This window comes from Coregonus lavaretus (assembly GCF_964263955.1).
Source record: "Coregonus lavaretus genome assembly, chromosome: 7".
Classification (NCBI taxonomy): domain Eukaryota; kingdom Metazoa; phylum Chordata; class Actinopteri; order Salmoniformes; family Salmonidae; genus Coregonus; species Coregonus lavaretus.
In genome coordinates, this window is record NC_139994.1 from 58,366,404 (window position 1) to 58,437,632 (window position 71,229).

General features: G+C 44.2%; 3 protein-coding genes across 4 annotated transcripts in view; all 3 read right to left on the minus strand.

The window, feature by feature from the left end:
* Positions 1–25,964: 25,964 nt before the first annotated feature.
* Positions 25,965–32,789, minus strand: LOC311132599 (uncharacterized protein; the record flags this gene model as incomplete). The annotated part of the gene is made up of 7 exons (XM_084165850.1): positions 25,965–26,497; positions 26,784–26,889; positions 28,914–29,042; positions 29,265–29,549; positions 31,213–31,311; positions 31,497–31,648; positions 32,765–32,789. The coding sequence occupies 7 exons, from the start codon at positions 32,787–32,789 to the stop codon at positions 25,965–25,967; spliced, it is 1,329 nt and encodes a 442-aa protein (XP_084021976.1).
* A 1,492-nt stretch (positions 32,790–34,281) lies between these two features.
* LOC311131712 (macrophage-capping protein-like) lies at positions 34,282–50,171 on the minus strand. 2 transcript variants are annotated; one of them, XR_014613454.1, is made up of 10 exons: positions 50,026–50,171; positions 41,799–41,992; positions 39,365–39,519; positions 38,239–38,400; positions 37,853–38,002; positions 37,347–37,433; positions 36,960–37,092; positions 36,491–36,582; positions 35,573–36,173; positions 34,282–35,480 (listed from the first exon to the last, which is right to left on the minus strand). XR_014613454.1 is itself a non-coding variant. In XM_084164818.1 (9 exons), exons 2-9 carry the CDS (start codon positions 41,989–41,991, stop codon positions 36,108–36,110), a joined length of 1,038 nt encoding a protein of 345 aa, XP_084020944.1. In that variant the 5' UTR covers position 41,992; positions 50,026–50,171; the 3' UTR covers positions 34,282–36,107. The 2 variants fall into 2 exon arrangements, 1 of the variants encoding a protein (XP_084020944.1); XM_084164818.1 differs by having other exon boundaries at positions 34,282–36,173.
* A 3,853-nt stretch (positions 50,172–54,024) lies between these two features.
* LOC311132945 (DNA-directed RNA polymerase II subunit RPB1-like) overlaps positions 54,025–71,229 on the minus strand; it is a 20,083-nt gene continuing 2,878 nt past the window's right edge. The window contains exons 7-28 of the mRNA XM_084166338.1: positions 70,667–70,887; positions 69,676–69,808; positions 69,431–69,555; positions 68,875–69,085; positions 68,459–68,668; positions 68,152–68,320; positions 67,861–67,955; positions 67,490–67,693; positions 66,937–67,159; positions 66,557–66,740; positions 65,942–66,113; positions 65,424–65,529; positions 63,849–64,054; positions 63,364–63,627; positions 62,906–63,113; positions 62,587–62,792; positions 61,879–62,061; positions 59,090–59,293; positions 58,579–58,765; positions 56,681–56,794; positions 56,418–56,567; positions 54,025–56,278 (exon numbers count right to left, since the gene is read on the minus strand). Of these exons, the coding sequence (XP_084022464.1) occupies positions 55,119–56,278; positions 56,418–56,567; positions 56,681–56,794; positions 58,579–58,765; positions 59,090–59,293; positions 61,879–62,061; positions 62,587–62,792; positions 62,906–63,113; positions 63,364–63,627; positions 63,849–64,054; positions 65,424–65,529; positions 65,942–66,113; positions 66,557–66,740; positions 66,937–67,159; positions 67,490–67,693; positions 67,861–67,955; positions 68,152–68,320; positions 68,459–68,668; positions 68,875–69,085; positions 69,431–69,555; positions 69,676–69,808; positions 70,667–70,887 (4,935 nt within the window). The 3' untranslated portion in view covers positions 54,025–55,118. The remainder of the gene's footprint in view (positions 56,279–56,417; positions 56,568–56,680; positions 56,795–58,578; positions 58,766–59,089; positions 59,294–61,878; positions 62,062–62,586; positions 62,793–62,905; positions 63,114–63,363; positions 63,628–63,848; positions 64,055–65,423; positions 65,530–65,941; positions 66,114–66,556; positions 66,741–66,936; positions 67,160–67,489; positions 67,694–67,860; positions 67,956–68,151; positions 68,321–68,458; positions 68,669–68,874; positions 69,086–69,430; positions 69,556–69,675; positions 69,809–70,666; positions 70,888–71,229) is intronic.

Consider the following 71,229-nt stretch of genomic DNA (forward strand, 5'->3'; position numbering starts at 1 on the left):
GACAGAGCCACGTGACTTGGTGTATAGCGAGAATAGGAGAGGGCCTAGAACTGAGCCCTGGGGGACACCAGTGGTGAGAGCACGTGGTGCGGAGACAGATTCTCGCCACGCCACTTGGTAGGACCGACCGGTCAGGTAGGACGCAATCCAAGAGTGAGCCGTGCCGGAGATGCCCAGCTCGGAGAGGATGGAGAGGAGGATCTGATGGTTCACAGTATCAAAGGCAGCAGACAGGTCTAGAAGGACAAGAGCAGAGGAGAGAGAGTTAGCTTTAGCAGTGCGGAGAGCCTCCGTGACACAGAGAAGAGCAGTCTTAGTTGAATGACCAGTCTTGATAGGGTCAAGCGGGCAGGTTGGGTCAAGCGGGCAGGTTGTTGGGTGGCCGGCCGTCACAGGTCGCAAGATTTTATCTGGAGAGAGAGGGGAGAAAGAAGTCAAAGCATAGGGTAGGGCAGTGTGAGCAGGACCAGCAGTGTCATTTGACTTAACAAACGAGGATCGGATGTCGTCAACCTTCTTTTCAAAATGGTTGACGAAGTCATCCACAGGGAGGGAGGGGGTGGCAAAGAGGGGGGGGGGGGGAGGATTCAGCAGGGAGGAGAAGGTGGCAAAGAGCTTCCTAGGGTTAGAGGCAGATGCTTGGAATTTAGAGTGGTAGAAAGTGGCTTTAGCAGCAGAAACAGATGAAGAAAATGTAGAGAGGAGGGAGTGAAAAGATGCCAGGTCCGCAGGGAGTCTAGTTTTCCTCCATTTCCGCTCGGCTGCCCGGAGCCCTGTTCTGTGAGCCATCAAGCCACGGAGCAGGAGGGGAGGACCGAGCCGGCCGGGAGGATAGGGGACATAGAGAGTCAAAGGATGCAGAAAGGGAGGAGAGGAGGGTTGAGGAGGCAGAATCAGGAGATTGGAGGGAGAAGGATTGAGCAGAGGGAAGAGATGATAGGATGGAAGAGGAGAGAGTAGCGGGAGAGCGAAGGTTGCGACGGCGCATTACCATCTGAGTAGGGGCAGAGTGAGTAGTGTTGGAGGAGAGCGAGAGAGAAAAGGATACAAAGTAGTGGTCGGAGACATGGAGGGGAGTTGCAGTGAGATTAGTAGAAGAACAGCATCTAGTAAAGATGAGGTCAAGCGTATTGCCTGCCTTGTGAGTAGGGGTGGACGGTGAGAGGGTGAGGTCAAAAGAGGAGAGGAGTGGAAAGAAGGAGGCAGAGAGAAATGAGTCAAAGGTAGACGTAGGGAGGTTGAAGTCACCCAGAACTGTGAGGGGTGAGCCATCCTCAGGAAAGGAACTTATCAAGGCGTCAAGCTCATTGATGAACTCTCCAAGGGAACCTGGAGGGCGATAAATGACAAGGATGTTAAGCTTGACTGGGCTAGTGACTGTGACAGCATGGAATTCAAATGAGGATATAGACAGATGGGTCAGGGGAAAAAGAGAGAATGTCCACTTGGGAGAGATGAGGATTCCTGTGCCACCACCCCGCTGACCAGATGCTCTCGGGGTATGCGAGAACACATGGTCAGACGAGGAGAGAGCAGTAGGAGTAGCAATGTTTTCAGTGGTAATCCATGTTTCCGTCAGCGCCAAGAAGTCGAGGGACTGGAGGGTAGCATAGGCTGAGATGAACTCTGCCTTGTTGGCAGCAGAGCGGCAGTTCCAGAGGCTGCCTGAGACCTGGAACTCCACGTGGGTGGTACGTGCAGGGACCACCAGGTTAGAGAGGCAGCAGCCACGCGGTGTGAGGCGTTTGTATGGCCTGTGCGGCGAGGAGAGAACAGGGATAGACAGAGGCATAGTGGACAGGCTACAGAAAATGGCTACAATAATGCAAAGGAGATCGGAATGAAATGAACTAAACATCTGGGAAAGGAGAGAGCGGGAGAGCAGCATTTTAATGAGGGAAATAAGTATTTGACCCCCTCTCAATCAGAAAGATTTCTGGCTCCCAGGTGTCTTTTATACAGGTAACGAGCTGAGATTAAGAGCACACTCTTAAAGGGAGTGCTCCTAATCTCAGCTTGTTACCTGTATAAAAGACACCTGTCCACAGAAGCAATCAATCAATCAGATTCCAAACTCTCCACCATGGCCAAGACCAAAGAACTCTCCAAGGATGTCAGGGACAAGATTGTAGAGCTACACAAGGCTGGAATGGGCTACAAGACCATCGCCAAGCAGCTTGGTGAGAAGGTGACAACAGTTGGTGCAATTATTCGCAAATGGAAGAAACACAAAAGAACTGTCAATCTCCCTGGAATGCTGCCTATGACCCCAAGAACACCATCCCCACCGTCAAACATGGAGGTGGAAACATTATGCTTTGGGGGTGTTTTTCTGCTAAGGGGACAGGACAACTTCACCGCATCAAAGGGACGATGGACGGGGCCATGTACCGTCAAATCTTGGGTGAGAACCTCCTTCCCTAAGCCAGGTCATTGAAAATGGGTCGTGGATGGGTATTCCAGCATGACAATGACCCAAAACACACGGCCAAGGCAACAAAGGAGTGGCTCAAGAAGAAGCACATTAAGGTCCTGGAGTGGCCTAGCCAGTCCCATAGAAAATCTATGGAGGGAGCTGAAGGTTCGAGTTGCCAAACGTCATTCTCGAAACCTTAATGACTTGGAGAAGATCTGCAAAGAGGAGTGGGACAAAATCCCTCCTGAGATGTGTGCAAACCTTGTGGCCAACTACAAGAAACATCTGACCTCTGTGATTGCCAACAAGGGTTTTGCCACCACGTACTAAGTCATGTTTTGCAGAGGGGTCAAATACTTATTTCCCTCATTTAAATGCAAATCAATTCATAACATTTTTTACATGCATTTTTTTTGGATTTTTGTTGTTGTTATTCTGTCTCTCACTGTTCAAATAAACCTACCATTAAAATTATAGACTGATCATGTCTTTGTCAGTGGGCAAACATACAAAATCAGCAGGGGATCAAATACTTTTTCCCTCACTGTACATTTTAGTAAGATATTTTCTCTGACCAATTGTCTAAATGAATGAATAAAAGTCTGACTGTGTCTTGGTGTGGAGAAAAAAATGTGTTTGGTTTTTTGTGTGTGTAAAATTAGTGTTTTCTCTAAAACTAGGTCTTTGCATCTCAATCAAGAAGGCACCTGATGTTGTGGACAAAAATGTGTTGGAAGTTGGTTATTCAATTTAACTAAACATCTTTGCTGGAGACCCCCAGGAACCATGTAACGTAATATATATATATATATATATATATATGTTTTAGTTGGTCAGCCATGTTAGGCGGGGCAGTGGATGACTTTTGTACCAAATAGCAATTGATAGCAGCATGAATTTGTGCTTTGTAGGGGGTTTATTGAATCTAAGATTATACGGTTGCTCAATGTTGAAGATTGAATAGTTTTGAATGAAATTAATCAGATCCGTTGATTTCCTGCCTATTTTATTTTGTATTTATTTCACCTTTATTTAACCAGGTAAGCCAGTTGAGAACAAGTTCTGTCACGATCGTCATCCATAGAGGAGGACCAAGGCGCAGCGTTGAAGGCGAACATATTTATTTATAGAATGATCACACGATCAAAACAACAAAACGATGACGTGACAGTCAATGGTAATACACAAACCAAATACGAACAAGAAACCACAATGAATGAGTGCCAAACGGCTACCTAAGTATGACTCCCAATCAGAGACAACGAGCTACAGCCGTCTCTGATTGGGAGCCACCCTGGCCAACATAGATCTACAAAACCAGAAAGTGAAACCTAGAACACACATAGACTATACACACCGTGGCTCAACATATTAGAGTCCCCAGAGCCAGGGCGTGACAGTACCCCCCCTAAAGGCGCGGACTCCGACCGCGCCCACCAAACACCACAGGGGAGGGACCGGGTGGGCACTCCGCTTAGGCGGCGGATCCGGCTCCGGGCCTGATCCCCGCTCCCTCTCCAACCCCCCAAAGTACCCCTGGTCCGGTCTGGCCCCGCTGGCCGGAGCTGGACTGCACACTGGTGGAGCGGATTGCTCTAGCTCCGGCGTGAAGCATCTGACCGGTGCCGGACCAGCCACCGGTGGAACAGGCACGGGCCGTGCCGGACTGACGACGCACACCACTGGCTTGGGGCGGGGAGCAGGAACGGGCCGAGCCGGGCTGACGAAGCGCACCACTGACTTGGTGCGGGGAGCAGGGACGGGCCGAGCCGGGCTGACGAAGCGCACCACTGACTTGGTGCGGGGAGCAGGAACGGGCCGAGCCGGGCTGACGAAGCGCACCACTGACTTGGTGCGGGGAGCAGGAACGGGCCGAGCCGGGCTGACGAAGCGCACCACTGACTTGGTGCGGGGAGCAGGAACGGGCCGAGCCGGGCTGACGAAGCGCACCACTGACTTGGTGCGGGGAGCAGGAACAGGCCGGACCGTACTGGGGACACACACCACTGGTCCTACGCAGGGATCTGGAATGGGCCGGACCGGACTGGTAACACACCCCAGTACCTCTCGCCGTGCTTCTACACCTTCCACCCCCTCTTCGACCAGTGGCCCCCGTAACCTGGCGGCCTCCTCTGCCAATCCGCTGGGCCGCTCTGCCGCGGTCTCCTGCTGGCCCGTCGTCCACGGCGTTAGCCCCCCCCTAAAAATTTTCTGGGCGTCTCTCCTACCCGTGGACCAGGTCTCCATGTCCCTCGCCAGCCTTTCGCCCTTCTGCCACAATGTCAAGCCCTTCTCTTCCTCACTCGGCTTGACCCAGTCGAGGAGGCGAAGGAGATCTGCTAGAGATCTCCCTGGCGATGGCTCCTGGACACGCTGCTTGGTCAAATCTTGGTGGTTTCTTCTGTCACGATCGTCATCCATAGAGGAGGACCAAGGCGCAGCGTTGAAGGCGAACATATTTATTTATAGAATGATCACACGATCAAAACAACAAAACGATGACGTGACAGTCAATGGTAATACACAAACCAAATACGAACAAGAAACCACAATGAATGAGTGCCAAACGGCTACCTAAGTATGACTCCCAATCAGAGACAACGAGCTACAGCCGTCTCTGATTGGGAGCCACCCTGGCCAACATAGATCTACAAAACCAGAAAGTGAAACCTAGAACACACATAGACTATACACACCCTGGCTCAACATATTAGAGTCCCCAGAGCCAGGGCGTGACAAGTTCTCATTTACAACTGCGACCTGGCCAAGATAAAGCAAAGCAGTGCGATTAAAAACAACAACACAGTTACATATGGGGTAAACAAAACATAAAGTCAAAAATACAAACAGAAATTATATATACAGTGTGTGCGAATGTAGTAAGTTACGGAGGTAAGGCAATAAATAGGCCATAGTGCAAAATAGTTACAATTTTGTATTAACACTGGAATGATAGATGTGCAAAAGATGATGTGCAAATAGAGATACTGGGGTGCAAATTAGCAAAATAAATAACAATATGGGGATGAGGTAGTTGGGTGGACTAATTTCAGAATGGCTGTGTACAGGTGCAGTGATCAGTAAGCTGCTCTGACAACTGACGCTTAAAGTTAGTGAGGGAGATAAGAGTCTCCAGCTTCAGAGATTTTTGCAGTTCGTTCCAGTCATTAGCAGCAGAGAACTGGAAGGAATGGCGGCCAAAGGAGGTGTTGGCTTTGGGGATGACCAGTGAGATATACCTGCTGGAGCGCAGACTACGTGTGGGTGTTGCTATGGTGACCAGTGAGCTAAGGTAAGACGGGGATTTGCCTAGCAGTGATTTATAGATGACCTGGAGCCAGTGGGTTTGGTGACGAATATGTAGTGAGGGCCAGCCAACAAAAGCGTACAGGTCACAATGGTGGGTAGTATATGGGGCTTTGGTGACAAAACGGATGGCACTGTGATAGACTACATCCAATTTGCTGAGTAGAGTGTTGGAGGCTATTTTGTAAATTACATCGCCGAAGTCAAGGATCGGTAGGATAGTCAGTTTTACGAGGGCATGTTTGGCAGCATGAGTGAAGGAGGCTTTATTGCGAAATAGGAAGCCGATTCTAGATCTAACTTTTGATTGGAGATGCTTAATGTGAGTCTGGAAGGAGAGTTTACAGTCTAACCAGACACCTAGGTCAGACCCGCCGAGAGTAGTGATTCTAGTCGGGTGGGCGGGTGCAAGCAGCGTTCGGTTGAAGAGCATGCATTTAGTTTTACTAGTGTTTAAGAGCATTTGGAGGCTACTAAAGGAGTGTTGTATGGCGTTGAAGCTCGTTTGGAGGTTTGTTAACACAGTGTCCAATGAAGGGCCAGATGTATACAAAATGGTGTCCGCATAGAGGTGGATCCGAGCTTCACCAGCAGCAAGAGCGACATCATTGACATACACAGAGAATAGAGTCGGCCCGAGAATTGAACCCTGTGGCACCCCCATAGAGACGGCCAGAGGTCCAGACAACAGGCCCTCCGATTTGACACATTGAACTCTATCTGAGAAGTAGTTGGTGAACCAGGCGAGGCAGTCATTAGCGAAACCAAGGCTATTTAGTCTGCCAATAAGAATGCTGTGGTTGACAGAGTCGAAAGCCTTGGCCAGGTCGATGAAGACGGCTGCGCAGTACTGTCTTTTATCGATTGTGGTTATAATATCGTTTAGGACCTTGAGCGTGGCTGAGGTGCACCCATGACCAGCTCGGAAACCAGATTGCATAGCGGAGAAGGTACGGTGGGATTCGAAATGGTCGGTGATCTGTTTGTTAACTTGAATTTCAAATACTTTCGAAAGGCAGGGCAAGATGGATATAGGTCTGTAACAGTCTGGATCTAGAGTGTCACCCCCTTTGAAGAGGGGGATGACCGCGGCAGCTTTCCAATCTCTGGGGATCTCAGACGTTACGAAAGAGAGGTTGAACAGGCTAGTAATAGGGGTTGCGACAATTTTGGCGGCTAATTTTAGAAAGAAAGGGTCCAGATTGTCTAGCCCGGCTGATTTGTAGGGGTCCAGATTTTTCAGCTCTTTCATAACATCAGCTGTCTGAATTTGTGTGAAGGAGAAGCGGGGGGGGGGGCATGGGCAAGTTGCAGCGGAGGGTGCAGAGCTGGTGGCCGGGGTAGTGGTAGCCAGGTGGAAAGCATGGCCAGCCGTAGCAAAATGCTTGTTGAAATTCTCGATTATTGTAGATTTATCGGTGGTGACAGTGTTTCCTAGCCTCAGTGCAGTGGGCAGTTGGGAGGAGGTGCTCTTATTTTCCATGGACTTTACAGTGCCCCAAAGCCTTTTGGAGTTAGTGCTACAGGATGAAAATTTCTGTTTGAAAAAGCTAGCCTTTGCTTTCCTAACTGATTGTGTATATTGGTTCCTGACTTCTCTGAAAAGTTGCATATCGCGGGGGCTGTTCGATGCTAATGCAGTACGCCACAGGATGCATTTGTGCTGGTCAAGGGCAGTCAAGTCTGAGGAGAACCAGAAGCTATATCTGTTCTTAGTTCTGACTTTTTTGAATGGGGCATGCTTATTTAAGATTGAGAGGAAAGCACTTTTAAAGAACAACCAGGCATCCTCTACTGACGGAATGTGGTCAATATCCATCCAGGATACCCGGGCCAGGTCAATTAGAAAGGCCTGCTCGCTAAAGTGTTTTAGGGAGCGTTTGACAGTGATGAGGGGTGGTCGTTTGACCGCGGACCCATTACGGACGCAGGCAATGAGGCAGTGATCGCTGAGATCCTGGTTGAAGACAGCGGAGGTGTATTTAGAGGGTAAATTTGTCAGGATGATATCTATGAGGGTGCCCATGTTTACAGATTTAGGGTTGTACCTGGTAGGTTCGTTCATAATTTGTGTGAGATTGAGGGCATCTAGTTTAGATTTTAGGTTGGCCGGGGTGTTAAGCATATCCCAGTTTAGGTCACCAAGCAGTACGAACTCTGAGGATAGATGGGGGGCAATCAGTTCACATATGGTGTCCAGGGCACAGCTCGGGGCTGAGGGGGGTCTGTAGCAAGCGGCAACAGTGAGATACTTATTTCTGGAAAGGTGGATTCTTAGAAGTAGAAGCTCAAACCGTTTTGGGCACAGACCTGGATAGTACGATAGAGCTCTGCAGGCTATCTCTACAGTAGATTGCAACCCCACCCCCTTTGGCAGTTCTATCGAGACAGAAAATGTTGTAGTTAGGGATGGACATTTCTGAATTTTTGGTGGCCTTCCTAAGCCAGGATTCAGACACTGCTAGAACATCAGAGTTGGCGGAGTGTGCTAACGCAGTGAATAACTCAAACTTAGGGAGGAGGCTTCGGATGTTAACGTGCAAGAAACCAATGCTTTTACGGTTACAGAAGTCAACAAATGATAATGTAGGAGTGATACTGGGGGCTACAGGGCCTGGATTAACCTCTACATCACCAGAGGAACAGAGGAGGAGTAGAATAAGGATACGGCTAAAGGCTTTAAGTACTGGTCTTCTAGTGCGTTGGGTACAGAGGAAAAAAGGGGCAGGTTTCCTGGCATTGTAGAATGGATATACAGTGGGGGAAAAAAGTATTTAGTCAGCCACCAATTGTGCAAGTTCTCCCACTTAAAAAGATGAGAGAGGCCTGTAATTTTCATCATAGGTACACGTCAACTATGACAAACAAATTGATTTAAAAAAAAAAAGAAAATCACATTGTAGGATTTTTAATGAATTTATTTGCAAATTATGGTGGAAAATAAGTATTTGGTCACCTACAAACAAGCAAGATTTCTGGCTCTCACAGACCTGTAACTTCTTCTTTAAGAGGCTCCTCTGTCCTCCACTCGTTACCTGTATTAATGGCACCTGTTTGAACTTGTTATCAGTATAAAAGACACCTGTCCACAACCTCAAACAGTCACACTCCAAACTCCACTATGGCCAAGACCAAAGAGCTGTCAAAGGACACCAGAAACAAAATTGTAGACCTGCACCAGGCTGGGAAGACTGAATCTGCAATAGGTAAGCAGCTTGGTTTGAAGAAATCAACTGTGGGAGCAATTATTAGGAAATGGAAGACATACAAGACCACTGATAATCTCCCTCGATCTGGGGCTCCACGCAAGATCTCACCCCCTGGGGTCAAAATGATCACAAGAACGGTGAGCAAAAATCCCAGAACCACACGGGGGGACCTAGTGAATGACCTGCAGAGAGCTGGGACCAAAGTAACAAAGCCTACCATCAGTAACACACTACGCCGCCAGGGACTCAAATCCTGCAGTGCCAGACGTGTCCCCCTGCTTAAGCCAGTACATGTCCAGGCCCGTCTGAAGTTTGCTAGAGTGCATTTGGATGATCCAGAAGAGGATTGGGAGAATGTCATATGGTCAGATGAAACCAAAATATAACTTTTTCGTAAAAACTCAACTCGTCGTGTTTGGAGGACAAAGAATGCTGAGTTGCATCCAAAGAACACCATACCTACTGTGAAGCATGTGGGTGGGAACTTCATGCTTTGGGGCTGTTTTTCTGCAAAGGGACCAGGACGACTGATCCGTGTAAAGGAAAGAATGAATGGGGCCATGTATCGTGAGATTTTGAGTGAAAACCTCCTTCCATCAGCAAGGGCATTGAAGATTAAACATGGCTGGGTCTTTCAGCATGACAATGATCCCAAACACACCGCCCGGGCAACGAAGGAGTGGCTTCGTAAGAAGCATTTCAAGGTCCTGGAGTGGCCTAGCCAGTCTCCAGATCTCAACCCCATAGAAAATCTTTGGAGGGAGTTGAAAGTCCGTGTTGCCCAGCGACAGCCCCAAAACATCACTGCTCTAGAGGAGATCTGCATGGAGGAATGGGCCAAAATACCAGCAACAGTGTGTGAATACCTTGTGAAGACTTACAGAAAACGTTTGACCTGTGTCATTGCCAACAAAGGGTATATAACAAAGTATTGAGAAACTTTTGTTATTGACCAAATACTTATTTTCCACCATAATTTGCAAATAAATTCATTAAAAATCATACAATGTGATTTTCTGGAAATTTTTTCTCATTTTGTCTGTCATAGTTGACGTGTACCTATGATGAAAATTACAGGCCTCTCTCATATTTTTAAGTGGGAGAACTTGCACAATTGGTGGCTGACTAAATACTTTTTTCCCCCACTGTAGGTAGCTGCTAGTAACTGTTTATTACTATAGCTTTATAGTAGTTGTTATGATGAGTTTCTGGTATTGAGAAGTTCAAGATGCAAGAATTTACTTAGACATTCTGTGGAGATTTTACCAAGTATTTATTTGATCACGAGCCCGTAGTTTCATCTAACAAACGGACATAGCCTTGCCCCATTGTCAGTTGAACTGCCCACATACACAAATCTCACATCTTTTATACTCTTGGTTACCATTCCTTCAACCACATCTGGCCATCGTCAATGAGCACTACCCCTTCTATGTCATGACCTCTTACCCCCAAGCAGGACGTTCCCTCTGTCCCTCATTCTAATATAAACCCCACTATCTTCCTTTTGGACAGATTGGAATTTACTACCCCAGACTTAGAGTCACCCAGAACCACTCATCCATACTAACTTTAACATAGTTACACACACTCATATGAAATGGCCTCATAGGGTAGTAATAGACAGCTATAGTAATAAACAGCTTTAGTAATAAACAGCTTTAGTAATAAACAGCTTTAGTAATAAACAGCTGTAGTGTGAGGTAGAACCTTCAGAATAAGCTGGCCTGTGGCTTGCTGACACTTATCTCCTGTTTGAGAGACAAGGCAACCTCCAGAGTATTCCAAACAGAGGACTTTATTGACATAATGCTGCGCGGATGGGAACGGTCTAAAACAGGAATAGAAACAGGAATGGATATGTGATAAGCATGATACACAAACATGATAGCAGAGAAGAGTACCACTGAATATAAACACTATGAATGGACTGTTGCTATAGTAACTAGACTATATTTAGGTGATAATGACAGAGAAGCCGGTGTTTGAAGGATATATTGGCACGGGTGTTGTTAGGGCAAACCGTGCCAATATATCCTCCAAACACCAGCTTCGAGGGCATTATCACTTTTATACAACGGGTTACCAACATATTCAAATAATTATATACATATTTTCATTAAAAACGTTATTTTGATGAATTTATTCATGCTATTTCATCCTTCCACAAGATATAGTTCCGACACAAATCTTGGGTTGCTACCCTAGCCGGCTGGTCATTCGTTCTATCAGTTCGGTTGCCAGAGATGTGACCCAGTCGTTCAGTCTTTTTGTTCTGTATTGTCGTAGTAAATATAATTTGTCGTAGTAAATATAAAATGTTATAGATTGGTCTGACTAAAATGTTGTGCAAAGACCCATTTGTGTTAGGCTTGTTTTCAATAAATGCTGTTCCAGGTCAGAGAACAAAGGACAGAGGAGAACACCATATCTTCTCACCAGATGGCCTAGTCTTGCAGGAATGCGATAATAGGACAACACCCCCACCTCCGGCCATAAACCAACAGATACTCCTCACGAGTTCCCTTGACACACCAATATTTCACTTTCACGCACACTCATTCTCTACTCCTCACGAGTTCCCTGGACACACACAGACATTTCACTGCACGCACACTCATTCTCAACTCCCCTGTCTACTGGTCGGGTGCCAAGGGCAGAGGACTCTGCCGTGCACCAATGGGGCATCTGCTCTGGACAGAGCAGACCCGCCTCCTACGCCTCGGGAACCAATCAAGGGACTAGAAGAAGGACCCCTTCCTTTATGTTACATTCTATAAAGTAATGCTGTAAACTCTTTTTAATCGCCCTTCTCAACTGTCTCCTTAAGAGGCAATTGGTTGGGTCCATGCATGTAGCTTGAGCAGTACCAGCTATCTCTGTTTTAATAAACTGCCTTTTGCTTAAGCAAATTCCTCTCTGTCTAGCGTCGATGGTTTGTACTTCCTCTCCTAATTATGTGTTCACCAACAGTATCTATGGACGTGACCCAGTAGTTCATTCTAAATGTTCCATTGCCATATTGGCTGGCAACGTTCTTATCCCTTGCCTGCTAGCGAACTACGGCTAACTTACAGTCACGTCAAACAGTGCACCCAGAATAACAGTAAAGTAGCCACATTTGCATTTGTTCAAGCTGTTTTCTTGTGACATTTATTTGGATACATCCATAACAATGAGCTAATGAGGTGCGATTTCACCTGGCATAGAAAATGTGCTCTCTTGTCAGGACACTGTTGTTCAGAGGAGCTAGCCAACAACACAGTTAACACAATCACTTCAAACTGAAGCTGGAAAGACTACAAACTAGCTGCACTTCGTTTCATTTTACCTTTTTTCAATTGACATTTCTTAGTATATATCCATAATAATGGTGCCAGGTGATTCATGATTTCGACTGGCTGAGGAACGCTGCCTGTCTGTCTGTCTCGTCCCGACTCCTGACACGTTCATTACTATGGGACAGCTGGAGTTCGAATTTAAATATTGAAACAATGTTGCAAATGTCGGATAGACAAACAGCAAGATTTATACAAATGTCTGCTGTTGAAAACTTGTTTGTCTAAAAGTAATGTGAGATAATGTCTAGATGCTTTTTATATTGGAGATCAAGTTTATAAATTGTTTGACTGGGCTGATGAGACAGTGGATTGCGCAGTCAGATGGAACAGAGTAAATATGCATTTTAATGTCATAGATTTAGCCCCTCCCCCCTAATGTATAACCTAATTTGTTGAATAGGGTTGTTCAAAAGGTAATAAAAACTGGTGCATATATTTGTGTCCGCCCCGTCTCATAGAGGAAGATAATAGGAAAGAAGGAGACATTCATATTGTTGGGAGAGGAAAGGGAGGATAGCAAAGAAGAGGAGGACCGGGGACAGGTCATCCTTCACGCTGTCTGTCAATGTTCATATTACAAATTATGACAAATTGTCAATTAGGACAATATAATAACACAGACAATCGGATGGGTTAACGAATTCCAACTCATTTACCGTATTCTCCCTACCCCTCTACCATCTCTCCCTCTCTCTCATTCACTCCCATCCCCCTTTCACCCTGCCCCACCTCTCTCCCCTTCATCCTTCACCCCACTTCCTCCTTCCCCCTGATATCTTCCTACCTTCTCCTCCTTCCTCTCCTCTGCCCCCCTCCACCCCCCACCCTCTACCCATATCCCTCCACCCCCTACCCATATCCCTCCACCCCCTACCCATATCCCTCTACCCTCTCTCCACCCCTTCCCTTCCCTTCCCTTCCCTTCCCTTCCCTTCCCTTCCCTTCCCTTCCCTTCCCTTCCCTTCCCTTCCCTTCCCTTCCCTTCCCTTCCCTTCCCTTCCCTTCCCTTCCCTTCCCTTCCCTTCCCTTCCCTTCCCTTCCCTTCCCTTCCCTTCCCTTCCCTTCAGACTCCCATACCTGACTTGATGACCCTGCCTTGGCATAAAGAGTGTGCAAAGCTGTCATCAAGGCAAAGGGTGGCTACTTTGAACAATCTCAAATATAAAATACATTTGGTTTGTTTAACACTTTTTTGGTTACTACATGATTCCATATTTGTTATTTCATAGTTTTGATGTCTTCAATATGATTCTACAATGTAGAAAATAGTAAAAAATAAAGAAAAACCCTGGAATGAGTAGATGGCTCTGGTTGGTACTAATACTGGTGATAGAGATGGTGACTAGTGATAGTGTTGGTTCCTTGACCGTAATGAGCTGTGTCCCACAGGAGTTTATCCAGAGAGTGATGAGGTTTCCACGGCTACACTTCCTGTGGGTGGGGCTAACAGACACTCAGGAGGAGGAACAGTGGGTCTGGTGCGATGGGAGAGATGTCCAGTGTGAGATAAACCCACTGAGTCTATTCTCCTGTTATTGAGCCAAATACATTCAAATATCATATGTGAAATGTACAGTGACTGTAAAAACTTTTCCCTGTAAATTTACAGTATTATACTGGCACCACAGTATACATCACTGCTGTAAAGCAAAATTACAATATTAAACTGGCAACTGTGGTGTTGATCATGTGGTGTTGATAAGTGTATGTCAGCTTCGTCAGGTCATCCACTTCCCTCTTGTCTGCACCACTGGGGCCCACACAGCTGAAAATTGTTGCCATCGCCTCGTTTTCCAGGGAGTCTGGGGGTTTCTTTCTCTGGAAGGTCCTGTGGTTGCCAGTTGATGCAGCTATAACTGTCAACCTTGATTCTTGCTGTTTTTTCCTGTCTGCTGATGTCCCTTTCCTCTTCATTGCTCCTCTTGGGTCTATGGATTCTATCAAAAGTGCGGTTATGATTTTTATGCTCCACTCCGGTCTTAATCTTAGTGAACAGGGAGTGGTACCCACTGCCAAGTGGCTCTACTTCCTCTGTCAGGTCTCCAAAAGTCTTACAATGGATTTTTCAATTTCACTGTATACAGCCCTGTTGGGATTGGGGCAGTGCTCACGCATGGCGTCGACAGTCTCCCTCACCATCTGCCGTCTCCACCCTCTTTCCTTGGGTAATGGCCTGCTTGAGGCTGGAGGGAATCTTCTGCCAAGGTACCTGGAAGTTGCTGACCCACAATGTGCTCATGTTAATCATTGTTGTTGTAGACAAAGAAGAGGCCAGACTTGGAGGGGACAGTAGTTTACTCACACCACTGACTGACTCACAAGGCAGAGGGGATGATGAGTGACCAGAACCTTTAAAGAAGAAAATATAAAACAATTTAGGCAAAAAGGACAATGTGTAAGAAATACAGTCCTTACCAATGTTCCCTCTAACTGTTTTCGGCACTGAGCAAATTTCAGGTCTGCAGAGAGCAAACTCTGTCACGCTCTGGCTCCGGGACTTTGTATGTTGAGCCAGGGTGTGTTCGTTTCGTGGTGTTCTGTTTGGTTGGGTTGTTCTATGTGTTGTATTTCTTTGTTTGGATGAATGACTCCCAATCAGAGGTAACGAGTGTCAGCTGTTGGCTCGTTGTCTCTGATTGGGAGCCATATTTATACTGTCTGTTTTTCACCTTGTGTTTGTGGGTTTTTGTTCCGTGTTCAGTCAGTGTTACTGTGGACTTCACGATCATGTTTTGTTTTGTACTTGTGCTTTAACTTATTAAAGTCATGTTCGTTTCACACGCTGCGCCTTGGTCTACTCCTTCTCGTCAACACGATCGTGACAAACTCGAACGTTGTGAACACTCTGTACCCGCTTTAAGTTACAGTTTTAACAGTGGCCAAGTAGGCTACTGTGGCTTTTTGATCATAATGTAGGCCTACCAGAGTGGCCTACCATCAAAAACAATGGAGAAAATGCATCAAATAACATTTTAACATGGAAATAGCTGTTCTATCATTCCGCCTACAGTAGCAGCCAATGTGTGGTGCTTTTTTTTTTAAACATGGAGGGCTTGACATTAACCTGTTTATCCACTTGTCCTTCAGACAAGGCACTGAAAATGTTGTTGTGTTGTTTGATGCAAGAAACCACTTAACAAAATAACATTATTCTCATATCATTATTACAGAGAATCAGACAAATTATGCTACCCTCTGCCCATTGGCTACTTTGCTTATTCAAGCCTTAGTCAAAATATAACACTGGCCCTTTAAGACAAAAAGAAAAGCTCTTTACCTGACTCACTTTTCAAAGATGTCTAGAAATGTACACATTTTGTGTTCTTGTAGGAAGCAATCACTCCCCCATTGTGGACTACAAATTATCTATAACTGGGCAAATAACTCACTAACTAGCTAAGGATATTAACAATGTGCACACCTGGCTACATGCAGCTCTTGCTTTGATCTCAAAACAAGCCCATCTACTCACGACCACAGCTGTAAACACAGTCCAGTTCAAAATAAATGGCACAGATCCATATATGGCAATGGTCTATTTGCATATAGGCCTACTGCAGCTCTGATTGGTTATGCCGCACTGGTGTAGAGTATGGGCTGAGTCCTGTGTGTCAATGCAATAGAATCCTACTCCGATGCGTTTCTTACCTAGTTCGTTTTGTTTCTAAATGTTGTATTGAAAGTGGCTAATATTGCGTTGATTCGATCACAATTGCCACAGTAAAGGAAAACATTGATAGTGTTAACTAACAGAAAGTTGTGTGAAGTTAAATCTTGTGCTTCTCTTTGTGGGCTGATATTTATTCTATGCGGGACTTAGAGGGAACATTGGTCCTCACCATAAGTATTTGAACAGTGAAGTGTAGAGCACTGGTTTAGAGATCAGATGATGAATATGATGTGAAAGTACATTGCCTTTTAATTTAGGGTAAATATTAGGGTGGTGTGTTCCTACTCATTCACACATTGTTCAAAGGTAAGAAACGATCGTAACAGCTGAAAATGCAGATGATCTACTTAGTCCTATTGAATTATCAATAAAATAGACAGCATAATAATACATGGCAGGGATCTACGGTGGGACCATTTTACTCCCATATGCGCCTATATATTTTGTTGTGCCACCTGGAATTTAAATTTAGGAGCACCAGTGTGCCTAGAAAAATTTAAAGGATTCTAGATTTAACACCTCATTTTCATTGTGCTCCTACATTTATTTGTCTGCGCCTACATTTTTCAACTTAGGCGCATACGTACTCCTGGTGAAAAAGGTCAGCTTAGAGCCCCGCATGGCTGTCTACTGCTTCCAGACACAGAAAGGTATTCGATTGCCCCATATATTGTTTCACTTCCGAGAGGAGTAAAACCTTTCTTCTCCTGACACTTATGTCAAAACATCGTACAATCAAAATGAACTAATAATCTTTCTTTATCTTTTTGCCGGCTACGCATGTTTGTCGAGGGACAGATCGTTAGAAAATGCACCGACAAACAAACTATTTACAGATCAAAACAATTCAGCCTATCCATTCTTCATTTTTATTTTTTAAAAATACAAAGAAAAAACTGTCTGTTAGGCTATGCACTGCACTCCATCCCAGCACAAGAGGACAAACAAACAATTTACAGAAACATTCTTTCTTTTTTGTATTTTTTGTCATTTCTGTTCCTTTTATTGCATATGCCTCGCTCATAGAATAAACCATTTATATTGAGGGCAAACAAATTAACTATTTACATAACCTTTTTAACCTTGTGTGTCTGTACACTCTTAGAAAAAATGGTTTCTCTTTTGGCTTTCCCCATAGGATAACCCTTTTTGGTTCCAGGTATATCCCTTTTGGGTTCCATGTAGAAGCCTCTGTGGAAAGGGTTCTAAATGGAACCCCAAAGAGTTCTACCTGGAATCAAAAAGGGTTCTTCAAAGGGTTCTCCTATGGGGACAGCCAAATAACCATTTTAGGTTCTAGATACAGTGAGGAAAAAAAGTATTTAGTCAGCCACCAATTGTGCAAGTTCTCCCACTTAAAAAGATGAGAGAGGCCTGTAATTTTCATCATAGGTACACGTCAACTATGACAGACAAATTGAGAAAAGAAAATCCAGAAAATCACATTATAGGATTTTTTATGAATTTATTTGCTAATTATGGTGGAAAATAAGTATTTGGTCAATAACAAAAGTTTCTCAATACTTTGTTATATACCCTTTGTTGGCAATGACACAGGTCAAACATTTTCTGTAAGTCTTCACAAGGTTTTCACACACTGTTGCTGGTATTTTGGCCCATTCCTCCATGCAGATCTCCTCTAGAGCAGTGATGTTTTGGGGCTGTCGTTGGGCAACACAGACTTTCAACTCCCTCCAAAGATTTTCTATGGGGTTGAGATCTGGAGACTGGCTAGGCCACTCCAGGACCTTAAAATGCTTCTTACGAAGCCACTCCTTCGTTGCCCGGGCGGTGTGTTTGGGATCATTGTCATGCTGAAAGACCCAGCCACATTTCATCTTCAATGACCTTGCTGATGGAAGGAGGTTTTCACTCAAAATCTCACGATACATGGCCCCATTCATTCTTTCCTTTACACGGATCAGTCGTCCTGGTCCCTTTGCAGAAAAACAGTCCCAAAGCATGATGTTTCCACCCCCATGCTTCACAGTAGGTATGGTGTTCTTTGGATGCAACTCAGCATTCTTTGTCCTCCAAACACGACGAGTTGAGTTTTTACCAAAAAAGTTCTATTTTGGTTTCATCTGACCATATGACATTCTCCCAATTCTCTTCTGGATCATCCAAATGCACTCTAGCAAACTTCAGACGGGCCTGGACATGTACTGGCTTAAGCAGGGGGACACGTCTGGCACTGCAGGATTTGAGTCCCTGGCGGCGTAGTGTGTTACTGATGGTAGGCTTTGTTACTTTGGTCCCAGCTCTCTGCAGGTCATTCACTAGGTCCCCCCGTGTGGTTCTGGGATTTTTGCTCACCGTTCTTGTGATCATTTTGACCCCACGGGGTGAGATCTTGCGTGGAGCCCCAGATCGAGGGAGATTATCAGTGGTCTTGTATGTCTTCCATTTCCTAATAATTGCTCCCACAGTTGATTTCTTCAAACCAAGCTGCTTACCTATTGCAGATTCAGTCTTCCCAGCCTGGTGCAGGTCTACAATTCTGTTTCTGGTGTCCTTTGACAGCTCTTTGGTCTTGGCCATAGTAGAGTTTGGAGTGTGACTGTTTGAGGTTGTGGACAGGTGTCTTTTATACTGATAACAAGTTCAAACAGGTGCCATTAATACAGGTAACGAGTGGAGGACAGAGGAGCCTCTTAAAGAAGAAGTTACAGGTCTGTGAGAGCCAGAAATCTTGCTTGTTTGTAGGTGACCAAATACTCATTTTCCACCATAATTTGCAAATAAATTCATAAGAAATCCTACAATGTGATTTTCTGGATTTTTTTCCCTCATTTTGTCTGTCATAGTTGACGTGTACCTATGATGAAAAGTACAGGCCTCTCTCATCTTTTTAAGTGGGAGAACTTGCACAATTGGTGGCTGACTAAATACTTTTTTCCCCCACTGTAAACATGTTAAATTTATCAATCAAGATCTCACCTCTTTGCTTGAAGGACTGAAGCAATTTCTGGTCTTTTATGTCCTCCGGCTGAACATATTCAAGGTCTTTAATATTCTCCACTCCAACATTTCCCCTCAGATGCTCAGAGAAAGATCTCACCGTCTCGGTCTCCAACTCGGGCAATTGGTGTTTAATTGCATCTTGAAGACCTTCCATGCCTACACTGGTTTAAGGAGAACACACTGAGTGATACAGGGAAACAACAGAGAAACCTGACACTTTATAAACTGGTAGTGGATAATAATCACTCAGATTATCTGCATTAACACACACATAATTAATCACAGAATCTGGTATAAAATGAACCCCGAGATCGACCAGTGACACAGACTGATACACCCCAACAATTAAAGGGACCTGTGATTCTGTGACCAGAATCAGTGAGATTTTTCCAAATGTGTATCCGTCATCATTCTCTCCAATTAAAACAACAAGGCCTTTAGTGTATGTTGTTCCGTTGTATACAACTTTAGACACCTCTGCAGTGCTTTGCTTTGTGAACCCTTTTGACTGTATAGCTCCCTGAATGGCGTTGTTATATAATTGCTCCTGAAATTCATTCATGACACCGACAACATCAATGCTATGTGGAAACAATTGGCCGCTGCATAAGTAAGATTGGAGTAACTGGTGTCTCTCTGACAACGTTTTGCACAGGTTTCTAAAGTTGTGAAGTTTTCTGGCACACTCCTTGAAGTAGGAGTGCTTGCTCTCAAACCTCAGTGTCCACAAACGAATGAGTGGCCCACATTGCAGGATGAGGTCGGGGTAGCGTAACAAGTAGTGATGCTTTGGTTTCAGTTTGGAGTCAGGGAACATAGTGCTTCTCAAATGCACATATTCTTCAATCAGAACCCTCAAGTATGCAATGTTTATTGTGACTAATTATTGTCGTGGATAATTATCACTATACTTGTTAACAATGAAAAGTTCTTCCAGAGTTTTTGTTGAATCAAGATAGACTTTTATTACACGAAGCAACGAAAGCCGAGCTGGTCCATGGAGTAGCTGCTTGCCATGACTCGAAGCTCTCCTTTTATACAGACACAAATGCATAGTCAAGCTTATACAACATACATAGTTACTCCTCTCTATGTGAATGAATAACATCTTTCAGTGTCACGTGTTGGCTACTCACGAGGCTACGTGCATTTCTCTAAGTGGGGCTTCTGTCTCTTATTAGTGGCGTGACTCAAAAAATTATATACATACGTACGTTAAAAAACAATCACACTCTGTATTGACTATATTCACTATCCAGACATGCATCTGGAGTACAAAGTATCAATCGTGTTCATTCTGTTTTACCCTTATCCTTTCATAACACATTATAAAACATATCAATTAATACTTAAACATGGTTTAAACATGTCATCCGTAACCCATTCTAAACCACATATATTTAAGCATTTACCAACAGCCATCCTCCCTGGCCCTTGAGATTATGTGCATGTGGCTATGTGTCAGGTCATAAGCACAAACAAGTGATAACATCAGTTCCATTGTTACTCCAATCTCCACACAGCTACCACGAGAAGTTTTATCTCCATCACATGTCATTGACATACCCAGATCAGCTACAGGGAGTTATCAGAAGCACAGTGTTTGCACTAAAGAAATGTCTCTGCTCTGTTTTAACCCTTTAATTGGTTCTTAATCCATAAGCATTAAAGGCAAATAGGTGTTTCATTCTACAACATATGTACTAGAAAATCATCCATATTATTTAGGCACAAATTAGCTCAACCATCTCCCTCAGTTTGAGACACAACTGCCAGACCTCACTGTCTAGTTGGTTTTTATCCTATCGCCAACATAGACTGGTAGTAGTCGCAGAAAACACCAATTCTGGGCTGCATGGCCTCCAAGTTTTTCTCCATTTGGTTTGATCACACATGGCTTGTTATGTGCATCGCTCCCTGTATGTCTGAGCTGTGACATGCATCTATTTAACTGGACATATGTGAAATGTTTTTTTCTACAGTTACTAGATACTTAATGAAAAGGGCCAAGTCATACGACACTATTCCTTCAAATAAATCATGGCCTAGACAAGGAGGAAGCCCTTTACACACATGGAAGTGGGTTAAAATGTTGAACACAGAATCGAACTTGATCCCTTGAATTATGTCTTGGTCAGTGGTGGACAGTTCCTCAACACTGTCTTGATAGTTACTGATCGTTCTCTTTGGGCCAAGCTTGTGAGGTGCTCTTTGAAAGGTCTCTCTGTCAACTAAGCAGTATCGGCAGAAATACCTACAACAGCTAAAGTTTTCTGTAAACCCACCAACACAGTGGGACCCAAGATTGTCCACAGCAATGGCGATCAATGACCCTTTAAGAGTTTCCCCATCCCCTGTCTCAAAGCCTGAATCCTCAATATCCCCAAAATCTGCAATCAGATTGGAAAACACTTTCTCATGCCCAAAATATTTAAAATCATTCTCCCAACAGAGCAATACCAATTGCATGGGATCGATTGATGATCGATTGTGGGGCAGAATCTCACCCAGTGTCATGTATACCGCCAGGATTTTGTGTTATTTCATACCTGAGGGCTCAACATAGCTAAAGTTATTTTTGAAAAATGACTTTCGTGTTTTGTCCGATCTGTACTGTTAGCAGACCTTGTGATACTTTATCAATTATTTGCTTTATCTCACTTTCATGCAAGTTAAGCATAGACAACTTATCGTGGAGTTTTGAAAGCACACCTTTCATTCCACAGTTATGGACCTCCTGGAACTCCCCTATTATGGGCTGTATTGTGCTGGCTGGCAACAGCATTTTGGCTTGCATCTTTAAGTAAAACAAGGCTAAGTTACTCAAGAATGCCCCTTGGTCAACTTCATCAACTGCATCATCTTTATCGACATGTGCATCTGCGAGTGTGACAGTCTCATCATCTACTGTGTTTTCTGCATTTTGTCTGACATGACTGTGATCTGCAACCGGCTTTCTGCTCAGATGGGAGTTGAAAGATGACCTGATCCGGAAATATCTGGAGCAGCCTCTATTGGGACAAGACACCTTTTCCCCCCATCTCTGATATGCCCTCTCAAATGAGCACACAAAACTGAAAAAATAGGGTTCTGAAATGAGCATCCCTGAACCTGACAGGTCCATGGGAATTCCCCTTGTTGAGTCGCCTCATTCGTTTTATGACTCCTATATACATGGGATTTAAAAGCAGAGAAGTTCTTCAAAAATGCAAGGGCACTCCTTTACCCCACAAGCAAAACTGTAGTTTGCCACATTTCAGTTTTTTTGCATGAGTAATGAATGCTTTAATATTTAGGCAACAGAAATTGCAGGATTGACACCTGTACATTCCCAACAAAGCTACTTCCAGCTACCAGCCAGCATGCAATATGAAAATGACACTACCCCCAGCCACCAAATTACACAGCTATCAAGCTATACCAACTCATGCCAACCACACAATCTCATGAAAAAAAAACGAAATAGACTACAAGGATAAATAAAATATCAGTCTGTGCCTGATGTTTCAGATATAATTAATTTAACGTTGCCTAATTAATGGATGGATAAGGATACATTCTGAAAGACTAGCAAAAGCACGAGGAAAATTCAACTCACGCGGGTAAATGCCAGGACCATTCGCCCTGAATAATGCTAGCGAGCTAACCACACAATCTGAAGAAAATGAAAATAAAAGATAACTTTAATATCCTGCAGGGCAAAAATATAAGTCTGTGCCTGTTGTTGCTGAATTCATTAATTTAATGGTTTAATAAGGATAACAAAAGCAGGGTGAATATTCCACTGCACTTCTGCTAAATCACATGCACCCCCAGACTGAATAGAGCTAGCCAGAGATGTTTAAAGAAAGGTGTCTAATGGAGTTCCCCATCTCAGAGCTATAGCTAACATTAGCAAGCACCATTCCCCTTTCATCTGAGACGACTCTCATTCCAACTACAGAATCCCCCCAAAATTATACATCCCAAGGCAAAATGTCAGTCCGTGGCTGCTGACAAACTACTGGTGCATTCTAGCTAAACTCCCGCTCCCTCCCTAGACGGGAGTCTTTTTGTCTGGTGTAGCCTACGACCACCTTGCCACTAATACCATAGCGTTAGCACCATGCCACCCATGTCATGCACCCACCGGTTAACCACCTTGCCACTAATACCATAGCGTTAGCACCATGCCACCCATGTCATGCACCCACCGGTTAAGTATGTGGGGATCTATTTTCTTATAACTAGATGTGATGCCTAGCTTAGAAATAATACATTAATGATTAAACATAATAGGTTTGTGCTGTACTGATATAGATTGTTTAACATAACAAGCTGTGATTAATGTGAGGAACCGTTAGGGGGTAGGCTAAGACAGACTTGTGATTCACACACACACTGCCTCTTTGTTAAACCGCTCAAGGACATGTGTTCTGCTACAAAGAAGAACAAACTATGTCTGAGGTTGCTCACTCGAGACAAGTTGTAAAGATAACAACTAATGCCCGGCAACAGTGAAGCGCCAAGGGGCTGGGACCAGCCTGTGCGCCATCGATAGGTTGGGTAAGTTTAAACCATACCCAGCCTCTACTCTGACAGGCCCAGCAGGGAGCGGGAACTATCTCTGTCAGAGTATTTAAAGAAGAACTTATAACAAAAGCTCAGTTCTCTGACTGCCCTGCGTGGTTTTTCAGTGGGCCCGTATATACGAACATCATATTTACCATTCAAGTGTTTGCATTAATTAAAATACTAGTCTATTTTAGAAGACGTGTATTGACCTCTTTTTGTTCCTATACCAGATTTGAATTGACGCAACTTGACAAGTAGCCTATACAAAGAAACACACATATGGATTTCTGCACGTTGTTAATGCTAAAATTATTTTCTCTATAGTTACAATACCACTGATTATTTTACCAGCAAGAAAGATCAATGCAACAGATCGACATGTCAACTTGGCTGGCTAACACAATCCAAACAAGCTAGCTAGCTAGTAGCTTAGTTAAGAAAACCTGCAGTAGGTATATGGAAGTATATAGTATATGGAATTATTACATACCTAGCAGCAGCTCAAAAATATTTAGATGCTCACAGACCGTTTGGCGCGGAGCATCGCATTAGTGGAAATCAAGACTGCTCTCAGGGCAGGTTGTAGATAGGTTTGAGTCGCGTTGGAGACAATGTTAGCATTTTAGCTTTCCCTAACCTTGACCCAATTATCCTAACCTGCTGCGTTAATTATTGTAACCTGCTACGAAATGTAACTTCTGCTAGTCAAAACCGGCAGACCTGACCTGAGAACAGTCTTGGTTTCAACTATGCAATACAAGCTCTCTTTCTCTCTCACACAACTACAGCAGCGTTGGGTACTACTGTAAATAAATACAGTAAGTTAGAGTAATTTTTACAGGGGGCTTACAATTACAGTTAATAACAGTATTTTTTCAGCATTTTACCCATAATCCAGTGCAATCTACAGCATTAATGCTGTAAAACACATTTAAGGTATTTTACTGTGCATTCTACAGTGTTTTATGGTTGAAATGACAGAAAAGTCTTACAGTGTGTGTATGTTGTTGTAGGATAGAAGTTGAGTGGGACTCCGAGCACAGGGACTGTGCTGACCATAGCGGGGACAGGAGTCTGTTTGCTGTGGACTGTGAGGCCTACGGACCCTGGGTGTGTGAGGCCTAAAGTTGAACACACGGTACCAAAAACTTCCGGTATATGTCCACTTGTGGGACCTATTAAATATAATTGCCAACCTTTTAGGACTTTTCATTGAAGCAACTAAAACATACTCACATCCCACCCTTGTAGATATGGCATTACTACCAGTAGTTATTTTGTGTTATTTGTTAGTCATATATGTCTTGAGGGGAGGGGAACGTGATCACACAATCATTGCTATGGGTGTGCTCACACATTGATACTGTAGGCATCAGTATCACATTATATAGAGATGTTTCTGTATTGGCAACCACACTTGTAACATACTGAACTGTCTCATATGAAATGTAATGTGACCTTGGTATGCACCATGACCATCACCATTATAAACTGTCAATGTGCCCGAAAGGACATTTACATGAGTCAGAGAGAAAATGTGATGCACACAAATAAATACATGTTTTGTAGACAAAAATATTCATACTTGTTGACAATTTTGTATTAGCAGATTATGCCAATGCATTATAAAGTTAATAAATACAGACATACAGATTAAGATACATAGGTAGATAGATACACAGTAATATACAGTACAAGTAGATTTAAAATAACTAGTTCTCCTCAGTGTACATTTTCCATCTTCCATTTAGCTAGCTGTTTTAGTGTCATAATGCAATTTATATACATACAGTATTTTACATTTTCAAAAAGGTGATAAAAACATGGGGCTTTTCTAACATTTGATGTTTGAATCTAACTTGTCAAAAGTGCGTGTTAACAGACACACTTTATATTGGAGCGTGAAGTTTCTTTGTTTTTGATTCCACCTATCTGGTTCTTTCAGATCTATAAGGGGCCGTCCAAAAGAATCTAGGCCAAGGCTAGGGATTGATGTGGGAACGGGGCCCAAACTCAACCCAAGTCTGTGATGGTCAAGGTGTCAACTGCTTCTCCAATAGTTTTCTCTTCTTCTTGGCACTTCCTTGATCAATTAATGTTATTGATTGGCCGGACAGTTAGTTTTATGCTGGAGGAGAGGAAAAAGAGGGGAAAACAGAGGAGAGAGAGGAGGGAGGAAGATAATGACAGCGAGAGAGAGAGAGAGAGAGAGAGAGAGAGAGATGGAGAGTGAGAAGAATAAAGGAGGGAAAGTCATGATTTAGGTGAAAACCCTTGAGGGAGAAAGTTGTTGATGTAAGTTTCTGCAGACGGTAGAGTTCGGACAGAGGTCACTGGAGCAAGCTGCTCATTATGCACACACACACACACACATGCACACGCACACAATGACACACCTGGTTTTCCAAGTCCAAATCAGCCAGTGATTGAAAGGCAAAGGAAAACCAGCTCTGTTTTCAGCTTATGTTTGGGGAGAACCTTCAAACCAAAGACCCCTGATGTCTTCAAAACGTAGAGACCTTATGCGGCGAGATGACGGTGATGAGCGTGCGACCGTCCAGCGGGGAAAACACCGGGTACAGCTTCTCCTTGAAGGTGCCTGTGAATGTGTAGATGTGCGACTTGGTCTCCGCGTTGTAGAAGGAGATCTGTCCTTCCTCGTAGTCTAGATAGATCCCCATCCGGCGGGCCACCAGATCCAGGGGCAGGGGCATCTCGGGCTTGGTACAGGCGTAGAATTGGTGGATACTGCGCCACAGGGTCCAGTAGCCCGTCTGGGGGCTCATGGGGAAGCGGCCATGGCGTTTGGCGCCCGCCGTGGTCAGGCCCACCCGCCAGTAGCCACTGTTGGCTATGTCGACTTCCCAGTAGTGGCGTCCGGAGGCGTAGCCCTCCCAGCCCAGCACGCCAGGCCAGGCGTCAAAGCGCTGGGGACTGAAGGGCAGGTTGGACTCGGATATTCCCTCCTGGACCTTTCGGTGGTCGTCGGAGAGCTGAAGCCATGAGTGGTTGGTCATGGGGTCAAGGGTCACGTCAGCTATAGGGAAGAGGGGGGAGAGAGTTGGTTGAGTTTGTAGCTTTCTGAAATGTGCTGCAAATTTTTTACTTTCATCATTTTAAATTACATTCTGTCATCTGTTTTCACTTTATTCTACTTTTCTATGCTAGTAGCTAGTACCATTATTTAAGCTGTAGTTCAAGGTTTGGGCAAAATGTATGGAAAACACTTTATATTTAATATTGTATTCATTCTTATTTTCTGTGCTTTTTTTCTTTTTTCTTATTTTAAATTAAAGTACGTGTCCAAATAGAAGGATAGTTACCTGATGCACTGATCATCCAGTTCCACACTGAGTTAGGGATGTATCTTGCAGTGCCTGCCTTCCAGGTGCGCTGCTTTGCTGACAGCCACAGCTGAGGAATGACGCTCTGAAAATAGGAACGTAGGTAAAGTTTAGGAACGCGGGTAAAGTTTAGGAACGCAGGTAAAGTTTAGGAACGCAGGGAAAGTTTAGGAACGTAGGGAAAGTTTAGGAACGCGGGTAAAGTTTAGGAACGCGGGTAAGGTTTAGGAACGCAGGGAAAGTTTAGGAACGCAGGTAAAGTTTAGGAACGCAGGTAAAGTTTAGGAACGCAGGGAAAGTTTAGGAATGCAGGGAAAGTTTAGGAACGCGGGTAAAGTTTAGGAACGCAGGTAAAGTTTAGGAATGCAGGTAAAGTTTAGGAACGCGGGTAAAGTTTAGGAACGCAGGGAAAGTTTAGGAACGCGGGTAAAGTTTAGGAACGCGGGTAAGGTTTAGGAACGCGGGTAAAGTTTAGGAACGCGGGTAAAGTTTAGGAACGCGGGTAAAGTTTAGGAACGCGGGTAAAGTTTAGGAACGCGGGTAAAGTTTAGGAACGCAGGTAAAGTTTAGGAATGCAGGTAAAGTTTAGGAACGCGGGTAAAGTTTAGGAACGCAGGGAAAGTTTAGGAACGCGGGTAAAGTTTAGGAACGCGGGTAAGGTTTAGGAACGCGGGTAAAGTTTAGGAACGCGGGTAAAGTTTAGGAACGCGGGTAAAGTTTAGGAACGCGGGTAAAGTTTAGGAACGCAGGTAAAGTTTAGGAACGCGGGTAAAGTTTAGGAACGCTGGGAAAGTTTAGGAACGCGGGTAAAGTTCAGGAACGCGGGTAAGGTTTAGGAACGCAGGCTTTAAGAGTTTCATTTTCATCTTTTTTTTTTTTACTGTGACTTGAAATGTATTGATCAAAGTGACACAGACCAGATCAACAGATTAAAATGCATACATATTCTTGTCAACCCTGACCAATAGGCAGATCACACCTACAGATTACAGATTATGCTGATACAGAGGACAGTATGATGTAAATGCTAGACTGGCAGTTCTCTACATTATGTTTTATTGCACTATATTGAATGACCTGGGGCCTTATCACAACAAGGCGAAAGTACAGCGGGCATGAAGTTTAGACAAGACAACAGTCAATCATTCACTCTACTGTATGGGTGATGAGACAGACAGGGCTGTATGGAGTTTGGTTTGGGATGACTGTCTTGTGATGTTTATTTAAAATGTTTTGTACTGTAACATATCCCAATAGTATTACTAGATATTGAATTTAAAAAAAGGCTTTGATATGGTGGTTTAAATACTATAGAAAGTAATTTAAAAAAAATACCTCATCTAATCCATCATGATCTTGCTAAAGAACCTTACTTTTGTTCTGTAACTTTGAAATGAATGCTTCTAATTTCCATTTTTATTTTATTTTTATTTTTGTGATCCAATTGACATTTTAGTCCTATTAAATTAATTCTAAACCTCACAGGCAGCCAGTGCAGAGACCTTAAAACCGGTGTAATGTGTGCTATCTATCTGGTCTTGGTCAGTACCCGTGCTGCAGCATTCTGTATGTTTTGCAGTTGACCAATGGCTTTTTTGGGTAGACCAGACAGGAGAGCATTACAGTAGTCAAGCCTGCTTGTAATGAAAGCATGGATGAGTCTCTCTGTATCAGCCTGAGAGAGAAACGGCCGCACCGTGGCAATGTTCCTCAGGTGGTAAAAAGCTATTTTGGTCACATTCCTAATGTGTGATTCGAAATTTTGTTCAGAATCTAAAATAACACCTAGGTTTTTTTACCTGGTGTAGGTAGGTAGGTAGGTATGCATATTTGAGCATATAGCCTATATAATGTTATTGCTGATTCTCAATCAACAGAAATGTGAATGTTTAAGAGGGAACATTGCTAACTAATTACAATGGATTCAGGTGAGGGTAAGCATAACATCACGAGTTGTGTTATGTTTTATGAGAAGACCCCTAATAAATGAATAAACTATTAAACTAGTTCGCTAATATATAGTGTTGACCTCTTTTGCAGCTTTTATTCTGTTTTTCTATGTGTGTGTTTGTTTGTGTGCGCCTGCGTACGTCGGTGTCTGTATCTCACCTTGCAGTCCTCCTTTAGCAGTGACCAGGTAATGAACTCCAGTAAGGGCAGGAGGTTGACCAGTCTCTTCTTCTTCAGGCCCACCAGACGCAGAACCTTGCCGAGCTCATCGCTCTGCACCCCACAGCTCTGTGTAGACACAGACACATGGACGTTAATACCAAGTCATCTCTATGGGTCTCCCATCACACTTTTTGGACCTTTTAGCCCTTATGCTAAATGGTCTGTTTTTGCTAGCAAATCTGCAGATAGCAGTTAACCAAGGGAACACTGTATTTCCCCCATTTCCTTCTTCAGTAGTGTTCCTTTGTCTCTTATATATATTTGTATCCTTGACCCCTGACCTCTCACCTCTGAGGCGCTCTGCAGCTCCTTGGCCCACTCCATGATCCTCTGCTGCACTTCCTCGTTAGGGTCCTCCTCTCCATCCCTGTTTTCTGCTTCCTCCTCCTCCTCCTCCTCACTTCTCTCCTGCACCCAGGGGCTTTTCTTCAACACCTGGTCAACACTGTTGAGCTCATTGGCCCACAGGAGAATGAGTTTCCTGCTTTCCTCTAGACTGCGTTCTGTTTTGGGGTCTTTCAGTTCCACAGGGGTCTCTCCTTTACTGGTGCCTTCCCTCGCATCACTGCCACTCTACAACAACACAAAACAGCAACAAGGTCAATATCAAACTGTACATTCTCAATAGTGTATTTAGCTTTCTCATCTCAACCATCTTATTACTGTCATAGCAATGTCGTAGCAATACTGCGTTCTCCATTGACCGAGTACAGCGTGTGATTTTGCGTGAAATATAGCTTGATTCACACACAAAAAAAACAGGCACAAGGCGAAAACATTTAGCCATGCGTTGCAAAACCAGATCAAATAACTGCAAAATGGGATGGTTGAGTGTGTTTTTCGTTATGTAACCCTGTTCCCACCTGGCAGTCCTACACCAGATGCCAGCTCAGCACTCCCGACACCGCCCTACCTCCAACCCCCACCTGGCCCCCTTGTAAAAATCTCCCGCCCCTGCCCTAGTGTCCCTGTAACCTCTCCTCCCACCCTGGAGGGGTATCTGCCTAAGATACATGGTTTGACTATAACCCTGTATGTTCCAGCTCAGCACCACGGGGCACTGGAGTGGGTTAACAGAGCTGTAAAGGGCGATAAGAACCCCCATATCAGTACCCTCCCTACCCATCAAATCAAATCAAATCTTATTTGTCACATACACGTGTTTAGAAGATGTTATTGCTGGTGTAGCGAAATGCTTGTGCTTCTAGCTCCGACAGTGCAGTAATATCTAACAAGTAATATCTAACAATTTCACAACATATACCTCAATTAGCTGTGTCATCTGTCTTGCTTAGCAATGTTTATCCAATATCAGTGAACCAACACTTGTACTTGACTCCCCCCTCACCCCCTTCTAGCTCTGACTTTGCTGATAACTACTTTATTGAGGAGAAGTTTACTTACTATGCCTGTGATATGTGGTTGTCCCACCAAGCTATCTTAAGATGAATGCCCTAACTGTAAGTCGCTCTGGATAAGAGCGTCTACTAAATGACTAAAATGTCAAATGTAAAGGTAATAAATCCGCTAAATTCCAATACTTTTTCTTCTATAAGGGAAAGTATTAAACGGTCCAGCTGTCAATGTGATGACTAACCAACCCAGTCAACCCAGGTGTTCAAGCTATAGCAGAGCCTGTGAACGTTTAACAAGGTGATCAACCCAAATGGATTATTTCACCCTGTTTTACTCAAGAGACAGTTCTAATGTCCCTTTGGGGGCAACAAACCCCTTTTCTATATTTTTTTGTTGATTCCGTTCTCTGTAAAGATTCCGTTCTCTATACTTTTGGGTTAACGGTGAACAATCCCTGACCTACAGACAGGCCTTATTCACTATCTAGGCTTCATTCAACACCTGTCTCAAAGTTCCCCAGTGACTGACGCCAGCTCCACTAAGCCAGGCCTACTGTTTCTCCTTCACTGCACATCTAACTTCCCTGTGCATTTACTTGTTCTTTGACCTCACAATCCATAATTCCAGCGGCATTTTGCATTAATACAAATAAGGGGCAAATTAATGCTATCACTAATACTATCGTTAATACTATCGCTAATACTATCATACTAATGTTGGAAATCAATGTGCATTCCTGGTCTGTCTGAGCTTTCTCAGTTACTGCTTTTGTTTCCTCGTTCTCTTACCCACATCGCTCTTCCTTTTTATTTCTATAAATGTATGTCTCCCCTGTCTCCCACTCTCTTCCCCTCTCTCTCCCTCTCAGGGGCCTACTTACCTTGCAGACTTGGGCCACCTGCTTCTTCCAGTGGTTGATGAAGCGGACACACTCCTGCAGGCTGCGCAGGTTCTTCAGGCCGTTCTGACGAGGGTGTTGCTACAAGAGAAACACACATACAGGATGAGCAGGCAAATGTAGAAAAACAGTACAAACACATACAGGTAGAAGAGTGCACAAATTAATAGAAAGACTTTTGGATGGACTGGATGCTGATGTGATGCTGTGAGTGGATGGAGGTGTGTGTGTGTGTGTGCGTGTGTGTGTGTTTGCGTGTAGCCTACCTGTAAGCGGCGTGTGGAGGGGGCGCTGCTCTTGGAGGGGCTGGTAGGGACTGAGCTGTGGGCCTGGAGGTCTTCCTCAGGAAGGTTCCAGCGCACCGCCCCTATGGAGTGACTCTGGGTAGAGCTCTCCAACTTCAGCCGGGAGTTGAGCTCTGGAGGTGAAACAGTGATAAAATGAGATTAGAGTGGATGAGGGTTGAAGGACACAGATATATTTTAGAGTTACCTTTAATTAAGCTTATACATTTAACTCGACATCAGATTTAATTAGATCAAATTAGTTATTGCTTAAAAGGTAAAAAATTATAAAATAGTAACTATTAACTATTTTGTGCATCGTGAATTTGAACTGATAATACAAATGTTTCAATGGTAGTAGGGGGGACTGGGGGAATTGTAACAGGGGGCAATTGTAAAACCTTGAATTTCTCCAATCAGAAAAGAGCTAGAGTGATGAAACTCACACAGTACATGCACATTTAGGTTCTCACCCTGCTTAAAAAGTTACAGCCAGATATCTGCGTTGTATGGGCAAATGTTAGTTTTTTTAGGGGTGAAAGAAACTATTCAGATGTTTAGAGAGGAACCGAATGGCCATGCACAAATATGGTTGTTACTGTAATTATTGGTTACCTACATAGAAATAGTCATATTTCTAGCAAAATCATTACATACGTCTATGATATGATAATTCATGAACATGAATTAATTTGGTTAATTTTTTTAGGTGTTATATTTGACCCCAGCTACTGTTACAAGTGCCTCTGGCACGGGGGAAAATGCAATGTCCGGACTTTTCGGATGAAAATATTGTGAACCTACCGTCTTATGTACAGACCTATGAATGATTATGAGACAAATTACTGACCTAGTTCATTAGAGTAAAAGTCTCCAGTCTCCCCTACACTGGCAGTGCCATACAGTAGATAGATAGTAGTAGATAGTAATGTCCTAAAATTGACTGGCCTATGCTTGTTTTAACGATTGCCTCAGTATTGGACGATTGTGATCTGATTCGATAAAGATTTAATACCAGTTTGCAATCAATTCTATGTTCATATTACAACAATAAATAATTATCAATGTAGTCACGTTTAATACAATGACAAGCAATTCAAAATAGTTCTAAACAAAGATTACTTGATTTGTGGTCAACTAAAAAGGTCACAATATCAAAAATATATACAGTATATATATATATATATATATATATATATATATATATATATATATATATATATCAGTAAGGAAAAGGGAAAAATACTTACTAGACACCTTCAGAATGCTCTTCATTTCGAAAGTTGCCATCCTTAGTCCTGTGTGAGCGTGAGTAGACTACTTACAAAATATTCCATATGACAGTTGAGGCCACCAAGGATTTAATTTATTAATCCATATCCACATGTTGAATTGTACAAAATTGCAAATTTGACGGTCACACGTCAAATACACTTAACTTAAAACTGAAAGTCCACTACCAAGCTTTGAATATACATTGATATGATATACACAAAATCTAAATGCAGAACTAAAAACAATGACAGAGGACACTGTTGAAGCTATGAAAAGTACTTCAATAGAGAAGGAAATATCATAAATATAATCTTTATCACAATTAAAACTAAACATGACAATGGGTTTATCATTACATTAGATCAAATGACAAAGAATAACACCTTTGAGATAAAAATGAAAAATAATCCAAAATCCTACCCTATGCGTGAAGGTCGGGGCTGGTGCGTGGTCTTGGTAGTTGGTACAGCAAACCCTGCCCGTTTGCTGTTTTTGTTACAGTGCATGCAGTTTGTTCTTTGGACCTGTTTATGGTCCTTGGCACTGAGATGGAGGGGGGACTTTTCTGCAAGGATATCAAGTATAATCATTCTACCTTCCTAGCAATCACTGTTGGCTTTACCATAAGGAGAGAGCGTGAGAAATGATAGTGATACTGGGTCATGAAGGTCACACGTTGATTACAACCCGAAGTGACGCAGATTCACCATCTTTGATGCTATATTAGTGGATCAATCATTAGCAACTGTATACTTATGCCCGTACAGTACAGTTTTCCAACTTTCATGGCTAAATGAAAGTATTTTATTTTGTATGAATCTGTGCTCTATACCTAACATACTCTTATTTAGAGATGACATAGACATTTAGGATTTGAGTCAAATTCTGGTATTGGAAAAGAGGGTCCCTTATCTTGTGTACACTCATACATGATTCACCCATGATGTGACTACCTTCTCCTTTCACCTACAGTAATAAGGTTGGTTAGAGAGGAGAGAGGGCCACACAAACAGACACTCCTTCCACCTCACAAATGAACAGGCTTATCACAGGCCATTTATTTAATAGACTGTACACTCATCCCTACGTCACCGGTACCTAATTGTGACGCAAACTATAAGCTACCTATGATAGAGTAAGGTTTAATGTTGCTTTATCATGGGTATATATCTCTGTTGAGTAAACAACCATATAACTGCCAGGTTGGCATTCCCTTATCTGAACTGAACTGCTAAATAATTGTTACTAAGACAAAAAAAGCAATAGGGACCATACATTTTAAATCATACGGATCATAGTTGAGCATTTGCATGGATCTTCGCATCATACTGACCAATCATCACACAGACCTGAATATTTTACTGTTGCCAGGTGAAGTGTCAGGAATGGCCCAGAAATCGGTCAAGGTCTTGTGGATATGTTTCTGATAAGTGAAAATGGTCTGTGCGTGTGTAGGTGTCACGTTCGTTGAAGGACGGGACGGACCAAGACGCAGCGTGATATGCATACATGTTTATTATAACGAATAAACACAACGACAAAACAACAAACTAAACGAACCGTGAAGTCCAAGGTAGCCACAAACAACATACCTTATACAGAACAAGATACCACAACCCACTAGTGCCAATAGGCTGCCTAAGTATTGTCCCCAATCAGAGACAACGAGCGACAGCTGCCTCTGATTGGGAACCACACCGGCCAACATAGATCTAGACATACTAGATCCAAACATAGAAAATACAACATAGAAAATCACACCCTGACTCAACAAATAAGAGTCCCCAGAGTCAGGGCGTGACAGTAGGTGTGTGTGTGTGTGTGTGTGTGTGCGCGTGCATAGCCGCGGGAAGGACTAGTAAAGGCACTACCTTTGTGAAGAAAATAATAATAATAAAAACAATTAAAATAATAATCAGGGGGGGTGCTGCAGCACCGTCAGCAGCCATGGGCGGCTATGTGTGTGTGTGTGATCTATGCATCTGAGAGAGAGAGAGCGGGATAGTATACAAATATACACTGGAGTTGCTTACCAAGACTACATTGAATGTTCCTGAGTGGCCTAGTTACAGGTGACTTAAATCGGCTTGAAAATGGCTTTCTAGCAATGATCAACAACCAACTTGACAGAGCTTGAAGATTTTTTAAATGAATAATGGACAAATATTGTACAATCCAGGTGTCCAAAGCTCTTTGGAGGGGGGGGGGTTAAAAACGGATCTAATCAAGATACTGTATATTAGTGTTTTATTTTTCATAAATGTTTAATAAATGTTCAAATTTTTCTTCCACTTTTTCATTACAGAGTATTTTGTGTAGACCGTTAAATACAACTTTGTAACACAACAACATTTTGAAAAAGTCAAGGGTGTGAAAACTTTGAAGGCACTGTAAATACACAGCTTTAGAACATGACATCAAAATAGGCTATCTTTGACAACCCCAACAGTAGCTCCTGGAGGTTAACGTTTACAGAAGGTTACGTAAGTAAACTGTTGAGTCTACTGGTAGTTCCCTCAGGTGTAGGCGGGTTAACCTGTTAAGTGTTTATCCAGGGAACAACCGAGCAATGTAGTCTCACCAGGTGAAAGGTGAAATACATTGATTATTCCAGTAAAGAAAACTAGCTGGAGAGAGTTGACACAGGTAATAAAAATGTAGTCACCCAATGACCATGTCCCAAATGGCACCCTATTCCCTATATAGTGCACTGCTTCTGGCCCTATGAGCCCTGGTCGAAAGTAGTGCACTACGTAGGGAATAGGGTGCCAGTTGTCAGGAACCAAAGGACGAAACCACACACTGTACGTGTTGTTTCAGTTTCCATTTATTTTCATCATCTGTAGCCTCCTACATGTATTATTGGAATATATCCTGTTATTCTTAAACAAATGTAAAAAAAAAAAAATGACTAAACCAAACAAATTCACCTTATAGGATTTGTGGAATGTCATCTTGGCTTGAAATAATATGAGACTAGTAACAGAGACCAGTGAGCACACGTTTTCCTTCCCAGTCAGAACCAGAGGTAGTGACTTAGGGTTCCATTTGGTGTGACACCATTATAAATGCTCTTATTATTTTGAGTTTATTTGACCTAAGCATGACTAAAGATGTGTTTTCTATGAGTATAGTACCTTACAAATATTTACATATAAGTAAACACATTAAAAAATATATAATTTTTTTTGAATTTGAGATGCTGTCACTCCTGATGAGAAGACTTTTAAACATTAAGATCTTTTATTTTTCCAGGTTGCAATTTCATAATATTTTACGAGTGCAATATTGAGACCCTTTTCTGAAAGCCATTGTAGTTTAGTTCCAGTTTTTGAAGAACTGCTTGAAGATGATCGTCTCCCTCCCTTGTGGTAGTATCTCCACCTGTAAGAGAGTACAGAGATTTGACATGACTGGCACATAAACCACCCCATTGTATACACATAAAACATTTATGATACTGGGTTCATGACCTGCTAGTTAGTGGTTACACATGCACATTGCATTGTGACAATGGAAGAAGACATACAAGGAATTCGGTTTGACTTACTGGAATTCAAATGCCCAAATTCTTCTGTTTTCAGGAATAATGAAATCATGATGCTATCAGTTGCTGATGTTATGTTGCTGGGTAGATTTAATGGCTGGATAATGAGGAAATAATGTCTGGGTTTTTGCCATTTGTGAGATGCTTGACTCACCTGCGTTTTCATCCTGGGGTAGTTCATCTGTTGGATGAAGTCATCCGCCATTTTCAGGGCCTCCCTCTTCTCCTCCGCATTGGCTCCCATACCTGTCAATCATCAGTGGGATAACGTCTCACCATGTCTTCCCTCAGTCTCACCCATAGAGGTCTCAGTAAGGTCTCAACACAATAATGTCTGTTAACTGTATTCAATACAAACCCTGATTAAATTAGTATTTATTTAGACATTGTATATCGCAAACATTATTCTAGGGAAACATTTAATGGAGCAGAAATATTTTAGTCAAGGTTCACGTGCTTTCCTGTAGCTCAATTGGTAGAGCATGGTACTTGTAACACCAGGGTAGTGGGTTCGATCCTCGGGACCACCCATACGTAAAAATGTATGCACGCATGACTGTAAGTCGCTTTGGATAAAAGCGTCTGCTAAATGGCATATTATTTATTATTATTTTATTATTTACCTTTCCAAACAAAGATCTTTCCGTTGGCCCCGTTATCCAGAATAAAGCAGTCGTCGCGCACCAGTAGGTCCTTGGCAAATGGGCTCTTTTCCGAGACGTTGGTCAGTTTCATCTGGCCTGTTGCATCGGACACCTGTGGAGGACAATAACACCGGCCATGACTTTTAGTTCATTTGTGAACTAGTTCACCCCAAAAATCTTGTTTGATCTTGGGAAAAAAGAGCCCTAAAGTATAGCTGTGCTATACCGTCTACATTCCAAAATATCTCAAATTCAGATTTCAGATTTTGGGGTGAGCTATCCATTTACAACAGTAATGATGTAATGCAATAGAACAGTTCTGGAGATACATAACTGTTTACCAATGGAATTGTAATGTCCAGCTACCTTGTAGAGGGAGGCGGAGTTGGAGACGTCTGCTTGACTGTCCTCCTCTGGAGTGCTCTCTGCCAGCTCTCGCATTGGTCCCAGCACCTGTCAATCACAGGGCAGAGTGGAAGATGGATTGTTGTGAGGTTTATATCAGTGGAGGCTGCTGAGGGGAGGACGGCTCATAATAATGGCTGGAATGGAGTATTACCTTCCCATTACCTTCCTATACCTTGATATCAAAGTCTCTAAATATGCTTAGACATTACAGGATTGACAAGTCTCAAGGTCACAGGAGGTTGGTGGCACCTTAATTGGGGAGGACAGGCTCACGGTAATGGGTGGAGTGGAGTGGTATCAAATAGATTACACACATCCTGTAGCTTCCATGTGTTTGATTCCATTCCATTTACTCCGTTCCGCCCATTATTATGTGCCGTCCTCCCCTCAGCAGCCTCCTGTGCTCTAGGTCTGTGACTGTTTTCATTTGCTTTGGGAGGAAAGGACTAAGTCGGTCATTTTACCTTGAGCATCTCTGGCGTCTCCTCCCCCTCATTGATGTCAGTGATGCATGCTTTGCCATGTCTCTCAGTGTCGCGGATCAGGCTAGCGATCTCACGCGACTTCTGCTTCTCAAACATGTTGGCCTGCGAGCCGATCCACGAAAATATGGTCTAAAGACATAAACATGTTTGTTTTTTATTGTCTCGTCTGAAGTGGATAATATACTGTATGATTTGATAGTAGGCCTACTGTACTGAGCCCTAATTAAGGAAAATGTGCCATTTAAGGCAACAATGTAATGTTGTTCTCCCTGCCCTCACTGCTAAAAGTCTCCCGCAGGGAATTTGCAACACTCACTGTCACCTCTCAACTCCCTCCCTCCCCTCTCCCCCCTCCCCCCTCTCACCTCTCCCAGGTCCAGGATGAAACAGTCTCCCTTGTTGAAGCTCTGCCAGCTCAGCTCCACCTCCTTGGCACGGATGTTGCGCTTCCCTTTGATCTGGTACAGCCTGTAGACCGGCCCTGACCCGCCCTGGGGCCGCCTGAAGCCAGACTCCACACCACCCTCCTAATGTGTGTGTTTGAGGGAGAGAGTGAATAAAAGTAACAAGAGAGAGGAAAAAGAAAAGAAAGAGAAAAATATAACAATATGAAAATGTTGTTTATGTTAGATTTTTTGTAAAATCTGTATCTAACCAGGAAGTCTCTAAGGATTTTACGAGCTATCGCTTCAATGAGAGAGATCAAATCAAATCAAATGTTATTTGTCACATACACGTGTTTAGCAGATGTTATATCGGGTGTAGCGAAATGCTTGCATATGTGGAACGATATGACAAGAAATCAGTAGCATGTGATGAAATTATGAAGAGGACTGCTTGTAAAGTAATGTCCTCAATCATGGATTTGAAACAGGAAAAACATTACATTTACTGTCAGTAGAGGACTCAATCCTAACACGTTAGGATACACATGCATTACTCACAGTGGGCCCAAATCTAATGTGGGAAACACATGGATTACCAATAGTGGGCACAAATCTAATGTGGGAAACACATGGATTACCCATAGTGGGCCCAAATCTAATGTGGGAAACACATGGATTACCAACAGTGGGCCCAAATCTAATGTGGGAAACACATGGATTACCCATAGTGGGCCCAAATCTAATGTGGGAAACACATGGATTACCAACAGTGGGCCCAAATCTAATGTGGGAAACACATGGATTACCCATAGTGGGCCCAAATCTAATGTGGGAAACACATGGATTACCCATAGTGGGCCCAAATCTAATGTGGGAAACACATGGATTACCCATAGTGGGCCCAAGTCTAATGTGGGAAACACATGGATTACCCATAGTGAGCCCAAGTCTAATGTGGGAAACACATGGATTACTCCAAGTTTCAGATACAGTAAATCACACATTGATGTCCAAGAGAAACACAAAAGTTTGCACATAAATTCCCATGCAAGTACATTTCTTAAAGAGATGGGCCCTGTGTTGTCAGTACCATCCACCGGCTCACCTTGTAGCTGACCCCCCTGGGGAAGAGGTTCATGAACTCTGGAGACTCGTAGCCCTGGACCTGGCGGTGCTGGATGGGGTCACCACCCAGGAAGCTGTCCAGCTGAGTGGCGAGCATGGCACATGCCACCTGCTCATCACGAGATGACTTCTCACCTGGGGGGGAAGGAAGCGAGGGGAGGGGTGAGTAGGAGGACACAAACACACACACAAAACCCAGCCCTTCTTTCTTAGGGAGCTCTCCTCCTCTATTAACCCCATCCTTCTTCTGTCATCATCCTTCCATCTGTCAGTCTTAGTCTCCGTCCTCATAATCAGTCGTTGGGTCAGTGTCATGGTGTGTCATCACCATTAGCACGCAGGTTATTCACTTTTCAACCGCTCAGAGGTTAATTAGGTGTGTACACAATGGGTTGGCTAGTACATGACATTACCAAAAGTGCTCATCGGACATCTCATTACAAAATCATGGGCATAACAGCCTCCACTCTTCTGGGAAGGCTTTCCACTAGATGTTGGAACATTGCTGCGGGACTTGCTTACATTCAGCCACAAGAGCATTAGTGAGGTCGGTCACTGATGTTGGGCGATTAGGCCTGGCTTGCAGTCGGTGTTCCAATTCATCCCAAAGGTGTTCGATTGGGTTGAGGTCAGGGCTCTGTGCAGGCCAGTCAAGTTCTTCCACACCAATCTCGACAAACCATTTCTGTATGGACCTCGCTTTGTGCACGGGGGCATTGTCATGCTGAAACAGGAAAGGGCCTTCCCCAAACTGTTGCCACAAAGTTGGAAGCACAGAATCGTATAGAATGTCATTGTATGCTGTAGCGTTAAGATTTCCCTTCACTGGAGCTAAGGGGCCTAGCCCGAACCATGAAAAACAGCCCCAGACTATTATTAATTCCTCCTCCACCAAACTTTACAGATGGCACTAGGCATTTGGGCAGGTAGCGTTATCCTGGCATTCGCCAAACTCATATTCGTCCGTCGGACTGCCAGATGGTGAAGCGTGATTCATCACTCCAGAGAACGTGTTTCCACTGCTCCAGAGTCCAATGGTGGCGAGCTTTACACTACTCCAACCAACGCTTGGCATTGCACATGGTGATCTTAGGCTTGTGTGCGGCTGATCGGCCATGGAAACCCATTTCATGAAGCTCCAGATGAACATTTATTGTGCTGACATTGCTTCCAGAGGCAGTTTGGAACCCGGTAGTGAGTGTTGCAACTGAGGACAGCTGATTTTTAGGTGCTACGCATTTCAGCACTTGGTGGTCCTGTTCTGTGAGCTTGTGTGGCCTACCACTTCGCGGCTGAGCCGTTGTTGCTCCTAGACGTTTCCACTTCACAATAACAGCACTTACAGTTGACCGGGCAGCTTTGCAGGGCAGAAATTTGAGTAACTGACTTGTTGGAAAGGTGGCATCCTATGACGGTGCCACTTTGAAATTCACTGAGCACTTCAGTATGGAACATTCTACCGCCAATGTGAATCTATGAAGATTGCATGGCTGTGTGCTCAATCTTAGACACCTGTCAGCAACGGGTGTGGCTGAAAAAGCCAAATCCACTAATTTGAAGGGTTGTCCACCAACTTTTGGCCATGCAGTGTAGTTTGGATTTACAGAGCAATATTGGATACAAGCTTACAGTCTTAGAAAAAAAAATGGCTAACTAAAACCTAAAAGGGTTCCTCGGCTGTTCCCATAGGTGAACCCTTTGAAGAACCCTTTTGGTTCCAAGTAAAACGGTTTTGGGTTCCATGTAGAACCCTTTCCACAGAGGGTTCCCAAAAGGGTTCTACCTGGAACCAAAAAGGGTTGTCCTATGGGGACAGCCGAATAACTCTTTTGGAACCCTTTTTTTTTTAGGAGACTCCATCCATAAATGATAATAAAGGACTCTTATCCCAAGAGACTGAGATATAATTTTCCATTCCACTCTTATGTGTATACACTTTCTAATGTACACAGATAGTCCCCGTCCTCCCCATCCCCCATGATGACCGCAACTCACCCATTTAATAACAGTTAGATGAGTAGAACACTCAAAGGCTCCTACATCTGTTTCTATTGAAGTTCTGGCAAATATCAGTATGGATCAAAACATTGTCTTGTACTTCAATAAAGGTAAATGGTGGAGCATTTTATTACATCATTCTACAGGTTTTTATGCCCAATACCTAAAATAGTGGGGCCCAAAGTTTATCATGGCCACGTGACTTGTCCAGGAAAAACTCCAGGCTCTATCAGAGTAAGAGTGCTGATCTAAGACCAGTTTAGCCTTTTAGATCATAATGAATACGACTGGGGAACTTGATCCCAGATCAGCAGTCTTACTCTGAGATGCTTTGTCAATACAGACCCTGGTCAGGAAAAACTATTGACCCTACTTATTTGACACATATATCATGCATCCATTTTCCTTAATCTCACCTATCCACATGTGTAGGTCTGCCCCCTGGTCCCCTCTGTGCTCCAACACCAGGTAGGAGTCTCCGTTGTAGAAGGCCCCAACCTCAGCTGGCTCCAGCAGCACCGCCTTCATCTTCTCCACCCGCCACACCTTCAGCCCCGGCTCCCGCGTCTCTGGCCCAAACTGTCCAGGTGCTGCCATGTTGGGGAACATTCTGTACGGGGAGAGGGAGAGGAGAGAGTGGGTCAGTAGAGGTGGGGGATGGATGGATGGAGGAGTTAGGATGTAGGTTTATGGGGGAGGGGGGAGGGGAGCTGCCTGGAAAGGGCGCATTCTGCACTGGGTAGAGGGAGATGGAAGAGCGGGTCAGGGGAGGGGGAGGTGGAGGATAAATTGGGGCGGCGCACAATTGGCCCAGCGTCGTCCAGGGTAGGGGAGGGAATGGCCGGCAGGGATGTAGCTCAGTTGGTAGAGCATGGCGTTTGCAACGCCAGGGTTGTGGGATTGATTCCCACGGGGGGCTAGTATGAAAAATAAAAAAATAATGTATGCACTCACTAACTGTAAGTCGCTCTGGATAAGAGCGTCTGATAAATGACTAAAATGAAATGAATGGAATAAACAAATGGTAGATTGGGGAGGGGAGAGTTGGAAGTGAGAGGGTGAAAGTAGAGTCTGTTTTATTGTTTGGGTTGTGGGAAGGGGGTGTATTTCTTTGCTATGAAATGAGTGAGACAAATAGACATTGGGAGTTGTTGCTGCTGGAGGTTGCAGAAACAGTCAACTAAGATAAATCGTTTTTACTTGTCATGGCAAGAATACTTATTTCCATATTGAAGTCCAGACAAGAAACAGAGAAAGCGGCAGTGGAGAATGGGTGAGAAGTGAGAACTCATATAATCATGTCATGACATGAATAACTATTTCTGCAGGAACACAGAAACAGGAAAATAAAGGTAGAAATTACTAGAAGAGAAGATGCCAAATGAGGGGTGGGACATACCGACCCATATGGCACTAATGTGATTCATTGTACAAAAGAGGGTGTGCCTATAGGGCAAATCGTATCACGTCTCACATGCACACACTAAGTCTCTCTCTCTCTCTCTCTCTCTCTCTCTCTCTAGTTGCCAAAGCTATATTACACTTTAGTGATTTGTAGCAGGGCATGTTGTGGGCATTCCTGACGTTACTCAGACAAATAAACAATCACTTTCATGATTCCTCCTATCATAGTACCTCTGTCAATGTTATTTCCCTGTGACAATAGGATTCAATAAATTATAGTCATATTCAAAGATAAATCAATGTTGAAACATTTTATAAAGGCTATACTCAAGTCACCTGGTCTTACAGGCTGGTTTTGTCTACACTAAAGGTGGCTAGTGTCACTTGCCAGGCATTTGTTTTTGTATAAAACAGAAGGCAGGTGGAATATTGGAGCGGCAGGTAGCTTAGTGGTTAAGAGCGTTGTGCCAGTAACCGAAAGGTCTCTGGTTCTAATCCCTGAGCCGACTAGATGGAAAATCTGTCGATGTGCCCTTGAGCAAGGCACTTAACCCTAATTGCTCCTGTATGTCGCTCTGGATAAGAGCATCTGCTAAATGACAAAAAAAAAAAAAAGAATATCATTGGAGAGACAGTTAGCATTGATGTTGTCCATTAGAAATCATTCACCCTGAATCACAGCACTATGTTGATTGTTTCTATTCATTATACCCTAAACAAATAATGAAAGGTCTATATGGGTTAATAAGCACACAGGTTTAGCCTAATGTGTTGTGTATTATACCTGTAGTGAGTGCACTGTTATCAGACGAAATGGAGTAGGCTATAGAAAATATAACAAATATCAAATACAAAAGCCTTTGCGGGGATCACGATGGAATAAAGGTTTGAGATCCACTTGTACTGTGTGGACACAACTACGCCATGCAGACTGACATTTTAGTGTCCTGTTTGCAGAGTCATAAACAATATATAGCAAACAAAACTACAACATATTTGGAGCAACTACATTCTGGGAACCTTTCAGCCAGCTATGTGACACTCACCAAAGGGCACACCCAACTCTCACAGAACACGTGTAGCTGCACTATAATTACACTGTAGGCTACCTATCAGTAGGTAACCTTAACCCTACCAGTAGGTAACCTTAACCCTACCAGTAGGTAACCTTAACCCTACCAGTAGGTAACTAGCATGTAAAGTGGGAGCCAGACCGGCAAAGACCTGTCATGGGTGGCGGGTAGCCTAGTGGTTAAGAGTGTTGGGTTAGTAACGGAAATGTGGCTGGTTTGAATCCCCAAGCTGACTGTCGATGTTAAAGGCACTTTACCCTAAATGCTCCTGTTAGACGCTCAGGATTAGAATGTTTGCTAAATGATGTAAATGCATGGTTTCCCCTCTGTATTTCTAATAAAGGGAAGTGGCCTGGGTGTTGGGTAACCTTGAAAGAAGCCAGTCTGAAATGGAAACATTCTGTAAACTGTATCCCAAAGAAATGAAAATGCTCTCTCACAGTTCAGTGCATGCACAAAACACGTGTTTAAATAACAATACAACTGTAATAATTCTTGGTATGGCTTTGAGTTTACATTTCATTTTGGCACTCACACAGGCGCCAGTGAAAAATCCAGTACTGATAAAGTTTTATTGGACTGGCACAACGATGGCCCATTGTAAAAGGTCACATGACAGGATTATTGTGAGGAAGGATGATGGTTACAGGCAGTTGCTTCAGACATTCAAACTGCTGCTTTTTTAAGTTAGCTCCACCCCCCCTTGAGACATAGATTGTGGCTGTTTGATCAGTATCTATGGAAACTGCAACTCACTCTCTACCACCAAGCAATCACCCAGAGCCTACCACAGTTCTTACCAATGGTTCTTACTGAGAAAGAGAGAGGTGCAAACAAGCTAAAGCCCTGGCCCCTGTCCTCAATTAATCTTTAGATTAAATGTATCCGGTTGAGCAATTTCTCAAGAGCAATCTTTCACAAATGCATATTTCATCACAAGGCATGAATGCACGGGTTACCAGGTTCATAAATGCTTACTTAAAGGAGAAATTTCACTTGTGGCCAGACAGTTTTTCCTAGCCACCGTGCTTCTACATCTGCATTTCAAGGGTTTCAGGCTCGGTTTCTGTATAAGCACTTTGTGACAACTGATGATGTAAAAAGGGCTTTAAAAATACATTTGATTGATTGATTGATTGACTGATTGATTGACAGTATTTGAGTGTTGGTGAGCCACAGTGGTGTAAAGTACTTTAGTAAAAATAATTTACAGTAGTTTTTTTGGGTATCTGTACTTTACAATTTTCCTGTCCTACTAAGCATTCATTTTACATTTTACTAATATTTTTGACAACTTTTACTTTTCCACTACATTCCAAAAGAAAATAATGTACTTTTTACTCCATACATTTTCCCTGACACCCAAAAGTACTCGTTACATTTTGAATGCTTAGTAGGACAGGAAAATGGTCCAATTCACGCACTTCCATGTTCATCCCTACTGCCTCTGATCTGGCAGACTCACTAAGCACAAATGCTTTGTTTGTAAATTATGTCTGAGTGTTTGCGTGTGCCCCTGGGTATCCGTAAATTAAAAAAAAAAAAAAAAACTTTTACTTTGATACATAAGTATATTTTTGCAATTACATTGACTTTTGATACTTTTGATAGTATTGTATATTTAAAACCAAATACTTTTAGACTTTTACTCAAATATTATTTTACTGGGTGACTTTCACTTTTACTTGAGTCATTTTCTATCTTTACTTTTACTCAGGTATTTTTACAACACTGGTGAACCACACCACAGGGACCTCTTTCCTTATACTACTACTGAGTCAATCACACTAAATGAAACACTAAAACTTTTACATATTCACCTAAACCTGAACCAATACATTTCTCTACATCACAGGTAAGGATGTAGGTATCAGGAAGTGCAGGTAAGGAAGTTCATGCACGTAGCAAGAACCCAGTGAGAATAGAGGCTAACCCTCATGCTATCTATCAGCAAGGATATTAGGCCCTCGTAAAAAACAGAAGTGCCCTAATTCCAATTAACAAAACAGATCAAATATATTGGCCAGCTCCAAATAATCAATAAACAGAACAAAAACAAGCTGGTAAAAGTAACCAGTCAGAGAAAGAGTGATAGATACAAAGAGAAAGTAAATATTTGAACACACATTCTAGCCTAGGTAGGACACGTAGCCAACGGGACACCAACCACTGCACATAGGGCTGCAGGTGTACGGCGGTAGGGGTTAGGGTTACAATGCTTAGACAGCGTGGTGAAGAAGAGGTTAAGACAGCGTGGTGAAGAGGAGGTTAAGACAGCGTGGTGAAGAAGAGGTTAAGATGAGAGAAAAAGCCCAGGTCCACTTAACTGCATGATCCCCTCGGCTAGCTCCGGCACCGCACCTGACTCCAGCTCCATTCTGCCTGATAGCAGCTTGATTGTTTGTGAATGTGTGTGTGAGTGGACTGAGGAGGCCTGGGCAAGGAAGAGTGTGTTGTTGCTCCTCACCTGGCCTGGTTAGATTATATGAGGATGGTAACGTGAGCCCGGGGAGTGATCTGAGCGGCCGTGGCAAGGGCGCCCTGTGGGGGAAGAGTTGGGTTCCTGACAAACGCTAAACACCACGGTGACAATGATGACTGCTGGGCTGGCTCCCCAATCTCCCCATCTCCCCTCTCCCCTCTCCCCTCTTCAATGCCTACCCACTTTCCATGGGCCGGAGCAGGGTAATGAGGGAGGGGGAGACAAAGGGAGAGAGGGAAAAAGAATATGTGTCCTGACACTAACAGGTCTTGACACTGACAGATGGCTAACTGGTGCGACAGGCAATTTGTACACAGCCCCTGACAAAATAACAAATGAATGCCCTCCTTTCCTCATCTCATGTCTCTCATGAGCATTGATTGGACAGGACAGGACAGAACAATTGGGCTGCATTTACACAGGCAGCCCAATTCTGATCTTTATTTCCACTAATTAGTCTTTTGACCAATCACATCAGATCTTTTTTTCAGAGCTGATCTGATTGGTCAAAGACCAATTAGTGTAAACACATCCTTAGTCTCCATTGCATCTCCCAACCAGATCAGTGATCAACAAAAGGAAACAAGTGTACAAGCAAAGGAGACCATGTAAGATAATTGGGATGTATCCCAAGAGACCGGGAACCTCCCAGCTAGCACATTTGGTTCCTTGGAAATTGTGGGAACGTATGTTTTTGGTTTCCCATTAGTTCTGGGAACAAAGCCATACGTTTCCTGACAGGTAAAACTGGAAGTTTTTTAAAGGTTCTGAGAACGGTAGTGAACATTTAGTTTGTTCTGGGAACATTCATTTTTAGGTTGCAGGGAGGTTCTGAGAACTTTTTACTATGGTAATAATAATATGCCATTTAGCAGACGCTTTTATCCAAAGCGACTTACAGTCACGCGTTCAGACTTTTTTTTTTGTGTATGGGTGGTCCCGGGGATCGAACCCACTACCTTGGTGTTACAAGCACCGTGCTCTACCAGCTGAGCTACAGAGGACCCTGAAAGTTTTTCTGGGAGTTTTTATTAACGTTCTGAGAACGGAAATGATAGGTTATTTTAAGGTAATTAAATAACGTTCCACTAAGACTCATAATAACACTGCTAACTGTTTTGAACTATAGTGCTTGACACATGGAATTTAATTTGCTTAGGCATTAATCATGCAAACACAATTATTTTTTTATTTTGAAATGGCATCAGTGAGATTCAAACCTCTAGTCTTCTGTTTTCAATCCATGGAATCAGTCCACTGAGCCACCAGGATTGACTGGCATGCAGTGTTTTTTTAACTCATGAAAAGGTGTTCATTTTAATCTATTCAAACTGACCCCATTTCAAAGAAAAAGCATTCATTAAGATCAGGTGTGAACACACTTAACAAGACAGAGGATAGAGAGAGCTTTGTTGACGGAAGTTTACATACACTTAGGTTGGAGTCATTAAAACTCATTTTTCAACCACTCCACAAATTTCTTGTTAACAAACCATAGTTTTGGCACGTCAGTTAGGACATCTACTTTGTGCATGACAAAAGTAATTTTTCCAACAATTGATTACAGACAGATTATTTCACTTATAATTCACTGTATCACAATTCCAGTGGGTCAGAAGTTTACATACACTAAGTTGACTGTGCCTTTAAACAGCTCGGAAAATTCCAGAAAATGATGTCATGGCTTTAGAAGCTTCTGATAGGCTAATTGACATTATTTTAGTCAATTGGAGGTGTATCTGTGGATGTATTTCAAGGCCTACCTCAAACTCAATGCCTCTTTGCTTGACATCATGGGAAAATGAAAACAAATCAGCCAAGACCTCAGAAAATAAATTGTAGACCTCCACAAGTCTGGTTCATCCTTGGGAGCAATTTCCAAACGTCTGAAGGTACCACATTCATCTGTACAAACAATAGTACGCAAGTATAAACACCATGGGACCACGCAGCCATCATACCGCTCAGTAAGGAGACGCGTTCTGTCTCCTAGAGATGAACATACTTAAGTGCAAATCAATCCCAGAACAACAGCAAAGGACCTTGTGAAGATGCTGGAGGAAACAGGTACAAAAGTATCTATATCCACAGTAAAACGAGTCCTATATCGACATAACCTGAAAGGCCGCTCAGCAAGGAAGAAGCCACTGCTCCAAAACTGCCATAAAAAAGCCTGACTACGGTTTGCAACTGCACATGGGGACAAAGATCGTACTTTTTGGAGAAATGTCCTCTGGTCTGATGAAACAAAAATATAATTGTTTGGCCATAATGACCATCGTTATGTTTGGAGGAAAAAGGGGAAGCTTGCAAGCCGAAGAACGCCATCCCAACCGTGAAGCACAGGGGTGGCAGCATCATGCTGTGGGGGTGCTTTGCTGCAGGAGGGACTGGTGCACTTCACAAAATAGATGGCATCATGAGGAAGGAAAATTATGTGGATATATTGAAGCAACATCTGAAGACATCAGTCAGGAATTTAAAGCTTGGTCGCAAATGGGCCTTCCAACTGGCATACTTCCAAAGTTGTGGCAAAATGGCTTAAGGACAACAAAGTCAAGGTATTGGAGTGGCAATCACAAAGCCCTGACCTCAATCCTATAGAACATTTGTGGGCAGAACTGAAAAACCGTGTGCGAGCAAGGAGGCCTACAAACCTGACTCAGTTACACCAGCTCTGTCAGGAGGAATGGGCCAAAATTCACCCAACTTATTGTGGGAAGCTTGTGGAAGGCTACCCAAAACGTTTGACCCAAGTTAAACAATTTAAAGGCAATGCTACCAAATACTAATTGAGTGTATGTAAACTTCTGATCCACCGGGAATGTGATGAAAGAAATAAAAGCTTAAATAAATCATTCTCTCTACTATTATTCTGACATTTCACATTCTTAAAATAAAGTGGTGATCCTAACTGACCTAAAACAGGGAATTTTTACTAGGATTAAATGTCAGTAATTGTGAAAAACTGAGTTTAAATGTATTTGGCTAAGGTGTATGTAAACTTACGACTTCAACTGTATATGTTTTTAAATAACATCCTTAGAACGTTCTTTGAACATTACTAATGTTTTCTTGTGGTTTTTATGGAAAGTTTTCTTAATGTTATGAGAACCATGAGAAAACCTGTAGGAATCGTTATGCTGAAGTACTGAAATTGAGAGCAATTTGCCGATTGACAGTGTGTATGTGTGTGCGTGCGTGTGTGTACGTGCACGGTGCATGTGTGTGTGTGAGGGAGATAGAAAGAGATGAAATGAGGTGAGAGGAGAGGAACAGGGAAGTAGAGACGGATGAAATTCAAAAGGGAAAATAATTCCATTGAAAAAATGAGTGATAAAGGAATACGTGCAGAGCAGAGTCCATAAACAATCTGTAAACAGAGAGAGAGAGAGAGAGAGAGAGAGATAGAGGAGAATGAAGAGATAGCTAACAATATGATTGATAGAGATATCGAGAGAGTATGGAGGGATGGAAAGAGGGAGGAAAGCGAAGTGTGACTAGTTTTAGTGTTCCCTCAGATTCCTCAGCTAATTTGAGGAAAAAATGCAAGATGGAGCGCTAATAGAAAGGAGTGCCTTGGAAATAAATGTCCCTGCCATGCATCCTGTTTCAGGAAAAGTTGTGAAGAAAAGACAAATAACAATAAGAATTTTTCTTTTGAAATTATTTCATAGATCTTACCTTGCAACTTAAATTGAGGAGGTAGTGGATTAGGACACGTCAGTGTAGAGAGAGAGAGAGAGAGAGGAAATGCAGTCATGCAAAGGATACACAATCTCAGACACACACTCTTCCTGTCTCTGTCTCATGCAGTCATAGCCCAGCCCACTGGTTTACAGAAAAAAAGAAACAGCAGAAAAAGTAGAGAGAGAGAGAGAGAGAAGCTAAGGAAGCAGACAGAGAGTGGGAGAAGGGCTAAAAGAGTAAGAACAGGGTGTGAGGGTGTGGCATTAGTGAGACAAAGTTAGCAGAATAGATTAAGAGTTGTAAATGACTTTGTGGCATGAGCAATTGTTTATTTTAATGATGAACTATTCAGCCACTATTCCTTCACCATAGCAACATAACCAAACCTACCAGTATAGGTATATGACCTCTCCCATAGACACACCTTGTATGGGGAACACTTACCTGACTGAGTGCCCAACCTGCCCATCATATAATGACGTGACCTCCTACACAGTGACACACTGTATAATCACCAGCCTGGAAATTATTATGCTGTTCTACAGGGACCCAATTACACTTTGACCCTTGGGGATTCCCTAATGATGATAGTGGTCTGGACCGACATGACTATTTCTTAACACTTATGTTTCTACTTCTTATGTGGGGCACTGATTTTCCTGAGCAGTGTCCAGCAAACCCCATAACTTGAACCTTCTTTCACATAATATGTTTTTTGTAAAGTCAGTCTGGACAATAGTGTCTGCTAAATGTGTACATCTGTAATTTCACTCATTTGGTCAATATTTCGGACTGTTATATTGATATTTATTGATCTAATCAAGGCAACCTAAATTGGCACATTTTGAGGCCCATCTACATCCTCAATACATCACTGGAACATCCCATTTTGGTTGCTATGAGGATGCAGTGTTTGATTACCAAATACACCAACCAAGATGGAAAAAGAGAAGCCCATATTCTAAATAGACTCAAGTGTGTGACTGTGATTCAGTGTATTATATCAGGTGACCGGAAAATAGCCATCTTTGGCATTCAATCAGTATTAGGGCCCAGTTCCATTTCAGCCCCTAACTTCTTCCCTTAGCCCCTACACTTTCAGCGTTCACAGATCTCAAATAACAAATGGTCCCACCAAGCCCTCTCATAGACTTAATGGAGTGTATACCATGTTGCTTTCACCTATCCATATTTTCCAGATCTTTCGACACTGAACGTTTAGGGGCTAGGGTTAGCGGCTAATGTTTGAAATGAAACTAGGCCCTAACAACATCTGTTTGGTGACACCTGGCTCTATGTCACTAAACCACATCGAAGCTGTGTAAGGAAATGAAACAAGCTCTCCTGTCATGCAAGGTGGCTTACTATGAGAAGTGATTCATCGTATTGCAGTAGCCATGATAACTAGTGATGGGCTCTGAAATAGAAACCAATTGCCCTTATAGCGGTTTTATTGTATAGTCATATGGGGGTTATTGATCAGTTGGATGGTCAAGGTAAAACCTCAGATCCAAAATGCGTTTACCTCACCCCAAATTCTAGTCTTACCCATTAGAAGGTAAGACGATCTATGGAATACTTGCTATTATAGCAAGTATTCCATAGATACTTGCTATGAAGCCTCACGAATGGACTGCGTGCAACATTTTCACAATTGAATGAGAACGCGGGGGCAATCTTGGCCCAAATTGGAGTTGGAATGGCAGAAACTGAACAGGGCGATTTAGAAACAGAATGGAAGAGAGACCTAAAGGGGGAGAAACTAAACATACTACCCTCCACTTATATGAAGGGATTTGTTAATTCATTCAGTTTACTGGTAGTACTGACAGCAACTCTTACCAAGAAGACAAGACGCACAACCTGTAGTAAAACTTTATTTTTTTTCTCAAGTCAAAAAAAAACAAAAACATACAGAGAATGACATATTGGATTGATTTCTATACAGTGGCAATTAATTTTAATCCTTCCTTTTCCCCAGACACCCTGTCCAGTCTTTTCTCCAACTCAAGAAAACCCTGTCTCTCCTTCGACACACACACACACACACACACACACCTCTCAAAACACACACTTTAACACACATTCACACAACCGGGAGTCCTGGTATGTTTGAAATGACTGGACCACACAGGTAAATCAATTGGATATGATGCTAGTGGACAAAGTCACCATGTCATGAGGCGATGATGGGTGAGACCAACTGCATGGATTTCAACAGTGTATTGCCAACACCTGTATCCAATGCAGGTGGTACAGTCCAGTCAATTCAAAATCACCCCTGTTGAAACACATTTGGTAGACAGGGCGAGTTGTACCAAATACGTTCCAGACCACGAACCGGATTAAGATCCCGACAAATTCGGACTGCATCCGAGTTCCAGTCCCATCATGGAATTCCATCAGGACACCCAGTTCCATACAGTATTCCACCCCCCGCTCCCTCCCCCCCTCCCCGAGATTACCAATCACAGGTACATACACTGGTAGAAAAAAAAGGACAAACTGATTTCAGAAACTAATCAGAATCACTTGTGGATGAAGAGAGGGGGAGGGAGAGCCAGCTAGTCCAATCAAAAGTCGGGAACGTATCATTTCCTGTCCTATTGCTTGGAGGGAACACGAGAGGAAAAACAATCTGTGTTCCATAGTCAAACAGGCACGAGAATCAAACACTTGTCCCCTTCATCGATCAAACTAGGCCTAGTAAAGTGTTAGAGCACCCGGTAGTGAATGTTAAGTATGTCTATGCTTGGTGTGTGGTTTTCATAAACTTCAAGGATTCACCGTCGCACTAATGTAGTGGATAGAGGGATGTAGAGGCCAAAGGTGCTCCGAAATGGCTGGTCTCCTTTCTTAAAAATCACTGAACTGACGCCTCAAGAGAAGGATTGTCAACTCAACTGAGGGCTACGTCGCTCTCCAGTGTTCAAGAGTGTAACTGACAAACACAAAGCTGAACATTGAAGCCTGTCAACCTGAACATTGAATTTTCTACCCTAACTGTAGTAGAGCCACTTAGCGGTAACACATTTACAGTAGGCTATGAAGCCTCACGAATGGACTGCATGCAACATTTTCACAATTGAACAAGAATGCGGCGGCCATCTTGGCCCAAATTGGAGCCGGAATGGCAGAAACTGAACAGGGCGATTTAGAAACAGAATGGAAGAGAGACCTAAGGGGGAGAAACTGAACGTACTACCCTCCGTTCCCTGCCCCTTCATCCAAAGTACCCGAACACAGAACCTCTTAGCAAACAGCTCTTACCAAGTCACCAGAAGCAAACGAGAAAAAACACTAACAAAAATCATTGATTCTCAATTTATCCTCTATTCTTATTCACACAATAGTAGTAAGCTTCTCTTTTCTTTCTTAAATAAATTGAACGAGAGTCCAAATAAAGTATTGAGATTTCTTTTTTTTTTTTTTTTTACATTTGCTAATTAGAATTATGGAACAAGTATTATTGAAAGGTGGGAGGGATTTCAAATAAGAGCGCTTCAACCTAAAACTGGATGACTAAAATGCATAAACAATGACAGAAGCAGCAAAGCCTACCAACTAGTAGCCCTCTTCCACCTAGAAACGCCCCATTCTCTCCTAAAACCAAACAGAATCAAATAGTAATAATATTATCTCATTATTCCATTCTAAGTCTTTCATGAACCTCATACTTCCCAGTGTTTTAGGAAAGAAGTGGTTTGCTGGAAAAATCTTTTTTTTTTGCTGTTGTACACAAGTGTCATCTCATGGTGTGGTCGTCTGTAGCTCAGCTGGTAGAGCACGGCGCTTGGAACGCCAAGGTAGTGGGTTCCATCCCCGGGACCACCCATACACAAAAATGTATGCACGCATGACTGTAAGTCGCTTTGGATAAAAGCGTCTGCTAAATGGCATATTATTATATTATGGTGAAGAGCACAGGAATGCTGGTGGGTTATTTTTGACATCTTCCTGGCTTGTCTTTGGGGGGGTCAAGGGGAGAAGGGGGAGGATAAAGGGTTTATTTGGAAAGTCGTGGAGAGGTGACAAAATGTCAACGTCTCCACGGAAATTCGTTACAAGAGTCTCTCTCCCTTTCAGCTTTCTGCATCCATGACCTGACCATCTCCCATCCCAGGCTGTCTTCATTTGCAGCCCTGGACTATGTGCTGAAAGTAATACAACTATTCATTATCACATGCAGAGTCCAGGCAACCCTTTCCACTACTCTACTCCCACTGTTCTGAACTGCAGACTTGTACTCTTTTATTCTGTTCCATCTCAAATCTGGCCAGTCTTTAGTTTATTTAGTAAATATTTTCTTAACTCTATTTCTTGAACTGCATTGTTGGTTAAGGGCTTGTAACGTATATACCGTGTATTCGGCGCATGTGACAAACATTTGATTTGACATCAAAAAACATTAGCTCAACTTTTTCTTCAAACCCAAACTGGCAGCAACAACTGTAGATTTAGAAAAACTGAAAAACTAAAGATACGTTTCAGTAAAATATGCAATAAAGATCAGCTCAACTCTTCTACTCCTCTAGTTGTTTTTTTTGGAAGCTTAAATGCTTTTTAAGGAGAGAAATACAATCCCACTGGTAGATTTCTCAAGGCTTTTGGCAACACACTCCCCTACAAATATACATCCAACAGTGAAGTTCAGAGAGAGAGAGACTGGGTGCTGAAAAGGAGGGAGGTTTTTGTCAACGTGGTAACCACATCTCCCTCACCTCTGCTTTCCTCTAGGTACATAGAACTCTGCTTCAACAGCCCACATGAAAATTAATAACAGAAACAAAACTTCTAGTTCAAAAGGCAGCCTTTTCTCCTGGCTAAACTGTTCAAGTCTATCAAATACAATAGTAGGAAATATTTTTTGGGACCCTCCCCCCTGAGTTGGACGAGGCCGGGAGGGTACAGTGGTCCCCAAAATAAAAAAAATCACAAGTGGGATGCCCAGGTTTTTTTTTTTTCTTTGTCCACCCAAATCACCAACACCTCCAGCAGAGAGGCTATCCTTCAGTTTTCCAGCCCCAGTCCAGGGGCTTGGAGTGGGGCAGAGAGAGGCTCCTCAGCCCCCTCTCTTCCTGGCTCCCTCAGTTGTTCTCCTCGTCACTGTCGTCTGGGCTGATGGCCGGGCTGGTGAGGGTGAAGCTGGGCGAGGGGTTGCTGTAGCCCGGAGACAGGGGGCTGTAGGTGGACCCTTTGGGGCTAGTGGGTGAGTAGGTGGGGGAGGTGGGAGAATATTTGGGTGAGGTTGGAGAGTAGGTTGGGGAGGTAGGGGAGTACTTGGGGCTGGTGGGGGTGTAGGTGGGTGAGGTGGGGGAGTAGGTGGGAGACGTGGGGCTGTACTTGGGCGTCGTGGGTGAGTAAGTCGGGGAGGTGGGCGAGTATTTGGGAGAGGTCGGAGAGTACTTGGGCGAGGTGGGGGAGTATTTGGGGGAGGTGGGGGTGTACTCTGGAGAGCTGGGGGAGTAAGAGGGGGACGTAGGGGTGTATTTGGGAGAGGTGGGTGAGTAGGAGGGCGAGCTGGGGCTGTAGGAGGGAGAACTGGGGGTGTAAGTGGGCGACTGGGGGGTGAAGCGCGGGCTGGACGGAGAGTAGGACGGAGAGGTGGGAGAATAAGAGGGGGAGGTTGGGGAGTAGTTGGGGCTGGTGGGGGTGTAGTTTGGGGAGGTGGGGGAGTAGGAGGGGGAGGTGGGGGAGTAGGAGGGAGAGGTGGGGGAGTAGGAGGGTGAGGTGGGGGTGTAGTTGGGTGAAGAGGGGCTGTAGCTTGGTGAGGTGGGGGAGTAAGAGGGTGATGTGGGGGAGTAAGAGGGTGAAGTGGGGGAGTAAGAGGGGGAGGTGGGGGAGTAAGAGGGGGAGGTGGGGGAGTAGCTAGGCGAGGTGGGGGAATAGCTAGGCGAGGTGGGGGAATAGCTTGGGGACGTAGGGCTGTAGCTTGGGGACGTAGGGCTGTAAGAGGGAGAGGTTGGAGAGTAGGAGGGGGAAGTTGGAGAGTAAGAGGGGGAGGTGGGGGAGTAACTAGGGGAGGTTGGGGAGTATGAGGGGGAGGTTGGGGAGTATGACGGGGAGGTGGGTGAATAGGAGGGTGAGGTGGGGCTGTAGTTGGGGCTGGTGGGGGAGTAAGAGGGGGAGGTTGGGGAGTAGGAGGGGGACGTTGGGGAGTAGCCCGGGCTTTGGGGGGTGTATCCCCCAGGAGAGCGGGGCTCGTAGGCCGGGGAGGTGGGCGAGTAGTTGGGAGACATTGCACCTCCTGGAAAAGTAAAAACGTAGAGACTTGAGAAATAAAGAAAACTTGTACACAGAACGTCAAGCTTCATAGTGTTATTCCCAGAACAACATGGAAAAAGGTAATGCAGTCAGTCCTGTGTCAGATGGTATTTCGAACCAACCTGGAGAGGGGATGTAGGGGCTGGCTGGTCCCGGGGACCCAGGAGATCCAGGGGTAGGGGACCAGGCCGGGGAGTAGCCCGGAGAAAAGCCACTGGCGTCGGACGCTGCACTGGGAGAGAAGCCTGCTGCTCCGGGGGTCATCCCGCTACCTGGAGGTCAGAAAGAGTCGGAGCATGAGTCAATAGAACAGTATAGTAGCAGGTGGGATGGACCACGCTGTACCCCCAGGATACTGTCAAAATCTACCCAGGTTGAGGCTTACCAATGCTGGGGGACCAGGCACCGTAGGCGGGGGTGGCTCCAGTGTTCCAGGGGGTCATGGCTGGGGACATGCCACTCATGGGGCTGGGCGCCGAGCCAAAGAACATTCCGGTGGCTGGGGAAAGGAAGACACATTTTAGACCACATTTCATATGCGCATACTTTACAATCCATCTTCATTGAGATGTATCCATATACATGAGTTGATAAATGCATGGATACTTTGAAGAAAAGCAGACATCCTGAGAACATACACTACTGTTCAAAGGTTTGGGGTCACTTATAATTGTGTCCTTCAAACCTTGCTTTTGTCAAAGAATCCTCAATTTGCAGCAATTACAGCCTTGCAGTCCTTTGGCATTCTAGTTGTCAATTTGTTGAGGTAATCTGAAGAGATTTCACCCCATGCTTCCTGAAGGACCTCCCACAAGTTGGATTAGCGTGATGGGCACTTCTTACATACTATAAGGTCAAGCTGCTCCCACAACAGCTCAATAGGGTTGAGATCCGGTGACTGTGCTGGCCACTCCATTATAGACAGAATACCAGCTGACTGCTTCTTCCCTAAATAGTTATTGCATAGCATTGTCCTGTTGTAGGAGGAAATTGGCTCCAATCAAGTGCCGTCCACAGGGTTTGGCATGGCGTTGCAAAATGGAGTGATAGCCTTCCTTCTTCATGATCCCTTTTACCCTGTACAAATCTCTCACTCTACCACCACCAAAGCACCCCCAGACCATCACATTGCCTCCACCATGCTTGACAGATGGCATCAAGCATCTTTTCATTTGGTCTGCGTCTCACGAATGTTGTTCTTTATGATCCGAACACCTCAAACTTTGATTTGTCTGTCCATAACACTTTTTTCCCGATCTTCCTCTGTCCAGTGTCTGTGTTCTTTTGACCATCTTAATCTTTTTTTTTATTGGTGAGTCTGAGATCTGGCTTTTTCTTTGCAACTCTGCCTAGAAGGTCAGCATTCCGGAGTCGCCTCTTCACTGTTGATGTTGAGACTGGTGTTTTGCGGGTACTATGTAATGAAGCTGCCAGTTGAGGACATGTGAGGCATCTGTTTCTCAAACTAGACACGAATGTATTTGTCCTCTTGCTCAGTTGTGCACCGGAGCCTCCCACTCCTCTTTCTATTCTGGTTAGAGCCAGTTTGCACTGTTCTGTGAAGGGAGTAGTACACAGCGTTGTACGAGATCTTCAGTTTCTTGGCAATTTCTCACGTCTCAGAACAAGAATAAACTGACGTATTTCAGAAGAAAGTTTTGTTTCTGTCCATTTTGAGCCTGTAATTGAACCCACAATTGCTGATACGCCAGATACTCAACTAGTCTCAAGAAGGACAGTTTTATTAATTAATCAGCACAACTGTTTTCAGCTGTGCTAACATAATTGCAAAAGGGTTTTCTAATGATCAATTAGCCTTTTAAAATGATAAACTCGGATTAGCAAACACAACATGCCATTGGAACACAGGACTGATGGTTCCTGATAATGGGCCTCTGTACGCCTATGTAGATATTCCATAAAAAAAATCAGCCTTTTCCAGCTACAATTGCCATTTACAACATTAACGATGTCTACACTGTATTTCTGATCAATTTGATGTTATTTTAATGGACCAAAAAATTGCTTTTCTTTCAAAAACAAGGACATTTCTAAGTGACCCCAAACTTTTGAACGGTAGTGTACATGCACACAAATTTCAAAATGTGTCTATGTTGTTCAATCAGTCATGGACAAATGCGTCCACACCAATACATTTCAAATTCCAACATTCAATCGAAAAAGTAAATCTGGTGATTGAAAATGTGCACAGTGTGAACAACTACTTTTAAATTATTGCTTAATTTTTATCATTCACTGTGTGGAATATTCGCAGCCACTCACGTCCAGCCACGCTGATACCGGGGATGTTGGTGGGGATCTCCATGCCGTACTTGCACTTTTCAGCGTCCAGCAGCAGGTCAAAGCAGCCCGTACCACAGGGGGCCAGTTGACCCAGCATAATGTTCTCAGACACACCCTTCATAGGGTCACTCTCCCCGTGGGACGACGCCTCCATCAGCACGTCCACCTGGGACAGGGAGGGAATGTAAGAACCCCTTTTCTCAATTCCAGACTGAGGTCAAAAGTAGCTTAATAATGATTTTCATTGTTTCCCACCAGGGTCTGCTTCAAACCTGGGAACAAGGTGAGTGGAATCTATGGCCAATCAGCGACACCTGGACCCCCAGGCTAGGTACTGTACATTTGAGTACTCATACTATTAAGGGCGGCGACTAGAATTGCTACGTAAGTCGTAAATATGTTCTAATGAAAAAACTAACTTATACCAATACCTCTGCAACATCCTCCCCCCGCCCTTCCACTTTTTCCTGTACCCTCACATGACTCTTACCGTCTCCTCAAAGGAGCACTTCATGAGGGGTCCCGTGTCCTGTCTGTTGATGCCGTGACGCGTGATGGCCATCAGGTGACCGCGGCACGTCATGGTGTCGCAAAGCAACGACAAGTGCCGGTAGTTGACGTAGGAACCGTCAAAGGAGATGACGTGGTTCAACTCCCTCTCCAGTGCCTTACGTACAGCCTCGATACCCAGTACCTAGAAATTAGATGGAAATGAGTTCTGAATATCGCGACAAATACTGACATGTTTGGGCTATGCTGCAATTCATGTACTTTTCAGGTTTAGCAGTGGAGTTAAGTTTTGAGATATATACACACACAGTACCAGTCAAAGGTTTGGACAAACCTACCCATTCCAGGGTTTTTCTTTATTTTTTACTATTTTCTACATTGTAGAATAATAGTGAAGACGTCAAAACTATGAAATAACACATATGGAATCATGTAGTAACCAAAAAAAGTCTAAATATATTTGAGATTCTTTAAAGTAGCCACCCTTCGCCTTGATGACAGCTTTGCACACTCTTGGCCTTCTCTCAACCAGCTTCATGGAGGTAGTCACCTGGAATCCATTTCAATTAACAGGTGTGCCTTGTTAAAAGTTAATTTGTGGAATTGATTTCCTTTGAGCCAATCAGTTGTGTTGTGACAAGGTAGGGGGCTATACAGAAGATAGCCCTATTTGGTAAAAGACCAAGTCCATATTATGGCAAGAACAGCTCAAATAAGCAAAGAGAAATGACAGTCCATCATTACTTTAAGGTATGAAGGTCAGTCAATACGGAACATTTCAAGAAATTTGAAAGTTTCTTCAAATGCAGTCGCAAAAACCATCAAGCGCTATGATGAAACTGGCTCTCATGAGGACCGCCACAGGAAAGGAAGACCCAGAGTTACCTCTGCTGCAGAGGATAAGTTCATTAGAATTACCAGCCTCAGAAATTGCAGGCCAAATAAATGCTTCACGGAGTTCAATTAACAGACACATCAACATCAACTGTTCAGAGGAGACTACATGAAATCATGAATTCAGGGTCGAATTGCTGCAAAGAAACCACTACTAAAGGACACCAATAATAAGAAGAGACTTGCTTGGGCCAAGAAACATGAGCAATGGACCTTAGACCGGTGGAAATCTGTCCTTTGGTCTGATGAGTCGAAATGTGAGATTTCTGTGAGACGCATAGTAGGTGAACGGATGATCTCCGCATGTGTGGTTCCCACCGTAAAGCATGGAGGTGGTGGTGTGATGGTGCTTTGCTGGTGACACTGTCTGTGATTTATTTAGAATTCAAGGCACACTTTACCAGCATGGCTACCACAGCATTCTGCAGCGATACACCATCCCATCTGGTTTGCGCTTAGTGGGACTATCATTTGTTTTTCAACAGGACAATGACCCAACACACCTCCAGGCTGTGTAAGGGCTTTTTGACCAAGAAGGAGAGTGATGAGTGCTGCATCAGATGACCTGGCCTCCACAATCACCCGACCTCAACCCAATTGAGATGGTTTGGGATGAGTTGGACCCCAGAGTGAAGGAAAAGCAGCCAACAAGTGCTCAGCATATGTGGGAACTCCTTCAAGACTGTTGAAAAGCATTCCAGGTGAAGCTGGTTGAGAGAATGCCAAGAGTGTTCAAAGCTGTCGTCAAGGCAAGGTGGCTACTTTGAATAATCTCAAATATAAAATATATTTTGATTTGTTTAACACTTTTTTGGTTACTACGTGATTCCATATGTGTTATTTCATAGTTGATGTCTTCACTATTATTCCACAAGGTAGAAAACAGTAAAAATAAAGAAAAACCCCTGGGTGGTCCTCTGTAGCTCAGCTGGTAGAGCACAGCGCTTGTAACGCCAAGGTAGTGGGTTCGATTCCCGGGACCACCCATAGTGTATGCACGCATGACTGTAAGTCGCTTTGGATAAAAGCGTCTGCTAAATGGCATATTATTATTATTTATATATATATATATATATATATATATATATATATATATATATATATATATATATATATTATTTTTTTTCCATTTTTTTTTTCACTTCACTTATCATTTAAGATTGTAGGTCAGTGTCCCAGCTTGCAAGCTGTGAGTTTGGTTTGGTGGCCATCAGGCCTTTTTGTATCTTTAGTTTAGGCATGCCTGTTTGTAGTTTTCTTTTCTGTATCTACTGGTTTCCGTCACCATCTGAACATAATAATCCGCTAGGGCTCGCCGATCCAAAGGAGTCAAGACAGAGCTGGGCCTGGACACAAGGTAAGGTTGCTGTCTCGCTGGGCACATGTACATCCAACACGGTCCTCAAATGCTGATTTCTCACATAAATGCACACATCTAGGCCTACGACACCTAGACTTAGCGAGTGCAACAATATTAGCAGGCTAGTTAATCGGTTTCGTAACGCCATCGTAACTACCATAGCAATCGGTTGCCATCATAGCTATCGGTAACTATCACAACTAGCATAGCTATCGGTAACTATCACAACTAGCATAGCTATCGGTAACCATCACAACTGCCGTAGCTATCGGTAACCATCACAACTGCCATAGCTATTGGTAACCATCACAACTGCCATAGCTATCGGTAACCATCACAACTACCGTAGCTATCGGTAACCATCACAACTAGCCTAGCTATCGTAACTATCACAACTAGCCTAGCTATCAGTAACCATCACAACTACCGTAGCTATCGGTTAACTATCACAACTACCGTAGCTATTGGTATCTATCACTAGAGTAGCGATGGGTAACTATGGTATCTATCCGTACCGTGAAGATCTCTACGATGTCGTTGGAGGTGGTCCTGACGGGGTCCACGTCCTTCTCACTGAGGACCCTCATAAGTCCCACGCCGTCTGTCTCCAGGATCCACTCCTGCAGGGCCTTGAACTCTCCCTCCTCTGTAATGATGATTTTCTTCTTGTTGTCTGTCTGGGGCAAGTGCATGTACACCTAGGGGGAGGACACAGACGGGACGTAGATCAATAGCTGATGGGTTAACGATCTGGATAGGTTTCAGCCGTTTAGGTCAATCAGTGTGTGTTAAGTCAGTGATAATGTAGTAAACTATAAGGGAGGTAGCTAAGACTATTAGATGGTAATGTAGTAAAGGATAAGGGAGGTAGCTAAGAGTATTAGATGGTAATGTAGAAAGGATAAGGGAGGTAGCTAAGAGTATTAGATGGTAATGTAGTAAAGGATAAGGGAGGTAGCTAAGAGTATTAGATGGTAATGAGATGTAAAATGGTGCCCAAGAGCAGTTTTATGAATTCAGACATGATGGTGTATGTTGAGTGTGTGTGTTGAGTGTGAGTGTGTATGTGTGTGTGTGTATGTTGAGTGTGTGTATGTGTGTCTGTTGAGTGTGTGTATGTGTGTCTGTTGAGTGTGTGTGTGTGTGTGTGTTGAGTGTGTGTGTGTGTGTGTGTGTGTGTGTGTGTTGAGTGTGTGTGTGTGTGTACGCGACCCCTCAGTTACCTTGCTGATCTGCTCGATGCCCTGCAGTGTCATGTCCGTCAGCATGTTGGACTCGATGCACCTCAGGAACACGTCGTCGTCCATCTTGTCCACCACCTCCTCGTCCTCATGGAACTTGTTCTCGTCGCTGTTCATGATGCGAATTCGCAGAACCAGCTTCTCGGCGTTGTCGTCATTGAAGATACAGTTCAGATCATCTCCGAAACCTTCAGGGAGAAAAGAGGTTGCACTTCGCAATAGGTTGGGTATGGATGATGTGGTACCTTTTAACTTCAATACTTCATTAAAGTAGTGTGTGTTTCTGTTCATTCAGCCCCACCTGCATTGATCTTCTCTGCGATCTGCTCCATGGTCAGCTTGCGGTCAGTCATGTGTTTCCGGTCGAGCTCGATGCGGAGCAGCCAGGGGGAGATGCGAGTCACGTCGAAGTCAGGCATCTCATAGTAGACGTTGACCCACTCCTGGTCCTCCGTCACCACCGTACTCTGGGGGTTAGGGTCGTAGTAGATGGCTGTGTTGGCAGTCACCTGGAGAGAGGGGGGGAGGGAGAGAGCGAGAGAGGTTAATTGTTGTAAAATCTGTATGCAAAGAAAAAAACAACCTAAGAAAGCCTATATGTAATAACTTCATATATACACATACATTATGAATATTATAATTCATAAAAGTAAAACTTGAAAACTGAAGTCGGCCCAAAGTTGTTAACTGTGGCAACCCTTCACGCAGCCGGTCTATGGCAACCACATGTTTAGTCCACACATATTCTCCACTATCCACCTTTCTGAGGGTGGTGTGCTCCAGACGACAGAGGATATCTTTGGCCCTCTCGGCGTCGCGGGACGCCTGGCCCAGAAGGAACACGGTGAGGGAGGGGGTCTTGGGCCGCTTGGAGATGTTGATCAGCTCCTTGAGACGCGGCACGCCCAGGGTGACGTTCTTGGCCGACACGCCGGCGTAGTGGAAGGTGTTCAGGGTCATCTGGGTGGCGGGTTCTCCCAGTGACTGGGCGGCTAACGCCCCCACCATCTCACCCGGGTGGGCCTAGACGACAGAGAGGGAGGTACAGAAATAATTTGATTAAATGATTATGATGGAATTAAGTTAGTGTAATGAAAAAGCTGTAGGCTTGGTTTTTTACACATTTTCACTTTCCCTTTAAATCTAATAACATCTTTAGTTCATAGCAACCAGTTTTGGCGTTGACCCTCGATCTCCCCCTTCCAGTCTCTCCCAGCATACTGTGTGTGTATCTCTCTACTCACGATAGACTGGTTGAACTTGCTCTCGATCTCCCCCAGTAGCCAGTCGTAAGCCTCGGTGCTCAGTCGGAACTCGTCGGTCATGCGTCGGGAGCTGAGCGTGGAGCGTAGGTGGATGTTGAAGAGCAGCGTGGCGTTCTGCTGGGCCTGTCTGCTTAGGTGGTCCTCGCCGTTCACAATCACCAGCTTCTTACTCAGCTCCTGGACACCTGTGGCGTGGAAGAGAGGGGAGACGTTGTAGAATGTCAGACCGTGTCATTTCATTATATGATTATTTAGCCTGGCTTAGTGGTAGAGTTCAAATTGCTTTTCACGAGAGAGAGATTTGGTACCAAGATGGCAGAGGTGTCAACATGATTTACTTAGTTACGGAACAAAGTGCGGCAAATCCTTGTTTTTAGAATCTAGATAGATGCAATGTACACCAAAATGTTAGTCATTGGAATGACAAAATGAATCAGGTAACCTTTTACTGTAGCATATCAAGTGCTATGGTCTTCTAATACAACACTGTCGTCATGACAACAAATGTCACTGTGACCGAGGCACTTGGTGCCCAATTTAGGCTTGAGATACGTAGACTTAACATGGATTTAAGTTAATAAAACATGGACTTAAGTACAATATTTTCTGACTTCAGTCCATGTCAAGTCAACTTACTTCAAGTCTGAATAGGGTCCTTGAAGCACAATCCTGTACTCCATGTAGTGCTGTACTGTGTAAAGGATCACACCATCTCTCTAAGCACCCTACAGTCTTTATCACGTTAGGAATATGGTTGGACACCAGAAGGTTTATATAGCCGTCAGTAAGCAGTGCAGCTTGGGGGCAGGCCAGGTGCCAGACTATAATCATTTTGTCCACATGATTTGTGAATCATTCCAATAAATGACATGGTTGACAATGGGTGTGCTCAACTTTCACCTATCAAGATCACTTAATGTGATGGTGTGATTGCTCAGAGGCCTATTCACAATCCGAGTGGCCATTGAAAATGAATGGCATCAACCTTTTACATTTACATTTAAGTCATTTAGCAGACGCTCTTATCCAGAGCGACTTTCAGTTAGTGAATACATTTTGTATTTATTTTTTATACTGGCCCCCCGTGGGAATCGAACCCACAACCCTGGCGTTGCAAACGTCATGCCCTATCAACTGAGCTACATCCCTGCCGGCCATTCCCTCCCCTACCCTGGATGACGCTGGGCCAATTGTGCGCCGCCCATGAGTCTCCCGGTCGCGGCCGGCTGCGACAGAGCCTGGATTCGAACCAGGATCTCTAGTGGCACAGTTAGCACTGCGATGCAGTGCCTTAGACCACTGCGCCACTCAGGAGTAGGAGTTTTACAACTTAGACCAGGGCTAATCAACTCCGGTCTGCTTTGTGTTTCTAACTGCTAGTTATAATTGCACTCACCTGGTGTCCCAGGTCTGAATCAGTCCCTGGATTAAAAACAGAAGTGTTCTGGCCCTCCAGGACGTTGCATTTCCCTGACTTGGACTATATATGGCACATCTACAGGCTTTCTACAATATGGGTCTATGGTGGCTGCTGTGTATGATTGTGGTACCTACCCTCTACCACTCGTAGGGGGTTGAGGTCTGTGGGGGTGCGGGGGTTGATCCTGAAGATCTTCTGGGCATTCCAGATCATCCTGGCCAGGTTGCATGGCAGCACCACCTAGTGGGGAGCAGGGACATAACTTCTTTAGTATTGTAAAGCCCTAATGCATTGGGCTGAATTACATTTACATTTTGCGCCGCCCCACGGGTCTCCCGGTCGCGGCCGGCTACGACAGAGCCTGGATTCGAACCAGGATCTCTAGTGGCACAGCTAGCACTGCGATGCAGTGCCTTAGACCACTGCGCCACTGAATCAGTGGGATATGCTAGCAGTGGTGACATGTGGGAGTGGGAGAGTGAGAGTTCCTGGGAGTACATGGAAGTGAGTGAGTGTGCATGTGTGGGGATGTATACGTGTGTGGGGAATCTGGAGATCTACGTGCGTGTGTGTGTGTGTGTATGTGCGCGCGCAAATATGCCAGTGAGTGTTCATATGCTAGTGTGTGTTCATGTCTCCGTCTCCCCATCACCTTGCTGTCCCCAGTGGGGAAGATGGCCCTCAGAATCTCTCTGTCCTCCTTCATCTTCTCATACTCCCTCTCCAGGGCGCTCTGCACCTGGGCGTTGGTCATCACGTCCTTCACCACCTCCTCCTGCAGGGTGCGCCGCAGAGCCCGCTCGTTGGTGCAGTCAAACCTGAACCTAGTGGCGGAGGGAGGAGGATTAGGAAGGGATGAGAGAAGGAGGGAGACCAACAGCCTGGATGTGTGGCCTGTGGACAGTGAGCTGCTGTATTTAAGAGGGTTGGCATTAGAGTCTATGTAATAAATTAGATGGCCGTGAAGAGGTGGAGACTATGAAATCCAATGTTTGGGGTTGTCGTTACACTGTCAATCATTACGAGAAGGGCTTGGCCTAGTTCAAGAATCTTAGTGAATCCTCGAATGACTAAAATGGAATATGACATTAACACAGAACTCAGTGAGAGCCCCAGCCTGGTCCCAGATCTGTGTTTCCCGTACAGCTAACTCCTATGGTTGTTGCCATGACAATAGGCACTGGCAAGACAGCTCAAAATAATCTGGTACCGGGGTAGGTGAGCCGACTCTAGCCGACATTGTTCCCCACTTCCCTTCACCACTCACTTCTTCTCGAAGGCCTTGTTGGAGGGTTTGAGCGTGGCCATGTTCTGGAACTCCACAGACTCCCCGGCCAGGCCGTCCTCTCCGTAGCGAAGCTGCACCACCTGGTTGATGGAGTTCCGCACCGTGGCGTCATACTTCACCATCACAGACTCCATGGACTTGATCAGACGACGCTGGATGTAACCTGAAGGACATCAGATGAGGAAAGAGTATTTCAACCACCTAGTCAACTAGCCATGTGATCATGTCTCTAGTCTCCTCTCCCTAATCGTGCAGGGGTTGTAACATTCACCCCTTCATTAACCAGCTTAAACCCTGAACCTAACCTCTACCCCTTCCCTCCCCCTGTCCCTAACATCTGCCTCAGGCCCTTCACTCACCAGTTTCGGCGGTCTTCACAGCGGTGTCGATAAGCCCCTCCCTGCCTCCCATGGCGTGGAAGAAGAACTCTGTGGGCGTGAGACCGGCCAGGTATGAGTTCTCCACGAAGCCTCTGCTCTCGGGGCCGTAGTCATCCTTGATGAAGTGGGGGAGCGTGCGGTGCTTGAAGCCGAAGGGGATACGTTTACCCTCCACGTTCTGCTGCCCCACCACAGCAATAACCTGCGGGCCACAGAGAGAGACAGAGACAGAGAGTGATGATGAGAGAAAGAAAATGTGTGAAGTTAGTGGGTGTAAATTGAGGACTTGTCTGCAGTCATCCATATAGGAATAAAGTGCCAATGATCCTGTGCCATTCAAAAACCAATCGATGTCGGAAACAACCCTGGGTTGTGTCCGGTAGGGCACACCCTAGTGAAACGTTTTAAAACATTTGTAATGGGAATTTTTTTTTGAATTTTTTATTGGACAGGTTGAGGTAGTACCTGCCCGTTTCAAAACGTTCTCCCTACTGAACACAGCCCTGTTTTTTTAAGACCCCTGAGGCCGTACCTGAGAGATGTTAATCTTTGAGCCCTTGGAGCCGGCCACCACCATGGACTTGAAGTTGTTGTACTCAGACAGGGACTTCTGGGCAGAGGAACCCGTTTTGTCACGGGCGTCGTTCAGGATGCGATTCACCTGGTTCTCAAAGGTCTGCCTCAGCGTGTTACCAGGGGTGGGCTCCAACTCGTTGTTGTGGGCCTTCTCAATGACCTGGAGAGGAACACAAGAAGTAAGGCTGTGGCTCACATTTATTCTATATTTTTCCTAAGGAATTTTCAGGGGATTTCCACATCATGAGTACAAGAGGAATTATTTTCAAGGGATATTCTGGAACTTTTAAGAAATATTTTAGAGTCCCGATGAGCGAAGGGACTTACCTCTATTACATCCTGTTTGGCCTTCTTGATGGTGTTCTGAATGTCCAGGTAGGTCTTTGCGTCAGCAATGGAGTCACCAATACCGATAGAGGCACCTAGTGAGAGTACACGAATATTAAGAAAAACTGAGGTAATATTGACTAAAATATCTACATTTAGATTAGTTTAACCACAAATTGGAACAGGTTCATTTTTTACTTCAAGTGGATTTCAAATGAGTTGCCGTTTCCTAATCTGACCATTCTACCCACTGATGCCCTCTTCCAGTGCCCACCCAGCCCAGGTCCTAACCCTCAATGAGCAGCCAGTTATTGACCACCGTCTGGATGTTGGAGTAGAAGAGGCGGGTGACGTCGTGGCCCATCTCCAGGAAGCAGATGTGGACCAGGGAGCCAGCAGAGGTACCCAGGGACTTCTTACACAGGATGCCCATGATCAGCTCTCCATTCTCCACTATCACCTGGGATGTACAATGACAGATATGCAATAAAACCCTGTATTCTGCACACACTAGCACTACAATAGGATTTTTTCTACAAATCCTCATTGCCACGAGGCATCTCAGGGTGTTTAGCCAGCTGAGCGTTCAGTATTTTACCTTTGTGTCCCCAGGGGAGATGTGTTTGTAGGGCCCACTGTCCTCCTCGTCTGGGTGGGTGCTGTGTGTTCGGATGGCGTTGATGTGGCCCGGGATGATAAGGCTGAAGATCTGCTTGCCCGTCCAGAGAGGCCGGGGCTTCAGGATGGCTGGCTGGGGCACCTTGCCGTCCCACGTGGACAGGAACATCAGGAGGTTCATCACATCGCCCTGGGGGACAGATCATGTTCCAGAATGAGTGTAGGAAAGGAGTGTGTGTTTTTTGTGATAGTCTTCAACAATCTTACACATACAACTTCTACAAGTGTTCCATTTTTGTTCAACATGTACTCTAATAACGCTGTGTGATGATGTATAAAGTTCCTGACAAACATTGGCTTTGGGCTGATCGATCCCTTTAATGGTGCTCTCCTTACCCTCTCTAGGAAGACATCCCTCTTGGTGAATTTGCGCACAGCGGTGAGGGTGTCCTGCACGATGCCCATGACGGGCCTGTTGGACTGGGGGGTGACGATCATACGAGGCACCATGGCCAGCTCCTGGATCTCAGCTCTCGTCTCCAGGGACTGGGGGAGATGCAGGTTCATCTCGTCCCCATCAAAGTCAGCATTGTATGGGGTGGTTACACTGTGGAGCAAGAGGGGGGGAACCAGAGGGGTTCATGTCAACATCCTGGATCCGTTTGATGTCATATGTTCAATGATGTGTGTAATGTGTCCTATGCGTTACATTTTTCCCAAATTGAAAGTAAATGCTAAGTCGACAAAAACATCCAATTCTATACGAACATTAATCACAATCCTGAAATTATATTTGCTCGACAATAGGTTCTATATCAATTTTCTACCCAACATTATTTTCAGTGTTTACACCAACAAACAATAAATACTCAGGTATCCTGTTCTGGGTGTGGTCTGTAACTGGGCGAGGCTGACAGACTTGAAGGGATCATTCAGGACTTGATAGTTGTACCTGAGGTTCATTCGGAAGGTGGACCAGGGCAGGATTCGGACTCTGTGCCCCATCATAGACATTTTATGTAGCGTGGGCTGTCTGTTGAAGATGATGATGTCACCGTCGCACATATGTCTTTCCACCTGAGGGTGACCAAAATGAGTTCATAAAAGTGACATTGCATTACATCAAGTTCAAGTCACTCAGATTCCTTAGTAAACATTCCATGATAAATGACGACCATCTTGTCTTTTGAGAGTCACCTTGTAGCCGATCTGGAGGTGAAGGTCACTTGGTTTGGGGTGAAACCGCAGGTCGATTCTATCCCCGTTGTCGCGGATGATATATTTGGCTCCGGGATACTGGCTGTTGCCTCTGCGCACCAGCTCCTGTAACCTGGAGACATATAGGACCGTCAGCATTATAACCAATACACAATTCCGTCAGTTTAAACAATGACTTAGTCTCAATGAAGTATAGGTAGATGTCAACGTTAAAGGGTGTGCCTGTCCATGTTTAAGGGTGTGCCTGTCCATGTTTAAGGGTGTGCCTGTCCATGTTTAAGGGTGTGCCTGTCCATGTTTAAGGGTGTGCCTGTCCATGTTTAAGGGTGTGCCTGTCCATGTTTAAGGGTGTGCCTGTCCATGTTTAAGGGTGTGCCTGTCCATGTTTAAGGGTGTGCCTGTCCATGTTTAAGGGTGTGCCTGTCCATGTTTAAGGGTGTGCCTGTCCATGTTTAAGGGTGTGCCTGTCCATGTTTAAGGGTGTGCCTGTCCATGTTTAAGGGTGTGCCTGTCCATGTTTAAGGGTGTGCCTGTCCATGTTTAAGGGTGTGCCTGTCCATGTTTAAGGGTGTGCCTGTCCATGTTTAAGGGTGTGCCTGTCCATGTTTAAGGGTGTGCCTGTCCATGTTTAAGGGTGTGCCTGTCCATGTTTAAGGGTGTGCCTGTCCATGTTTAAGGGTGTGCCTGTCCATGTTTAAGGGTGTGCCTGTCCATGTTTAAGGGTGTGCCTGTCCATGTTTAAGGGTGTGCCTGTCCATGTTTAAGGGTGTGCCTGTCCATGTTTAAGGGTGTGCCTGTCCATGTTTAAGGGTGTGCCTGTCCATGTTTAAGGGTGTGCCTGTCCATGTTTAAGGGTGTGCCTGTCCATGTTTAAGGGTGTGCCTGTCCATGTTTAAGGGTGTGCCTGTCCATGTTTACGGGTGTGCCTGTCCATGTTTAAGGGTGTGCCTGTCCATGTTTAAGGGTGTACCTGTCAATGTTAAAGGGTGTGACGATTTCTGGGAAGGTCATGTTGGCTGCGATGGAGCGCGGGACACCCACTTGGTCGATCTGGAGGTTGGGGTCGGGGGTGATGACGGTTCGGGCTGAGAAGTCCACACGTTTCCCCATTAGGTTACCTCGGACACGCCCCTCCTTCCCCTTCAGACGCTGTTTGAGGGATTTGAGCGGGCGGCCCGATTTTTGCATCGCCTGGGAGATGAGATTAAGTCCGATCAGCACAGGCATATTCAGAACAGATTATCCTTTACAACTATCAATAATCATTGAAAACTAAATAAACCAGTTATTATGGGTTGAATAGTTCCCCATCTTAACAGTCTAACAAAATAGCACTTTTAAAGCATCCAATATTATGTGAATTTGTTTTCCTACCTGTTCTGAAATATTATTTTGTCTTTAGTTTGACAGTCTTCAATTCAAACAAAGACAGTAAGAGTAAATCTTTATAGTAACACTACACAGCGACAAGGGTAAGAAGTACAGTAATGTTGTGCCAATTGGTGCCCTCTCAAGTGTCACTGCTGCTGTGCG

What these genes read in the sequence shown, in the direction of transcription:
- LOC311131712 (XM_084164818.1), bottom strand. Translation starts at nt 41,991, where the DNA reads ATGTTCCCCAACATGGCAGCACCTGGACAGTTTGGGCCAGAGACGCGG. An exon ending in TCATCCTGGACCTGGGAGAG is followed by an intron (nt 38,003 to 38,238) that starts GTGAGAGGGGGG and finishes TTATGTCTTTAG; the next exon opens with ACCATATTTTCGTGGATCGG. An exon ending in ACTCCGCCTCCCTCTACAAG is followed by an intron (nt 37,093 to 37,346) that starts GTAGCTGGACAT and finishes TGTCCTCCACAG; the next exon opens with GTGTCCGATGCAACAGGCCA.